At 32.3% G+C, this 53975-nt stretch overlaps 5 protein-coding genes across 25 annotated transcripts; 2 read left to right on the top strand and 3 right to left on the bottom strand.

The window, feature by feature from the left end:
• Nucleotides 1–1972: 1972 nt before the first annotated feature.
• Nucleotides 1973–6531, bottom strand: LOC112704498 (zinc finger CCCH domain-containing protein 34). Its single transcript, XM_025755724.3, has 7 exons — nucleotides 6196–6531; nucleotides 5905–6050; nucleotides 5532–5594; nucleotides 5166–5285; nucleotides 4734–5048; nucleotides 4333–4656; nucleotides 1973–3014 (listed from the first exon to the last, which is right to left on the bottom strand). The coding sequence occupies exons 1-7, from the start codon at nucleotides 6281–6283 to the stop codon at nucleotides 2610–2612; spliced, it is 1461 nt and encodes a 486-aa protein (XP_025611509.1). The 5' UTR covers nucleotides 6284–6531; the 3' UTR covers nucleotides 1973–2609.
• Nucleotides 6532–17601: 11070 nt separating this feature from the next.
• Nucleotides 17602–29116, top strand: LOC112704452 (protein ALWAYS EARLY 3). Of its 6 annotated transcripts, none has more exons than XM_072201174.1 (21): nucleotides 17602–17974; nucleotides 19161–19364; nucleotides 19481–19615; nucleotides 19815–19913; nucleotides 20138–20200; nucleotides 20612–20689; nucleotides 20919–21105; nucleotides 21321–21571; nucleotides 21658–22036; nucleotides 22270–22347; nucleotides 22883–23085; nucleotides 23200–23250; nucleotides 23568–23894; nucleotides 23983–24161; nucleotides 24388–24670; nucleotides 25612–25845; nucleotides 26487–26648; nucleotides 26766–26909; nucleotides 27017–27241; nucleotides 27763–28059; nucleotides 28486–29116. In XM_072201174.1, exons 3-21 carry the CDS (start codon nucleotides 19484–19486, stop codon nucleotides 28648–28650), a joined length of 3537 nt encoding a protein of 1178 aa, XP_072057275.1. In that variant the 5' UTR covers nucleotides 17602–17974; nucleotides 19161–19364; nucleotides 19481–19483; the 3' UTR covers nucleotides 28651–29116. The 6 variants fall into 6 exon arrangements, with proteins under 6 accessions (XP_072057275.1, XP_025611507.1, XP_072057284.1 ...); XM_025755720.3 differs by having other exon boundaries at nucleotides 17656–17974; nucleotides 19264–19364; XM_025755721.3 differs by having other exon boundaries at nucleotides 17685–17974; nucleotides 19264–19364; nucleotides 26790–26909.
• Nucleotides 29117–30103: 987 nt separating this feature from the next.
• Nucleotides 30104–36936, bottom strand: LOC112704366 (sucrose nonfermenting 4-like protein). Of its 16 annotated transcripts, none has more exons than XM_025755712.3 (14): nucleotides 36570–36884; nucleotides 36090–36370; nucleotides 35801–35888; nucleotides 34967–35146; nucleotides 34481–34615; nucleotides 34315–34374; nucleotides 33917–34006; nucleotides 32775–32909; nucleotides 32099–32243; nucleotides 31855–32028; nucleotides 31550–31613; nucleotides 31334–31403; nucleotides 30779–30893; nucleotides 30104–30662 (listed from the first exon to the last, which is right to left on the bottom strand). In XM_025755712.3, the coding sequence occupies exons 2-14, from the start codon at nucleotides 36212–36214 to the stop codon at nucleotides 30571–30573; spliced, it is 1473 nt and encodes a 490-aa protein (XP_025611497.1). In that variant the 5' UTR covers nucleotides 36215–36370; nucleotides 36570–36884; the 3' UTR covers nucleotides 30104–30570. The 16 variants fall into 16 exon arrangements, with proteins under 16 accessions (XP_025611497.1, XP_025611496.1, XP_072057261.1 ...); XM_025755711.3 differs by having other exon boundaries at nucleotides 36090–36333; nucleotides 36570–36816; XM_072201160.1 differs by having other exon boundaries at nucleotides 35757–35888; nucleotides 36570–36813.
• Nucleotides 36937–38566: 1630 nt separating this feature from the next.
• Nucleotides 38567–40626, bottom strand: LOC112704349 (pentatricopeptide repeat-containing protein At4g15720-like). The gene has a single exon (XM_025755710.3). It carries the CDS (start codon nucleotides 40538–40540, stop codon nucleotides 38720–38722), a length of 1821 nt encoding a protein of 606 aa, XP_025611495.1. The 5' UTR covers nucleotides 40541–40626; the 3' UTR covers nucleotides 38567–38719.
• Nucleotides 40627–44156: 3530 nt separating this feature from the next.
• LOC112704333 (protein LATERAL BRANCHING OXIDOREDUCTASE 1) lies at nucleotides 44157–46821 on the top strand. The gene is made up of 4 exons (XM_025755709.3): nucleotides 44157–44491; nucleotides 44934–45181; nucleotides 45871–46198; nucleotides 46409–46821. Exons 1-4 carry the CDS (start codon nucleotides 44231–44233, stop codon nucleotides 46649–46651), a joined length of 1080 nt encoding a protein of 359 aa, XP_025611494.1. The 5' UTR covers nucleotides 44157–44230; the 3' UTR covers nucleotides 46652–46821.
• Nucleotides 46822–53975: the final 7154 nt, after the last annotated feature.

The following is a 53975-nucleotide window of genomic DNA, read 5'->3' as shown; positions in this document are numbered from 1 at the left end:
AGGGTTCTCATCATGGGATTGGAGCTGCAGTGAGCTTTCAGCTATATTTAACAATTCATCATCATCATCATCATCATCATCAAGAAGGGTATTAGAAGGAGGAGGATGCATGGATGCACTGTATCCCATCATAACTGATGAGAACAATAATAACAATACAAGCTTCTATGATGGGGTGATGATGAATAATCATCATAATCATAATAATGCTGCTGCTTCATCTTCTTCAACAAACTGCTCAGTAGACATGGGATACCCACTCTTCTGATGATGAGGGTGCAATGTGAATGCATTGCATGTGTTTGTATGTTTCTTCTTATTATCTTCCTTGTAACTTGGGTCAAGCCAATTAAGCAAGCCTTTGTTTTTAGTAATTTTCTTTCATGTTGTAATGCATGTAATTAATTACTACATTGCACACATGCAAGAGAGTGATCTTTGTTTTGGTTTTAAGGGTCCTCCATGAGCTCTCACTTTCAAATCAAGATGAGAGGGAAAGTAGTAGTCATATTCCTGTATGTGTTATTTTTATATTATAATATTGATGGCATGATTTTATGCTTCTTTTGGGGGTAGCTGCCCAAACTTTAGGGCACAATATAAAAGCAGAACCATACTATACAGATGTTGCAAGCCAATAATCCGCGATTCTAATATATTGCTTCCACTACATTCTCTTTTCTTTCACTGTTCAATACTATTTGATTGAAACCAATATCATGTGATTCATCAATAATAATAATAATAATAATAATATATACAGAGAAGAACTTAGAAGCAGGGCATATGGAAAAGCAATGTTCTCTTTTCTTAATAGAATCTATCTATGTCAATGTTTTTAATTAGAAAATAACCCACTCCTCCAATCTAGATATATATAAGTTAAAAATGTGAATGCATATGATTATTCCACTGTTGAAAGAGCATTACATATTTACAATATACAAGCTGTATGTGGGGTAGGAGTGAGTATGAGATTTTAAATTGTATTTTTATATAACAATGTCGAATTTAGCTATTAGTATTAAAAGACATATTAGAATATAAAATATATATATTAAAAATAAGTTAAATAATATATATATTTATATTTTATATACAAATACATAATTACTAATTTTGATGTACACATAATATTTTTTATTTTCATAAGTCAAATTCTAAAATTACAAATCACATATGATTACTTGAGAATTTCAATTATTAATTTGTTTTAACAATTCATGTACATTATCTAGTATACTTCACTCAAAGTGATTATATTAAAATAGTTTATCTTTTTTTTTAATTTTGCTCATATATATATTAATTAATTAAAAATACATATATTATACTTTTTTTCTCTTATGTAGTCACATCAATAAAAATAAATATTTTTTATATTGATCATGTAAATGATTATCTATCCAAAATAATGAATATAATTAAACAATTATGTAAAATATTTTATATTATCAGTATATTAAAGATAAATCCTTAACGAATACAGTCATCTCCCAGTCGTATTAAGCGTTCTTGGTATCTTACTAATATGATCTCACTTAACACAAATGTTGATATAATGGTAGAAACACATTATAATTATTAAAAAAATGAGATATTAGGCCATTATAAGGTATAAATATCATCATTATTATCTCCTAGGTACCGAAAATAAAAGTAGCTCAATACTCAATTAGAGCAAATTTTAAGGTTAATCTCCACATTTTTTTGAAAAAAAAGGGTTCAAATAAGTTGTTGGTAAGCAAGTGCAATGATTACTCCTTATCCTGCTATGAAGACAGGCACTTTAATGTTTCCAAATTCCACTTTGTGTTGTACCACTGTTTTTGCTGGAGTAAAGTGTACTCTGTAATACAATCATCATTTTATAACAAAAAAAATCTAAAAATATTTATGGAGAAAGGGAAGATATAAATGAAGAGAAAAATCAGTTTCACCACATGTGAGAGGAAGAGAGATTTAAAATGTGTTAACTTAAATGTGTTTCTTGATATATGTATTGTGTAATAAATTTAAGTAGCAAGCTTGTCACAACATTGAACAACATGACTGTGTATCTAAAAACATAAAAATAAGACAGCAATGCAAAGCCTCATTGTACTCTCCTGATTACTTCTCTTCACAGCAAACCTTACACAAGTGGGGAACAGTATCTACCATGACCTTCCCAGCTTCAAAAAAGGATTCGGGTGAAGAGACATAAACAACAACACATGGTCAATGGAACTTTTCTCGAATCGAAAAAGATCAAATCATAAATAAGCACAACAAACTCCAAAAAAAATTGGAGATCAGGAGGGAGGGACATGAAGAATGGACTTGCAGAATCTTTTGAGGTTATTCGGAAGGAAGCAAGATGGCTGGCTGTATGAGTTGCTAAAATTCTCGAGGTTGGCCATGGTTTTATTTGGGATAAAAGGGATGGCCACAAAAAGATTATATGAACACAATGATAATTGATTGGTGCAATGTGTACTAGACCTGAATGTGGAACTGGGATAAACTGAAAAATAAAACCTATTTGAGGACCTCTTTGAATAAATCATGATGTCCAGTTGAAAAATTGAGATTAAAAGGAGTAATAATGAGGAATGCATTCACATTGCTTAGCTTGAGGTGTGAGATGCAGCACTGCTTGTTGCGGCGCTGCTGGCAGTTGCTGAAGAACTGGAACTCTGAGCAGAGGCTTGGGTGCCCGATTGAGAAATTGGTCCTGCAGTTGACAAGGTCAAGCCAACTGATCCACTTGAAGTGCTCATCGATGAAGACATTCTGGATGAAACAGACTCCTTGCTCAATCCTGAAGCAAGTTCAGGCCGCAACTCTGATGAAGATGATGATGGAGCAAGAGTGCCCATTGAGGAACCCACGGGATATGGTGCAACCGGCATATCAGCCAAGGAAGAAGCAGATGGGCTGTAACTGAGAGATCCCATGGGATGATCAAATTTGCATGCAGGACCAAACTTACAGATTCCACGCTGCGTATAATGAGTGCAAGGTGGTGCCCCCTGATTATCAAACCCAAACATTGGATGATTGATAGTTAAGAACTAAAGAAGATGAGTCAAACAGATTTTGAACATGCCAACTTAGCAGACAAACTCATCATTGTAAAACAAAACTAATAAAGGTGCTATTCTTGAACTCGAACCACAACCTGGAGACCAAGAGTATAACAATAACAGCCAAAAGGATTATTAAAGTCTATTCCATAGTGAAAAACAACCATGAAGTGGCAAAGAAACATCTATGTCTCTTTGTAGCATGAAACATTAGAAGCATCGCTAATCCCATATTGCAGAATTGGAAAACATAAACTGTTCTCCCGAAATAAGTTTGAACAACTCAAGCTATAGTATAGGAACGCAAGCAAATCCAACCAATAAAGGTGAAGCAGACAACTTCGTACAAGTATACAACACCTGCACAATATCCCTTATGATTCTTATCTCACTACTTCATGGAAAGGCATTTCATTAGAAATAAATTTCAAGCACGAAACTAATGAAAGTAAAATGGAAATACTAAAAACATTAAGGTCTACAGTACAGAACTACAGATAATACAGATAATAAATATCCAAGATAGATGGAGACTAAGTTGGACATAACATAATAGAAGTTATTACATCTAAATCAATTACAGAAAACAGAGATGCAATAAAGATACACAGGGTGAAATAAAACATGATGAAATAAATTACACAGAAAAAATAGGACCTGAAATCCTGAACAGCAATCAAAGATATATATTAGACAGGAAATGGAGTAAAATGATGTTCAGACAAAATGAAGCGTGGGAACAAGACTAAAGAAAAGAGGAGCTTACTTACAGAACCTTCCCTTAGGCAGAGTCAGAATGAGATACTAAATATTTAACAAACATATATCTCACTACTTACACACCCAACATGAATGTAGCACAAAATGAAAATTCCATTAACATGAAATGTACAATTATACCCAAGGTGCCACCAATAAACCAACAGTTAAATCTACCTGCTTTCAAATTTTGCTAGAAGAACCTTCAATAATCTAGAGATTTGACACATTCACCCAGAAAACTCAGAGATAACTGAAGCACAACATAACCCAACACAAAGGGCAATCATATAAAACACATGCAGCAGAATGAAGAAGCCAATTATGTTATATCCCATTATTAGTTTTTCTTCTTTTGGACTACTCCCCTATCAGCTTTTTTTTTTTTTTTTTCAATTTTTGTATATCATTTTTATCACATATTGCCAAAATTTTCAGCAAAGAACATCATCCATAACCCAATATGAGGCAACAAAGAACAAAGGAGTTGAAATGTAATGCTTACCGGGCGCAAAGGGAGACCCACAGGACTAAGGGCCACATTTCCCTTCGGTGCATTAAGGTCTGATGGATGATGATATCTACATGATGGACCAAATTTACATTCCCCTGTTTTCATGTAATACTGACATTCTGGTTGATCAGGCCTTTCGGGATATGGGTTCTCCTTCTGAGTACTACTACCTGAAGGATCAACAGAGGGGCCAGAAGGTTGATAAGGTGCAGAATACCCAGTTGCCTGAGAAGGCAGCTGGGTTATCCTGTAAAGCTGTGTTGGACCAACATTAGATGGTGTACTAGAGGGAAGTAGGGGGCTTGTTGCTTGAGCCTGCACCAAGTGATTGACATCTTTAATGATTACACATATAATGCGAGTAAGCAATCAAAACGAAATGTCAGACCCACCTGATAAGGATTCCAGCCTGGAAAGGGGACCATGGCAGGGGACACTACCACAGGCCCATAAGGGCCCTGGACTAATGAGCCAGGCAGCAACGGAGGCCTTGCAACCAGTACACTATATTGCTGTTGCGAAGGACCAGATGGAGGCTGCACGGTTGGATATAATGGAGAAGGTACCTGTACAGGTAGAGGTGAAACCGGGGGAACTGGTGATGGTGCCGGAATTTGGACACCTGCAGGCTGTGGATGATGGAATTTACAAGTAGCACCAAACTTGCATTGCCCAGTTTTCACGTAATAGGAACACTCTTTCTCTCCCTGTTATTATTTATAAAATTCAAGTTGGAACCAAACCTTTTTCCATGATTAGAAAGGGTGAACCCCAACATTCATAGAGATATAATTTTGTGAAATAAAATATAAAGTAATACGCACCACTCGCAACGGATATCCATAATAATTTAGTGAGACAAGGGTAGGAGTTCCTGCTGCCTGCCTAGGATGGTTGTACTTGCAAGATGCACCGAATTTGCATGATCCTGTCCTCATAAAATACTGCAGTTTAAGCATGGGCAGATAGAATCAGCACGAAAGGAACATCAACAACTTTGAAAACAACAATCAAAACAAAATAGAAGTCAACTACACTCTACGCCATGACATAGAAAAAAAAAAAAAAAAAACTGTTGAGTGCATTAGTTTGTAACTTTGTATAGCTCAAGAGGAATTAAATTGCCAATTGCCAAATACAATCACATGATGTAAATGCAGCATAGAATTCAGCAGAACCAAATTCAGCACCTGGCATAGAGGCTGGCCCGCACGCTCCGGATACTCCCCTCCACTCCTGGCAGCTCCAATAACCTAAACAGCACGAAGACATATCCCCAAAATTATGAAGCATTTAATCATAAGTGTCCAGCGCAGGCACCTCAATTTCCATAATAATTGATTAAAATTAACTGATAGCAAAAAGATAAATTCAAAGACTTTAAGACAACCCCACTAAGTGGGGGAAAAAAAAAATCCAATTTCTCCAACTCAACGCAGCCAAGATCAAACGAAATCCAAAGCACACATACATATAGAAGCACAAGATCAAATCAAAGGACCAAAGCAAAAGAACCGTTGAAGGAAAACCCAAAAGGGGTAAATGGAAAAACGAGAAATTTACCGCGCCACGGTCACGTGGGTGGTTGAACCGACAACGCGAACCATAGCCGCAAAAACCTGTCTTGAGATAATAGATACAATCAGCTTCATCAGGCCTCTGAGGGTACGATTCGGTGGCACCACCCAATCCAAGCTTCCACATAGACTCTGCATTTTGGAAAATAGAATAGAAAAAAGGATTGGAAACTATAACTCATTAGAAGCTCCACATTGCGCTACGAAACCGCGCGAATCAAAGAGAGGGGAAAATCGCGGAATTGAGAATGCAGTGGGGTAAAGGTGGAAATTTTACCTTCGAGCCCCGTGTCGCCGGCGCCGACGTTCCACTCCGGCGGCGGATCAGGCTGCGGCCCTTCGCCGGGACGGCCGTACCGTTCCATTGTACGGAGCCAAAAGAAGAGTGCAGATTGCTACACCCAGAATCCGAAGAGCAGAATGAGAGGTTCCGATCAGAGGAGTGAGAAAGTAGAGAGAGAAAAAGAATGGGGTTGGGATTTTATGGGGTTTCTCTCTCCCCTCTCTCACACACACACACTCACTCACAGAGAGACACAAGACAGAGAGAGAGAGAGAGAGAGAGAGAGAATACAGCTTCTGTGTTTCTTCTTCTTACTTTCAGTTTCAAAGCGTTTTTTTTATTTTAATTAATTAGTATTTTTTATTTTTTATGCTACTCTTTTTACTTTTTTTTCCCTTCTTTTTTTGTCTTAACTTTGAGATAGATTTTATTTTATTCTTTCTTTTCTTTTCTTTTTTTTCTGTGGGAAGATTGTTGGTTATCTATGTACGCGCCAAATTTCTCAGAAATTTACTAAAAATAAACCCACCCTTTACCTCTATATTTTATTTCTTTGTAAGAATAATACTTTAATTTAATAAATATAATTTTAATACAATAATAATATAAAATATTTTATAATCATTTAATTATATCTATTTTTATGATAATTTACACTATTAATATAAAAAAATTAGATGGCCGTATAGAATTATTTTATTTATGTATCAAGATTAAATTTTGGTTTAATTATAAATCATTATTAAACTCAATATTATTTTCTTTGTTTGAATGAATGATTTTTCAAGGTATTTTTTAATATAGGCACAGACAAATTGGAAAGTTTAGTATTATAAGAAGCTTAGCTTATTATTATTTGTAAGTAGTCGAAGATGATTTGGAAGTTTTGCCAACTAGTCTAGAAAATAGAAATGGCCTTGAACTGAACCTTTTTGTGGTGTGAGAGTCAAATGCAACAACGTTGGATATGACTGATTTGTCCTTTTGTATTAGAGTTTATACAAAAAAACAATGAGGGGACATTGATTAATTAGTTAATTAATTAATTAAATGATCTTTGGTCATGGGCAGTGACTGTGGTGGCCCTGGTGGCTGCTGCAGATGCAAAAAAGGTGCGTGAGATGGATTCTATTGGCTCCACGTGGCTCAAAAAGGAGGATCTTCGTTAAAAGTTGTAGAAAAGTTCACACCAAATTACTAATGTATATGTTGTTATTTCTTTTTATTATTTTTTTTTGGAAGATTCATTAAGGTTTTCAATATATTTTTTTTAAAGATAAGAGACTCGAACTCGCAACCTCTAAGTGAGTATAAAAAAATTACTATTATTTTAATTATTTTTGCTTTAATTTATAGAATATTAAAAATATTATAAATAAAAATTAAAAATGAAAATACAATAATATGTTAATTTTTTGTTTTTTTATGTTTTCTGTTTTTATAATTTTATGAAAAAAAAGAAAAGATAAAAAGTAAAAAAAATAAAAATTTATTATTATTACTGTTTTTTTTTTATAAAATTCTAAAAAAAATACCAAAAATGAAAATAAAAAATCAAAACGCAAACTGCACGTACTTAATATTTTTAGTTGCTGCTTTGAATGCTTTTAGAATACAAATAAATAACAAACAGAAGATTAAAAAAAAAAAGTATTTCCCATGTTTTAAATATGCAATCCATTATCTAAAGAGATTCTTCTTTCGGATGCTCCAACTTCAATGGTTTCAATATAGAAAATATTTAATCTTACAAGTACAATAATGAAAGCATCCAATTACTTAAATGCCAAAGAAAGAGAAAAATTAATAAAAGAAGAGATGAGCATTCATCATGGGCTGTTTTCAACTAAACCAAACCTAATCAAGGAAGATAATCTCCTTCCCATTCTTTGGTTTGGATTTGTTTGTTATTAGTTGTGCAAAGAAAAGTCACTTTCTGCCCTAATGATGATTAGTTACTACTTACTACCTACTACTTAGCAAAAACTAACTATGCAACTTTGGCAAACTTCTTTTTTTTTTTAAATTACTTTTGAGTTTTGAGTTTGGACCTTAAATTTAGCAAACCTTTGTACTTCACAAATTACATTTTCTTTTTTCTTTTGACTTCCTGAAACATGTAGCATAATTGAAATGTTGGGACCATGCATATATGAAATGTAGCATCTTTTATCTCACTACTCACCGACACAAAAAGATATATATATATATATATATATATATATATATATATATATATATATATATATATATATAGGGAAACATGTATATTATATGCTAATTTATTTAGATATTACAAAAGATAGTGTGTAATTTATACTAATGGTTAATTAGTGTTTTTTTATGTAAATTTTAATTTTAAATCACAAATTAAATTCTCAAATTTAAAAAATAAGAGAAATTTGAGAGTCATACTTTTTAAGTTTACAAATCGAATAGTCTCATTTGTGTTGAAATGATATTTTTTACCATATAGTAAATCAGACCTTTTAATTTATATATTTAAAAAAAATTTAAATACAAAAATACAAATATGAGAGTCAAATTTATATGTTTAAAAAAATTAAAATAAAAAAACAAATCTAACTTTTAAATTTATATGTAAAAAAAATCGTAAATTTAATCCTCAAATTTGTATTCTCCACATAAAAAATACACATCAAATCTTTATAATATTTGAAAATTAAATACCATTGAAATCCCAACACTAATATAAAATTAAAAAACGTATATTGTATGATGATATCCTTTTCGTTTATTTTACCTTTGGGTTTTACAAAATATATAACAATACTTCTTTGATTTCTTCATAAATAATTTAGACCAAATGATATTAAGTATGAGTCTATTGTCACTGTTCTCATAAAAGGGCAAAAACGGTTTTCCGAACTATTATTGTCTAATCTTATTAGCTTTTTCTACTTTTTTGGTGTAATAATACAACCCAATTTGGAAAATTTTTATTTTATTAAATAAGGTTAAAAAGTAAACAACTGTGTATTCATTAGAATAAAAAATAAATTATTGATTATATATCTCTTGGCGCATTTAATAATTATATGTATTTACAATGTTTAAAATGTCTGCTATTTCATAATTTTTAATATACCAACATTTTTAAATGATTAATGTAGTATTATATTTTTATATCATTTATATTATATAAATACAAAAAATCAGTCATCTATGAAAAAAATTATTAGGGATGCATACAAAATATAATAAAAATTTATAATAATATAATTAAACTTGATTATTCACATTTCTATAGTCAAATTGTATAAATAATTAATCAAATATTCATAACAAAAATACGAATAAAAATATAAAAAATATATTAGTTGCTAATTTTTTGCATACGCTAAAATTTTATTATTATTCTACTGAAAAATTTAATAATTTTAATAGTTGATAATTTTATTAAAAATGGTAAAACAATAAAAATATATTATGACTAATTATAAGAGTGTGTGTGTTTCTTTTTTCATTTAACTTAGCTTCTTCGCCTATATATATCACACATACATCATGCATATTTCGACCAGCCTATAATGTATTATATACCATCCTAGCAGCTACAATAATAATGTTGTTCAGCAACTTTCTATTATGTTTTTGTAGTTATAATGTTGGTATCATAATGGCAATGGAGTTAACCATGTATTAGAGAGACATACATAATTGTTCAATGCATTCTTTGTCTAATAGGAGCCGCATAACGTAATTATCATAACTCTAATTAGTAAAAAGCTAATATAATCTCTAAAAATATGTGTATTCAATAACTCTTTGTCCAATAATTTTTAAATAGAGTTTAAATATGTGACGAATTAGTATTAATATGTTAGATTGAAAGATATTATAAAAAATAAAAAAATCTTTAAAATAAATATTAAGATTGTTAATTAAAAATCTAAAAAATCAAATTTTAAATCGATCACAAGAAAAAAGTTAGATTGAGTCATAATTTTATAACATTGTTTATCCAAAAGAACAATATTTTAAGTTTTGAGATCTTTAAAATCAAGTCTGCTTTTTTTTTTCTTAGGTCTAGTTATCTTATTTTAATTAATCCATATCATTCGTCTTTTCAAAATATTGTTATCCCCACCAGAATTAGTTAGAATAATATTCCAAAAATTTAAAACATGACAATATGTAAATTGGTGGTATATATGACTTCACTATCTCTTTAGAATAATACCTATCTTTTTCTATTAGATAACAAGCACTTTTTACATTCTTGTGTCCTTTTGAAAACATAAATTTTTTTAGAAATAAAATAAAAAAATCATATTTCCCCAAATACCAATTTTGAATTTTAATTCCCCAAATACGTTTTTTTTAGAGCAAGTTCGTTGCGAACTCCCTTTAAGTTTTTTGAAATTCCCATTTTTTATCCATTTTAATCCATTATCATCATTTTCAAATATTATATAGATCTACAAAGAAAAAATTTATTTATATTTTTAAATTTTTTTTAAATAAAATACGATTTATAATTAAAAAAATTATTGTTAAATATTCCGGTGTACCTGTGTATTTCTGGAGACTATGATAATGGTTGCCATTGTTAAATATGACTTTTTTTTAATTTATAATTTGTGTACTCCTATATACTATTTGTAGATCTATATACTATTTGGAGATGATGATAATGGATTAAAATGGATTAAAAATACAAATTTCAAAAAACTTAAAGGGAGTTCGCCGGGGGTAAGACGAACTCAATAATTTTTAGAATTTCATCGGGGTGCGACGAACTTGCTCTAAACAAAAAATCATATTTGGGAAATTAAAATTCAAAAATGGTGTTTGGGGAAATATAAATTTTTTTTATTTTATTTCTGAAAAAAAATCCTTTGAAAACCTTATATTTAATTGAGTTGAATGTGACTTTCTTAAAACGGTTGACAAGGGAATGTAGATCCAAATATTATTTTATTCTGTGTAACTATGTGAGAAATATTCAACTCAGCTGCTAGAGAGGTTCTAATCAGCATTCGAGTGTTATTACTGAAAAACGGGGCCAATTTATTAAGATTAACTCTTTACCCACTGAAACTCTCATAAGATTCCAAAAATTTATAATAGAGACACAACTATTTTCCGAGATTTTGCCAAATAGAATAGAATCATCGGCAAATAGAAAGTGATTTATAATTTGACATCTTCTGTTTATCTGGATTTCTCGAATGAGACTGTTTTGCTCTACTTTGTGTAGCAAGAAGGAAAGTCTTTCTGCACATAATAATAAAAAAAAAGAATAGAGGGTCACCTTGACAGATACTTCTATTTGGTTAAAAAAAACCATAAAATTAACCTTCCATAATAACAGAGCAAGAAACAGTTTTCAGCAATTCACGAATCCAGTCAATGAATCTCGATTTAAAGCCCAACTTCTCCATAATAAACCATAGAAAATGCCACTCCACCCTGTCGTAGGCTTTACTCATATTAAGCTTGAGTGCCATTTCGTATTCCAAGCTTCACTTTTTTGTTTAAGGTAGTGCATACATTTGTGTGCTATAAGAATGTTATCAAAAATAAGTCTACTTTTCAAAAATGCACTTTGAGTATAGCTAATTACCTTGTTCATACACTCTTGGAGTCTATAGACCAGCAACTTCGAAATAATTTTGTAGACAACAGAGGACAAACTGATGGACCTTATTTGAATCATATCGCTCGCATCTGAGACCTTTGGCATTAGATAGATATTGGTGTGGTTAAAACTTTTTAAAATTCTACCTCCAACAAAAAAAATTTTCACAGCCCGAAACATGTCTTTTCCCACTATATTTAAGTAGAATTGGAAGAATTTAGCCACCATATCATCCTCTCATGATGCACTCTGAGGGATGAATACTAAAAGTAGCTCGTTTTACCTCCTTCATAGAAACATGTCTTCTGAGCCTATGGTTCATGTTAGTTGTAACCTTAGGTTCGAAGTATGTGAAAAAATGCTCAAGATCCGCCTGATTGGAAGATGTGAAAATACTCTTAAAGTAGTCTTCAGCTACCTTAGCAATATCATCATTGGTTATTGCCATATCCCCATTATCTCTCTGCAGATGCCATATTTTATTTCTTCTTGCTCTAGATTTAAATTTTCGATGGAAGAAGTTTGTATTTTAATCTCCTTTCTTCTGTCATTTAATTATAGATTTGTCTTTCCAATAAAATTTCTCGTGCAAATATATTTTTTTCAAGCCGTTGTTCAAGTTCAAGTAATTTAATGTATCCACTCCCATGATGTCCGATGTTCGTTTTTGTTCTATGAGATTAATAAATTCTACGATCTCATTTTTAGAATTAGTAGGGCTGTTTTTTTTGCTAGAGAACCAGTGTCTAACCAATTTAAGCTTCTGAAATAATCTGAACATTACTGAACCTTTTATATCCGAGTTTCAAAACTCGCTGATAAAATTGCGAATTTGTTCTTCACCACACCAGCGGGATTGAAACTTGAATCTCCTCTTTGATCTCTTCGATTAGTAGTTAGTGTCCAAAAGGAGAGGGCATGATTAGAACTTGTCTCTGATAGTCTAAAGACTGTGGGTTAAGAGTATAATTGAGACCAAGATTTATCAACAAGTACTCTGTCAAGTCTTTTCCGAATTAGTTCATCATCCCTGCGTCTGTTAAATATTTTATATTTAATTCTATCCTTACAGCAGAAGTAGGAACCTTACCTTCTTGGGGTTGGCAAAGTATTCTTGAAAGGATGTGAGTTGTAGAGAAAGGCATTAGTTGAAAAGCAAGTTATGGTGATATCCGAATCTTCAGTGAACCATGGCTCCTTCCTCTTTACCCCTTCACTATCCCATCATCTGCGACACTACTATCAGATAGTTACCATTTGTTATGAGTAAAAGACTTGCTTTTGTCAAATAAATAGTGGAATCAAGCATTAATTTTCACATCTTTTTTCTCCAAAAATTACTCAACGAATCCTCTCCATAACTCCGAGAGAAGGTGAAGACACAATTCAGTGGGTGATGAATAGAGTAAAAATATATGATGTTGCATCAGGGTACATGTTTGCTTACCAATTTTACCATACTTCCATTGAATTTTATCTGAACTTCATGTAACAGAGGCCAATTTAGAGCCATTTATGGAAGTTGAAAATTTCTCACAAGATTTTGCTCTTTGCGTGAAAAATTCTCCATGGTAAGCTTCCTGTTTTATTTCCCATCCATCAACGGTTCACATCCACTCCGCTAATTTGTCCAATCTACAAGTCAACACCAGAATCACTCATGCACTGTTTATTTTTTTGTGGAGACGCTAATCTAATGTAGAAGAAGAGTCATTTTACTTACCTCATTCCAAATCCTAGATGTTCCTTGTTCTTCAATTGGTGGAGGGATTCAATATTACAAATTAGACTTCAGGAAACAAGCTCTCATAGAGCTCAATTGATTTTGATTATAGCTTGAAATATTTGGAAGGAGAGATGTCGACGAGCCTTCAAGCATGTCGAAGAGCCTCCAAAAAAAGTGCTAGCAACATTGTTTAAGTTTAACCAGAAACTATTTATTTTGTCTTATATATAATATCCTAAATTATTTTATTTACTTTTTTATGTTATTTTCTTCTTACAATTTTACTTGTTCATAAATATTTAAAATTTTTTTTTTGTTTTTGTCCTGACTTCTGCATATTATATTTATTTCTCTATTAAATAAAATATCACCAATAATTAAAAAAAAAAATAGATCACAGGGAGGGTCACTTAATTCAAAGATTTTGTTAACGTAGCTTTGACACTCGTTCACATTATAAATATAAACTTTCTTATTTAAAAGAATAACCAGTACATTTAAGGTTATTAAAAACTTAATGTTTCTTAATAAACATTTTTTTCATATTATAACCTTTAAAGTGTCTTAAGAATAGCTACGACCAAAACCCTAATTCAAATAGAAGACATATAACTTTATGAGTATTTAATTTATCAAGTGACTGGATTTAGTGATAAATTTCTTGTTTAGGATATTGCCAGCTATAACTTATAATTCAAGGAACATGTAATCTTAGCGGTCATAGTATGTTACATAATTTAAGCAAATTATACCCCCCAAAAAAATAAAATGTTGCCGTGCAATGATATCATGCAGAGTTCCATGAAAAACAGAGGAGTGAAAAATCAACTTGTGCTAGGTATATATCAAATTAATTATTAAAATAGAATATATATTACAATATAAAATATATATTTATAAAAATATTATTTATATATTTAAATTAATTATCATATATTTTTAAATTAGTTATTATATATTTTATATTTTATATTTTAATATATATTTTATTTTAGTGACTAATTTTAATATATACATAATATAATTATACATTAAAAATAAATTAAATTATTTAATATTTATATACAAATAATACATAATTATTAATTTTAATGATTAATTTTGATGCGTAAAATTTTTTTTGTTTCAAAAATTGTATGCTTTGAATTAAGAAATTAATTTAGAGAGTAATACTAGCTAGGAGCAACTGTAGTCCGTAGGCATTCCGTATTTTCGAATCATATTTTATAAAATGATATTTATTTACTCTTTATTGTTTTTTCTACTTTATTAATGTTTTTTGGAAATGAAAAGATATACTTATTTTATGAAACATAAAGCTTATTTCATAAAATATTTAAAAAAATGACTCTTACATACAGTCTTACCAGTTGATAAATGACAGCTGGCCATTCTACTTCATCGTCCCACTTGCTTTTCCATGAAGATTTTTTTAACTTGTACTCAAATCGAAAGGCAAGATTATTAAATCAGATTACATGAAATTTAAAAATAAAATTAAATAATTCTAATTCAAATTATAACAAATTATGTAATTCAAATTGAAACTGATCCACAATCACTTCTATAACTCATTGGCCACTTCTATCTTAATTTTTTCTTCGTTTTTTGTTGTTTTGAAATAATAAAAAAAGACAATTAAAAAAATAAAATATATAATTTATTTGTTTTTATTTTGTCTAAAAAAATTTTAATTTGTATTAAATATATCTTTAACAGATAATTTTTTTAAAAATTTAAAATTAATTTAATAATAATATATGATAAATATCTCCAATTTATTTATATTAATAATTTTTCTTATAAAATTAATACTAAATTAATCCTAATTTTTTTTAAAAATTAATAATAAAAAGTATATTTAATATAAATAAAAACTTTTAAAATAAAATAAAATTTTAAAATATTTTTAAAATTTTTAACAAACTAAAAAAAATCTTTGCCCAAAAGAAAAAGAGAATGAAACAGAAAGCCAGTTGGAGTTGCAGTAATGCTAGTGTGAAGTCTGAAAGGCAAGTGGGTCGCACGCACCACTGAGGCGCGTGAAGTGACTCCTGCGACAGGGATTGTTAACGTCAGCTGCTGACAATTGGCAATAGCGTGTGTGGAATCAACGGCTCAGATTAGATCTTAGACTATCCAACGGCCCATTTGCATTTTAAAATGTCGGCTAGATATTTTTTGCCCGTGCCTATACTGGACTGCAATTTTTCTTTCTTAAATAAGTTTTATTCTTTATAAATTAATCAATTTTTAATTTTTATTTTCTAATTTGGTAAAATTTAAAAAATTTCTGTTTCTTTTAATTTCTGCTGTCAATTTATTTCTTAAGTGCTATTCATAATGTAAGAAAATAACGTCATATTAACATTCATCATGTCAAATTTTATTCGACAAAAAAATACATTTTTATTTATAAAAATTTTAGAATGTTAAAAAATTTATTCATGAATAAATTAAATAAATTATATACTTATGAAAAAAAATTATTATTTTTATTCATAAAAATTCAAAATGTAAATAAATATACACAACATGAATAAATTAATATTTGAATAGTTTTGTTATATAAAAATCATCTTTAGTAGATATAAAACTAATTTCGTTTAAATTTATCAGCGTTTTAAATTAAAATTTTATAATTTAAAATAGTAATGTACTCCCAAAACTAAAATATTTTCTCCCATTTTATTCTGTTGCAATTATTTGTAAAAGGAAGCATATATTTGTCATAAAATTGTTATAAACTGATAGATAGACGAGCTGTTTCATGCCTTTGAATTTTGTTGCACCTTTGAATCAGTTATACACTTATACTCCCTTCGGATGTAGTAAATGTTACCAATTTTATTTGTTTGTCTATTTTATTATCTTGTTTCTTACATGATAATGCTATTATATTACCACTTCTCCATATGTGTAGAATTAAGTTAAATTTCAAGAAGGAACGAAAAATTAATTTTACAATGAGAAAACTGAAATAAAGTTTTAGGTGAAACAAAAACCACTAAAAATACCATGCCCATGCATTTACGTCAAATGAAAGAAACAATAGTCCAACAAGAGCACTTAACACCCCAATTTATAGTTGAGATTGGGCTTACAACAGTTACAGGCCCAAACCAATGAAAAAAAAAGAATCTCACACAGTCACACTTCTCTTGGGCTCTTGGCGAAAAAATCCCACCTTTGACTAACTAATTGGATAGGTGACTTGTTTGGCTAAACAAATTTCTGAGAGTTCCAATTTAGTTTTGTGTGTAATGAATTATTGAGTAACTGACAAACTCTTAAATAAAATTTATAATGGATTAATTCTTAACCTATGAAATTAAAAATACCATATAAAAAAAAATCCCACACTTAGATAAAAAGAAAGACAATGGTACATTTTTCACCAAATGTACAATATAATTGATCAATTATAAAAAGAGGAGTACTAGGAGCTAACAACTTTTGTGATTTGTAACCATCAAATAGTCATCAATAATATTTTTAATGGTATGAAATTTCATCTAATAATATAGGATTATTCATTTTTTTTTGCTGATTACATGCTAGACATAATTGAATAAAGTTGCTAGCCTCCAAATTTTTTTTTTTACAAAAATTTGTATGCAAATATCTTTATGTGAAGTTTATATCTAAGACAAATTTAACTAAATCATAAATCATCATATAATAATTCTCAACTATCAATTTTACATAAGGACAAACTGAGTCTTCACCTTGAACATTGCATGCGCGTGTGATTCAATTTGAACGCTGCTATATTCTCTGCTATAGCTATAGAACTGCTTCTGTATATCAAATTCTAACGCAAATCTTAACTCTATACCCTGTATATAGAAGATTTTTGGGATGCATTGATGTGCTATAACAATAACCAATGCTCATTTGTGCGTTAAACCAATCCCAACCCCAATAACCCAGTACAATAGTACCAGATTTATCTTCAATCAACTTTTGATGGTGACCATACAAATATTAAACAACTGAATTCTTTAAAACTTCATATAAACATAAACCACCAGTAGTATTAATTATACAATTGTTAAAAGTACACAACATTAACTAATTCATTTAAATAATCGTCAATACGTTGCAAATTGAAATGGAAAAAAAAAAAACATTGTTAGTTTTTGAAAATTTAAATTCAGTTTCACTTCACAACACTTAACTCAGTTTAAAGCGTGTGAAGGGAAAGAAAGAAAGAAAGGAAACTTGGCACCAATTATTTTAAAGTTTCGCGGTTATGCCCTCGATTTCATTTTGTTCACAACACCAACAACTACAACTACTACTTGCTTCTTCATCTCTTGTTTCTATTATATGCTTTCTCTGTCACTCTCGACTTCATCTTCTTCTTAAAGATTCCAATCAGATCCCTCCACAGAATCACTGTTACGCCTTCAATTCGCAATTTCAGTTCTCTACGATCGGTGAGCTTCAATTCCTTTTCCTCTCTTCTCGCTCATTCTATTGCCGCAAAACGACAATTGTTTTTCCTTCTGCTTAAATTCCCAATTTCAATTGTGCGTTACTTTTTTCCTTTTTTGAATTGTGGTTGCTAATTAGAGACCGCGGATCAGAGTGGGTTGATTCGGCAAAAGTAGTTGAATTCTTTGTTTGGTTTTGATTTTTTTTTTCATGAGCTAACCTGAAATGCTGGATGGGTTGGGTCTTATCTTAGGGGCAAGTGAATTAACTGGATCAATTAATTCTCAAGGTTTCTACAATTTCGGTTATGGGTTCTGAGTTTATTCCCCGCACATGCACTTGATTTTCCCTTTTGTGTTTTTTTTTTCTATCTACTTGTTAGTTTCTTATCTTAGCTGCCAAACTTTAACTGAGCTGAAAATTGTTTCCTTTGCTTCTAGTTGGGGCTATTTCTAACTGTGATTTCTTATTCTTTCGTTTATGTTTAGTACTGAACTGGGATTCTTAGTTTCAAATGGATTTTATGTTTGTTGGCGGGATGATCGAGGAATGAGTAAGAAACTGTGTTCTCGTTCTTCAGAGAGGGGAAATGGGTTTGGGTCTGTGAGATTAGATTGCATACTGTGAAAGTTTCTAAATGTGATGCTGTCTTGCTTCCTTGGAAGAATCTTTCTCTTCAGCGCATGTTTGTAGTTTATTTAACTGACAAGGAGCAACTTCTATGGCTGCATCTGGGTGCCTGTAACTTGGTTTCTGGGTTATCGATGGGATACAAAATAAGGAAACAAGTTCATGAAAATTAACTAAGAAAAAGGAGTGATAACAAAGTTGAGTTTGCAATGCAATCGCTTATAGGCTATTAGCCTTTGTGGTAAAAAGGTTTCAAACTTGCAATGCAATCAAAAAATTAAGAGCTGTTTATATTTGCTTCTTCTTTTGGAATTTGAAAAATCTCTATAAAAGACCAGCTTGATGCAATTTGGGCTAAGGGCCTGTCGTCCATTGTTACTATGTGGGTAGATTTTCCAGTTCCCACAAGGGCAAGGAGCTTGAACTTTCTTATTCATTATTTTTGCTAAATACTTGTATCTCAGGTTTTGTTTTTATCCAACTGCATAGTAAGACTATATTTCTGTCCAACTTATTTGTCGTTGTACAATCTGCTGCCCTCTAACATAGTGTATATAGGGAGAAAAATGTTGTGTTTGTTGTGATGCTGAAGATGGTATTGTCAAATGTGCATCATATATTCAATCACAAATGGACTTCAGGGCTGTAAGCTGATTTTCAGGGTGTATCTTCTGGATTTTGTTCCTCATCCATGTTGTATTTAGGGAGAAACGAGATTCCATTTCAGTATTTGGTCATCTAGAGCAAACTTTAGAGCCTCAAGTATGGAAGCTTTACATTGTGAAGATTTTGCTGAGATCTTTGTCAAGTTACTTCATTAGACCTAGTTTCTTTTGAAAATGATTTTCTAACTCTGATGCCCTTCTGCTTATTTTCAGATTATGGCCCCTTCCAAAAAATCCAGAAGTGTAAATAAGAGGTTTCCTAATGTTCGTGAAGCTGCTTTGAGTAAAGATAAAAATGCAGAAAATGCTAGCAAGAATAAGCAGAAGGCAAGTCCTGGCACTCAGAAGGTGAATGTTTCATAACTTCTTTGGAAATAACTTCTTTTCTTACACATGTATGCAATTAAAAGAAGGGAAAGAATTTTTCCCATTACTTAATGTTCATTTTGTCCCTTTGACCAAAATTCAAAAAGATTGGTGCAATTGGTTGGTCAATATGAATTTTATTTTCATATTTATAATTGTTTCAAATTTTGATGATATGCAGAAGAGAAAATTGGCTGACATGTTAGGGCCACAATGGAGCAAGGAGGAACTTGAGCATTTCTATGAAGCTTACCGTAAATATGGAAAAGACTGGAAGAAGGTTAGTTATATTTTTTAGTCCTACATAATGGCTAAAAGTTAACTCTCATCATCAGGTTTTTTATCTACTATGAATGACCATGTATCTAGAAAACACTGTTGCTTAAAACTCCATGGGAAGTTGGAGGATCGAGGCTGTTTTGTGAATCTTTGATGCATGACAACTTCCCTGTGCATTGTTATTAGTGAAAATATCCTTCAGTGACAGTTATACCATGTTTGCAGGTTTCTCTTGCAGTACGTAATAGATCCGTGGAAATGGTAGAAGCTTTGTACACAATGAACAGGGTAAATGCTGCATAAGTTTGAACATCGCAATTACTTTATTCATATTACTGAGTTGGATACTCCATTTATTCACTATTCATGAAGAAAAAAAATTCTAAAACATGTGTAGAGGTCTTAAAGTGATTTTAGCAATTTTGTATTCTTATACTTTTAAATACCACCTTTGTAAGCCATTAGGAGTGATCTAGTACTCTAGTGGTGACAGGGTTAGCTAGTATACATGAAGCGAGGGATTCAAACCTCATTGCCATGGATGACCAAAAATATACTACTTATGGTGTTGTTTTTGTATGATCTGGTATACACCATGATTGTTTTCATTTTGTTAAGGGTTACATTTCTAGTAGAATGGATATTAGTAAGAGTGGCCTATTGTTCGTAAAACATGTTATTCTTTGGATTTATTTTTAGGCATACTTATCTCTTCCAGAGGGCACTGCTTCTGTTGTTGGACTGATAGCAATGATGACGGATCATTATAGTGTACTGGTAAGAATAAATTTAAACTTTTGGCACATTTTCTTTAACATTTACACTGGCATTCCTATTTTTGCTACATTACCGTCCAATTGCAAGTTGTTTTCCCGTCCAACTGTGATATTAAAGATTCCCCTCCTGTTACATTCTTTTGGTTTGAATTAGTATTACAATTTGTAACAGAACCAACTTATGGAAATTTAGTTATAAGAAATGAAAATATATGTAATTTCATTGTCAGGGAGGAAGTGACAGTGAAAAGGAGAGCAATGAAGATGCAGAAGTATCTAAAAGGTCTCAAAAACGTTTGCGAAGAAAACAAATGAATGACCATAAAACATTAGAGGGACCCTTTTCAGATCATTCTCAATCACAATCTGTTGCATCAGGTGATGGTTGCTTGTCGCTGTTGAAGACTAGGAATTCTGGTGGGTTAATATGTCAAGCACATGCCAATGTTATTTCCTCTTTATTGTATTTTAATTTACATGTGTTTCCTTTAAAAAAAAACTCATTAATTGTTGCATTAAGGGATTATTGTTACTTATCTTTGGAATTTTTTTTTTAGAAAAAAATATATCTAGATTTCTCTTGAATAAAATCTGTAATGATCTTACCATTTTATTTTCTGAGATCGTTTCAGGGCTTACTCCTCATGCTGTCAGAAAACGGACTCCTCGAGTACCTATTTCACATTCCATTGGTAAAGATAATGCAGAGAAGTTATTTTCATCTGCCAGACAGGGGCGCAAACAAATGGTTGATACTAATGATGTTACTCATAAGATTGCATTAGCATTGGCCGAGGCTTCACAAAGAGGTGGCTCCTCAAAAATTTCTGCGTCTCCAAACAAGAGAGCAGCGCCATCACCTAGTAAGAAAAGTGGGAAGAAGGTAACAAGTTACTCCTATGACGACTTAAGTGGTCTTTTGTTATTTCTCTCAGAAAACTTAGTCTAGGTAGTTATGGTTGTCCACAGGTTAAATCAGAAATAGCTGGATCCAAGTTTTGCAGTTCTGATTTGGATGGGGGTAGTTCTGAATTGAGTTTAGGAAGCACAGAAGGAGACAATGGAGATTATAATAGAAAAACAGTTAATTGGACAAGTAGGGAAAACACTGGAAAAGGAAGGAGTCGAGAAAAGAGAGTAAAACACACTGGGAACAATTTAGAACCTGAGGAAAGTTTAAACATGCATTTGGATGAGATAAAGGAAGCCTCAAGTGGGACAGATGATGGTAAAAATCTGAATTTTATCAAATCAAATTTTAGCACTGATTTTGCAAATGCAAAGAATCCAAGTCCCTCTTCTTACAAGGGTTCAAAGAAGAGAAGTAAAAAACTACAGGTTGAGAAAGGTAGAAAGTTAACTCTCTTCATCTAATTAATAATTTGTATTGTTTCCTACTTTATAACCAAGGGGGTTTTTGTTTCAAATTTGAAAAAGAAAAATGATTTACGACTTAAGTATTTAGCATATCCTTTTCTTTTTTCCTTTTACCATTTCATGGACTTCAACTTTGTAAAATGAAGTACAGAAGTTACTAAGTTACTAATGCATCCATATCCCTTTCCCACTTCTCTTTTGTAGATGAAGCTTCGGCTTTTGATGCTCTGAAAACTTTGGCTGATCTGTCTTTGATGATGCCTGTTACGAATGCTGACAGTGGTAAGACATCTTAAGATTTCTGACATTTTAATCTAATTCCATTTATAATTTTCCTTCTCCCATAAGTCATTCGGAACAAACAATTAACTTGCATTGACATGAAACTGGTTATATACCCCAGTCCTGATCCTCCCTTCTGATGCACAATTCTCGGGTTTCCAATAACCTTGCCCGATATTAAATGGTCTCTCTAGCCATTTGGTTTGATTTCCAGACATTAGATACCAATTTAAATTTGAAAAGACTTCTTTTCATGGGAGTTCACAAATAAAGATCTCATCTGCCACCAGAAGAGTCTTGCAAACAAAGATTTTCTGACACGTTACTGATTACAGTAACTAGTTTTCTCTCATCCTGCTTGCTATTTTTCGAACCAACTATCCTATCATTTTAATTCAAGACCACTTCTGGCTTTTCAGCAACCAATCTCTTCCCATGAGAAATTTCTCTCAGAATGTATCATCCATGCTCAACTGTTGGTCTGTTGAAATATATGGCATAAAATCTTTTCATGTTCTATTATTTTTGGCCTCAGAGTCATCAGCACAGGTCAGAGAAGGAAACCATGATGTTGAGGAGTCTAAAGTGAAAATGCATAAGGCAACTAAGATTGAAAGAACTGCTTCAAGTGCATTAGGCAAGATCTTCTCTGACGGAGCTGCTATTCCTGAAGGGGAGGGTGTGAACCAGCTTAATGCAGGAATCAGGAAAAGGAAACAGAAATCTTTTAGCCTAAACGTGTGAACTTAATTTCCGGAATTCAGTTTCAAAATTTATGGTTTATGACTTTCTCTGTATTTTGTGTATGTTTATATATATGGTATGCACTAAGAAGTAACTTGTTTGATGCAGAATGATGAAACACATACTGATTCTCACCTCAGTGGCTCCCAGAAAATCAAGGTACATATATATATTTTTTGGGTGATTAACCAAGGTACATAGTTATTAGATAATATTATACCATTGTCAAGACTTTGCCCAAATGCTTAAGATGTTAGGTGAGTGGTTTTATTACATCTTAAAAGTCTCTCATATTTCACACACTGTATTCTACACACATGTATTCTAGTTGCTTACTTTTCCGTTTTGCTTCTGAAGTTTTCATTTCTGTATTTCATTTTGTATAAATCTATGAAATTTCCTTGATCTCCCAAAACTGTCCTCTCTACCATTTTCATGTATCTACTTATCATACCCGAACATTATCTTCATTATAGGATACTGATGAGGTCAAGAAATCAATGGTTAAAGGTAAGCGATCATCTGTTTCTACAACATATCCAAGACAACCAAAGGTAGTTAAATCCCCGGGAAAGATGTCTTCAAGTGGTAATGACAAAAGAGAAGGGGATGATTCAACTTCATCTCCCATAAAGGTTTCATCTGCTAACCAAGTCGGTCAAGTAAACAAAGGAAGGCCTAGAAGAAAAATGGGAAAACCAAAACCAATGGCAGAAGGAGATCCAGTGGTGTCTGGAAATATTTTCAGTAGTCAGCATAATAAATCCTGTGCTTCGGTCCAGAATAGTTCCTCTAGTCCCAAGGTTAATTATATTCCTTTTTATACAATAGTACTAATTGATTCATAATCTTTAATTAGGAAAGATGCCAATTTATTTTGGATTATTGTAGGGAAAGCTTATTAACTGCCTGTCTTCACATCAAGCACGGAGATGGTGCACTTTTGAATGGTTTTATAGTGCCATCGATTACCCATGGTTTTCAAAGAGGGAGTTCGTGGAGTACTTGGACCATGTTGGACTGGGTCATGTTCCTAGATTGACTCGTATCGAGTGGGGAGTCATTAGAAGGTATTTGATATGAAATGCTTACATTTAATTCTTCCAATGCATCATGACAATGTCGAGATTGACAATATATTACAGCATCTATATCCAAGTGGCCAAGATTTCAATGTGTGTGCTACTGCTACATCAACCTTCTCACATGATGAGGCATAATTGGGATATAAAACCATTCATTTGGGTTAATTTTGTTTCTGGAAATGTACTTAATCATCATGCTACTTTTATGCAGTTCCCTTGGCAAACCGCGGAGATTTTCAGAGCAATTTTTGATAGAAGAAAAACAGAAGCTTAATCAATACCGAGAATCTGTTAGATCACATTATGCTGAAGTTCTTGCTGGTACCAAGGAAGGCCTTCCTACTGATTTGGCTCGGCCATTAATTGTTGGCCAGCGAGTTATTGCTATTCATCCGAAGACAAGAGAGATTCATAATGGAAGTATACTAACTGTTGACCATTGTCGGTGTCTGGTTCAGTTTGACCAGCGTGAACTCGGGGCTGAATTTGTTATGGTATGTTTTCTTCTTTTTGATGGTAGAAGCCTTGTGCATCAGACTGCCTTTATTCTTATTGTTATTATTAAAATCCATGATTATATTATCATGGATGGGCATTTTGTTGCATTGGATAAGGTGTTTAAAAGATGCTTCTGTAAATAGCCAAGAGCCAAAGATGTGAAATTGATTGCTCACAGTAGATCCAGTTATATGGCATGTATGAAAGATGTGATTGGAGATCAAACTTAATTAGACTCTTGATTTGACTGTAGGATCACATGATATTCTAGTCACCAGATAGCAAACGATCCAATACATATGCAAAATCTTTTTGGCTTAAGATTGTTATAGAGTCTAATTCTATTGTGTGTGTGTTTTTTGGGGGGGGGGGGGGGACTAATGGAAAATCAAAATGAAAGGCTTTTCTGTATTGTTTTTTCCATGCAAGGTAAACTCTTAAATCTATAAACCCCCATAACATGCTCAATTGGATGTGTTCCTTTCTCCCTTATGCTTTGTCCAAGGAATTGTCGTGTGTACCACTGGAGCAAGTTAGGGATACTATAACCCATGTGTCCCACTGGAGCAAGTTAGGAGATACTTAGGTTTATTTATTACAAGCTTCACTGAAAAAAATGAAAGGAGGTCATGGGCAGTGGTAGTATTGAGCTGGAGAAGGCAGAGGATGTTGCTGCTGTAAAGGAGGTACTTTGGGCATATACCTAACCAATGTGAGACTATACGATTTGGCCCTGGCACCATAAATTGAACTGAAGGATTCTAGGCAAATATTACAAATTATAAACATGTCTTTTGGATAATTTTGTGTCAAATATCTTATTCCTCCTCTCATCTTATGTTGATCATGTTTTCCCATTATTATCCTCATAGTATGTCGAACTGATAGTTTTCTCTTGTACTAGCATAATGGTGACACTACTATTTTCATACTGCAGGATATAGATTGCATGCCTATGTATCCATTTGAAAATATGCCTACATCTATGGCAAGACACCACATTGCTCATTGTAGAATAAACGAGACCTTTAATGATCTCCGACTTAATGGAAAACTGAAACAAGAAATTATTGCTGATCACACAATATTGTCCCCTAGTGAGACTATAGATACTACTAAAGGTCTTCACATATTGCCCACTAAGCATGGAAGCAGTACTTTATCAAATCAGGTACAAATTTTTATTGAAATGGAATTTCAATTTATAATCTGTTAAGATGGTGATGATCTGATTGTTTCAGGTTCTTCAAATCCAAGATGTAAAATACATTGGTTCAGGATTTTAAGTTTTGCTAAAATTTTACCAAAAGAATGTTTAACCCCCCTCTTTTCTTGTCTCTTTAGAATTTATTTATTATTCTCACACATGCATATCCAGATTAGAGCTAGTTTATTCATCAATTTGTGAAACTAAAATTATAATTAAAAAAATAGAAAATTCCAGAGTGCAAGCTCATTGGAACTAAATTATGAGTACTCTAAGCTGACAGAATGGTTTGTGTATTAAAATCTTAGGAAGTCATATACGACTTAGACACAATCAGATACTAAATTATCTCCTTGCTTAATGAGTTCTATTTGTTTAGTTCTTCCCAAAGAATTGTACACAATCAGATACTTCAACACAAAACCCAACTCAGATGCATAATCATCTTAATTTTTTGTTTGATTCAGTCACACCCAAGTCAGAAACAGCATTATCTTAACTTTCCTTTCTTTTTCTTTTTCTTTTTTGGTAATGTTTCTTCATTTTTATGCTTTTAATGGGTCCCTGAGTAGTTTTCTTGCCATTTTTATACATGAATTTCTTAGGGAGTTTCACCAAATTCCAAATCACAAGTGAAAGCTATGTGCAATCAGATTTGTAATGCTCAACAGGCACCGAGTTTGCAACCTTTTCCTTTTGAACATGTTCATTCAAAAGAAGCTGACATATCGGCTATTTCAGAGTTGACTCGCGCTCTTGACAAGAAGGTACTGCCTGCAGCAATATCTGTTTCCCATTTTTGGTGTAGCCAAAATAAGAAGAAACTATATGCCTTTGTAATAGCCCTTTTTTTAAAGTTTTAAGATGGTAATTTGAATATTCAGGAACTTGTGATGTCTGAACTGAAGGTCATGAATGATGGGGTTTCAGAAAGCCAGAAATATGGAGACAACTCATTGAAAGATTCAGAGCCTTTTAAGAGGAGTTATGCTTCACTGATAAAGCATTTAACTGAAGTAAATGAGCAGGCATGGATTTTATGGATCACTTAGCAGATTTGATCACATGTTTATCTGTCGTTATACTTCCTTATTCCAAAAATTTACAATTGCATTAATTGGCTGCACTTCTGCAGGTTTCTTCTGCTTTGTTTCGCCTGAGGCAACGCAACACATATCAAGGCAGCACCACAGAATTATCACTAAAGCCCATAGCTAATTATGATGACCCTGGTGGTCAAGCTAGCTCCTCCAATTGTTCAGCATGTCATAACCAAGAATCTATACCTCTTGGCCATATAGCTGAAATTGTTGAAAGTTCTAGAAGAAAAGCCCGAGCAATGGTTGTTCAAGCTACACAGGTATAGAAAGGCTGCCCTCTTTTCAGCTAATTAATAAATAAAACATGCATACACTACAAAATCAGAGAACACAAACACTTAACCTCAATTTTTTTTAGAAGTACTTAATGTTTATATTAAATATATGGAACTTGATGTTATTCTTTTTATATATAGCATAACCTGCATATCCTGCGGTGGACAGTTAGACTGCCATCTATTTCAAATGCCTCCTTCAAGGAATGGTTTCATTTCAAGGACTTAAAAAATATTAACGAAGTTGATCAAATAATTATTTCTCTTTTAGATAAGAATAATGAATTAGCTATTTTGAGTGGAAAGTACGTATATGAATATTTGCCTGCTGATAGATAGCTGGTTTTATATTCACTTTTATGGTAGGTCTTTCTTAAAGTATTGCTGAGTCATACTCGCAACTTATGTTTTTTATCAGGATGACCAAACCATATATCAGTATTAATTTTCAGCTTTACAATCCAGTGATCAACTTAGACCACAATTTCTCAATAAATTCATTGCAGGCAATGTCAATATTTATGAAGACAGATAGTAAGGTTGAAAAGATCGAGGATGCTATAAATTTTATCAATAATCAGCTTTCAGTGGATGACCCTGCTGCTCCAGCCACAAATTCTCTGCCTGCTGATTCAATTCACGTCACTCTGGCTTCTCAGGATCAATTGACAGGAAACACATTAAATCCCTCAGTAAATTGTCATGCACAAGATGCCGAATTTAACAGTTCATCTGACCAAAATGAAATGAAAATTCCTTCAGAACTCATATCTCATTGTCTAGCTACACTGCTCATGATTCAGGTAAACCATATAACTATTAATTTTGCTATTTACTACAAGGAATTTCATGTCAATCTCCCCTTCCTATTGGTTAGCTGTGTGTATTGCATGCAGTTCAACAAGATCTGAGTTCTGACTCGAGCATAGTTATGCACATCTTATCCAGTGCTGTTTAATTGATTTCCCCCAATATTTTTAATTTATCATGCACTTATAGGGTTCTTAAGTCCCTTTTTGGGGTTTAAAATGTTATGAGAAAATACCATTCTACGGAGTTAATCAGCTTATTCAAAAAGCAACTTCCTTGCCGACAAGTTTTGATTTTATATTTTGTAGTCAAAAGATTAAATATTTCAAGAAGTCATTTTCTGCAAATTGATTGAACAAGTTCTCCTGGTGGATTCTTAAGACCACAGCCTGATCTGTCTTTGATAAAACCTATTGCAGAAGTGCACGGAACGACAGTTCCCACCAGCTGATGTTGCTCAGGTACTAGATTCCGCTGTCACGAGTCTGCAGCCATTTTGCTCAAAGAACCTTCCAATATATGGGGAGATACAGAAATGCATGGGTATCATAAGAAACCAGATATTGGCACTCATACCAACTTAGCTTAGTTTGAACACCTTCCTCCAGTTGTTTGTGAATCTTCAGTGCTCATCAGAGTTATTAGGCTGGTTCATCTAAATGAGGCCAGAGTTCTCTGGAATCTCACTTGACATATAAATTACTTTCACCTTGGTGGGAACCCATATTTTAACATTTGAAGGGAAAAACACTGATTAGGAACTGTTTAACACGCCACGTGTATCTAAATGAAAAGGGAAGATTATACATCACCTTATTCTCTTTTCATATGTACATAATATAAAAAACGAAACCACCATTGTGATTAGTGAGGGTAGCAGTGTGTGATGTCAAATTTTCTGTGTATTTTTTTTAATTTCACTTTTTTTACTTTTTATCATTGGGGAAAAAACTCTCGAGAAGAGAAGCTAAGCCTAGCATGGAGGTAGTGTATGCTATTGGCAACTGTAAACAGGTAAATTAGTATATAAGTTCACAATTATTATTATAATCTTGATGCCTTGCTTTGGAAATCAGTATATAAATACGCCTCATTCAGTCCTTTTTGGGAAATCTGAACTCAACTAATATATACCATAGAATATATGAATTTGGGGTTTTAATTTAGGATATATTGGTAAAAGTTAGTAAGTACTTTTATAGTTTGATTAAGAGATTATGTATTTGCCAACTAATTGTATCTCAAACGACATAGTCTCCTCATATTTTATCTAGATGTTGTAGGTTCGAATCTCCTTATTTTTAGTAAAAAAAAAAAGATTATATATTTAAATATTAAAAATAATAAAAAAATATAGATAAATAATTTATAATCAGTCAACTTTAAATAACTGTAACTAATAATAATTATGTATTTTTAAAAAAATAAATTCAAATAATTACTAATTAATGACAATTAATTAATATGAAATGCAATTAAAAAATACTTGTCGGCTAAACCCCTATTTGGTAACCTAAAGGATCCTCCTTTTTAGAATAAGAACATCAAAACTTTCTCAATTTCTATATTGGAGATTTAAGCTGCCAAAATATATGTTCATTTTGTTTGAACTTCATAAGTTGTTAGGATTCTAAACTATAGAAGTATATAAAATTGACACATTTGTCTGTATTGTCATGTCACCACGTCACCATCTCAATGGCTTAAACTGTCAGCATTTAAGAAAATAATTAAAATGGTTTTAGAACTTAGATATAAAATTATTAAAATTTAAATAAATAACACATTAAAGACATTAAGACAAAATTGAAACAAAAAGAAAAAATTGATTACAGAAACCATATTTTTTATTTTAAATTTGTCAGATTGATATAATCAGCTATATACACGCTGGCTTCATAGCTTTTCGCATATACAAAGTGTAAAACAGAATCCGTTAACGTTACCATTTCGTGTTAGATTAGACCCCTTCTAATTAAATTAAGTGGAAGGGGGGGAGAAAAACAGAAATACTTGATCAAACTTAGGGGAACAATGTAGAACTAAAGATCTGATTATTAGTAAATAGAAGCATTAAAACACAATAGTATTTCAGATATTCGTCCTCCCACAAATCTTTTTTTTTTTTCTCCCAAACTTAGTACCTTCACAATATAGAACGATTACAGCATTGGGCTCCCCACTTTGCATGTCTATATGATGATGATGATTCTGGAACAACTAATATATATTTTGAAGATAATATGAATGGGGGAGGAATAAATTTGAGGCAATCAAAGACTAAATTTACAGGCCTCTCTCTCCTGCCTAAAATCTTAAAACAAGGCAATGAGCAAGAGGTCAATCCAATTGTATTTCAACGAAATTGAGAGATGAAATGACCGTGTAAAAGACTCTCCAGTCTCTATTTTAATGGCTGGGCCGCCGATCATGGTTGCCCGGCGGTTATATATGCATAGAAGCATCATAACCATACTTCTTGTTCAGTCCCCAATCGAAACTAACTAACAAAGGAAGAACTTGAATATGTCACTCAACGAGACTACGCCTTCAACGCGCTTGCTGCCAGCTTCCACGATGATTAGCCGCCTGACACCTAAATCCACGACATATATAAAGCAGCATTAAATACTTGGCAAGACGATGCTCACGAGAAGCTACATGGAGAGAAAACAAAGCCAATCTAGAAACATTAAGGGAAAACAAAGCTACCTGGATTCGCCAAGCGTTCCATCACTTTATGCAGAGAATCAGATCGCAGACACATCTGACACCTTTGACTTCTCAGCTCATAAGGGTTGTAAGAGTCCTGGCCCAACTGCAATGCCTGGACAAACAAACATGCAAGAGATGATTAGATCCTAAGAAGTTGGCTCGCATACTCAGGAATCGCGTACAATCTTAAGATCTATAGTAAACTTGTCAGTTCAATGAATATATGGATGGGCTCAAACTGGATTTATTCAACTGCTTGAGCATATTTAAAAATATTAAATAAGCAAACCATTCGTCACTAAACTCTCAGGCAGTGTTTGGTTATTCTGACCAGATCGTTTATATTTTTATAGAAGACAAGTACTGCTTCATCTATTAATTCTTATCATTGCACTCCTGTCATAGACTATAAGTAAAACTACTTGACCAGGTTACAAAGAAAAAAGATTTGTGTTCACATATTTAATTTTTGCAATTCTTTTTTTCACACAACAGAAGTTGTCAACAGACGTTTATTGGAATAGGATTGAAAAAATTAACAAACTCACTCACCTGCTGTACAGTCATTTCATCAAGGTTAATATGTGTATAAGCTCTGTCCTTTGCCAAAGCTGTTATATCACTATAAAATGGGTAGGGAAGGAAAAGTTAGAAACTTGACAAGCCACTCCTAAAGAAAGAACTTTCAACAAGACAAGCAATAGATTGATTCCAAATATCTCCAAAAACACATCAAGAAGTATATTAATAAGGAAAAACACAACTAACCTCCGACAGTATATATCCAGTAATGAGTCATTATCGTCAACTATTGGTATTGAACTTACTTGAGCTGCAAAAGCAAGGGGCTTTTGTAAGTATGGGTAAGTATATATTTCTTAGTATTTTGTTCAAATCAGAAACTACCCATCCCTTTCCCCGTCATGATTAATCACACCTAGCAACCAACCTTCTACATAAAGTAGGAGACAGTGCCCTCTACCAGCCTAATGCATCAGAAACATGCTAGGATTTTGTCTATGTTGCTTTTCTTTTTGGTTTGATATGTTCAAGGTCAGACAGAGAAATCACACCTTGAACTAATAGGTTTAGTGCTGAAGTAACCGAAGCACTTGGTCTCAACATTGCTAGAGGTCGTCGATTTGACTCCCCAATTTTGGGCAGCCATGTACCCACAGGAATTGCACATATTGGAAGTTGAAGTATAGGCAACGAACTAGAGCAATGCCTAAAATACCTGCAAATACCTGAAAAATCAATTGGGTAAGAACCAATCATGATTAACAACAGTATAAAGAGCGTTATCACAGAACTTACATTTAAGTATGCCAGAAAGTGAAGCAAGATGTAGTAGCTGTGGAAATGAACCGTCTTCAGAAGATGAATGGATAACAGGAACTGTTGAAACCTCATTTTGCAGGATCTTCACAGCAATATCCTTCAAATTATCATATGGCCCCGCCTACAACAATTTCAATCATAGATGATTAGATAACAATTGCAGTCACTTCTATGAACAAATGTGCATCTGGCATAGTAACATATAAACATTAATTATTGTACAAAGTTTTATACATAACCCAAAATAATGCTTTTAAACTGCAAGTTCCAACATTAATTTGAGATAGCTAAAAGCATAGCTGGTGCAAGAGAGGTACATTTATTAACCATAAGATGATAATAGTCAAACCACATGATTAGTTCATGATTAACAAAATTTATACAAGGCATAAATGCGTGGGAAGATAACAAAAGTAATCCCCCTTTTTTAGAAAATAAACATACAATCTAAGGTTTCCAACTCTCTAAAAAATCTTCCTTTAGTTCAACACAAACTAGTATTACTTTTTTCCATTAATTGCAGAGACGCACATTCTAGCTTTGTAGCATAAACATAGGAAAGATCTATTCTCATTATTCCTCAGAGAGAAACAAAACACATTGAACGTTGTCATCAAACTAAGGTCTTATAAAAGCCACATAAAACACTTACATGGATAAAACGCCTAGGAAATACTGCTCCAGGTCCATTATTTTGTCTATTTAAATAAGATTTTCCTTCTTTCCAAGCAGATATGGTATGCGTTTCAAGCTCCTCTTCTGTTAGATTGGATCCATGACTACCAATCTGAGGAATAGACAAAAAGTATAGAAAACATTTCATAATACTGAACTTGAGTATACCTTACAATTAGAAGAATATACTATAAAAGAAATGATACACTAGTGCATGGTTTAGAGTTGGTGGTGTTTTCTTTTTTTTTTTTTTTTGGGGGGGGGGGGGTAACTTGGCAAGAATTTCTTACCCTCTCTTCTATAATCTTTTCTAAGTCAATTGTGAACGACTCAAAGACGACAAATGGCCAGGTCAAATAAAAAGTTGAGATAAGAGAAGTAATTCTCATATGTTCATGACTAAATTGGCATTTGTTCCCAGTCAACAACATGCAGAATCAATTGAACATCTGTTCATTCAATGTATTGGCCAACAATATCTAATATTGTTTTGCCTATAAACTTTGTAATTTCTCCTGCCACTCATTCATGAAGCTCAATTGTCAAAGGTTGAGGTACATGATGGTTGCACACAACACTAGTCCAGGCATGTATGCAAACTTCTTGGTATGAATATGAACAAAAAGCCAACCTTTAGTGCAACAAAATCACTATAACCATACAATAAATATTTTAGGTATGTTGCTACTAGATTATGCAAGTTGCAATACATCTTGTTCATGTGGTATAGTATTATATTAGCACTTCTAGCCTTCTATGTTACTTGGAAACGAGCCATAAAGACAAGGACTTTATATTTTTAGAAAACCTGACAATAAGCTAATCTATATCTAGAGAATTGGGTTTCTTAACTACCTCTTGGTATCTAAAAATTAAAATTGAAATAAATTTTGATTTCTATAAATATATTTAATTATTATATACATATATAATCAATTATAACTACCCATTGACTCTCACTATATTCACATAAATAACTACCTACTAACTATGATAAACCACTAACATTTTTAATTTTCTTAATTTTAGAAAAATAAATAAAATTTATTTTTAAATTTATACTAAAAATAAAAAATGTTGGATTGATTGGCACTATTAGTAATATTAAACTAGACTTACCTCTCTCAAAATTAAAATAAAATCCAGGGCACTAAGAACTCCAACAAACTGCCCCTTGCAGAAGTCCCAAAGAGGAGCCATGGGAATTCCCTGCAAATCACCCAATTCGGAGAAGTTGCATATGCAAGCTTCTAATAAGCAGTTGATAAACACACAGTAACAAAGCTAGAGCATATAACGCAAGAAATTGGAGATATATAAACTGTCAAAGCAAATAGCATATGAAAAAATCACTAAAATTCAAGAGAAGTTTCAAAAACTATACACGTCATTTCTGACCTATCTATCAAGGTCAAGACAAGGAGAGTCAGAAAGCAATTATCAACCATATTTTCGCAAAATTATTCATTAACAATGAGTCACCTATACAAAATCTAGTCAAAGGAAGACAAAGATACCTGCTCATGTAGAATGTGAAATGCCTGTTTCACTGGCAGATCAACATCCAAGGCAACAACCTATGGCAGGTGTCACTAAATTAGTAAACTCTGGAATTTGAGGTTGTAAGGTTGATATCTAATTATAAAATCCAAAATTAAGAGATCAATGATAAAGAATCCAAACCTTGCCTGACTCCGGAAGTAATTCATAAGCTGTGCGCATTGACAAGAATGCTGAGATACGCTGACGGGAGGTTTGTACATCAACATCTGATATTCTTGGCAATACCTCACTCAATGTACCATCTGTCAACCGGACCTGAACAAAGGAATTTCAGATGAAAAACAAGAATAAGATTTCACACAGGCAAAAATCAGTTCTAAAAATGCAACAAACAAAATGTTGTACAATATATTCTATGTGACGGCAGGGATATGATTAATAATAGAATTATTAAGATTCAACTGGATTGAAAGGCAATAAAACTATCATGACATCAGGAGTCATTAGATGAGTTGCACATAATCACCGGTCAGATAGCATTATCAATTTTAATATATTGCATATGCTTCAAAATTTCGATGATCTATAATATTCTCAAAACACAGCACACAGAGAACCATGTTTAATAGCAATAATAACAGCTGTCACAAAATAACTAATTATTACCACACGCCGAAAACCCTCATTATCCACATCCATGTTAGAACCAGAAGCTATGTCTGGGTTTAAAACAGGTACGAAATTAAGATCAGTAGCCAATAAAATAGTGTTAACAATCCCGATTTCTCCAGATATATAAGGTTGATGCTCGTCATGCCGCCATTCTCCATCAACATAAAACTTGTACTGCATTCAAATAATTCAAATAATAATATAATAAGTATCCTCTCACCTATCATTGAAAGATACCAGCAAACGTGTGTACAAGCAGAATTACTTACCAACAACCAGTCATTGAAAAACCAAAATAACATTTCAAAACAAATGCTAAAAGTATAAAACAGATCTTCTATTTTAAAGCTCTGTAGAATTCAAACACCATGTCAATTACACTTCCACATTCACAAGATACACTCCAGAGTTTTTAAGGCATCAATTTATAGTTCATACCAGTTAATCCACTTTATTTATTTATTTTTGGTTAATGTATGAAATAGTAATCAATGGTGTTGAATTCAAATCCTATGAGTGGGAAAATAAATAAATAAATACATAAAAATTCAAGAGAAAGACAAAAACATGAGTGACAGATCAAAGAGACCAATCCAAGTTCATTTAACACGGATTATTAACACAGAGCTTAGTGCTATCATCCTATCCTCTCTATGCGGAAGGTTTTGCAACCAAAAAATGTCTCTATAAATAATATCCAATTAAAATTATGAAATCCACAAAGCAACACACACACACACACACAAAAGTATATTCTAGTAAGAACACACAACTTTTTACTTACTCAGTCATTCATCTAAGCCCATCAGCCCATCACTGTAAACTAACCTGATGATAACCGGGGGCTAAGCTATGAATAACTTGAAACACAGTTGGACAACCTTCCACTGGCGACATTTGTAGAAGCTCGGACCACCTTAGAGTCAAAATACAGAAATTTTTTTAGAACCAGAGAGAGAGAGAGAGAGAAAGAAAAAGAGAACAAGAGTTGAGTAACGTGAATCCCACTACAAATTATAATGAATCAAGTAAAAAGGAGCATTCTCGCCAAATAATAATAATAACAACAGGGTCGCAAATAATTAAGGTGTCACCAAAAATTTAGAAGAAGACGCACCGTGTGAAAGAACCACTGAGATACACACTTCTTCCACCATATGGCCACACAAAACGCGTGGGAATTAACACCGTCCCTGCAACACCACTTGTATCTCTCGCAGAATCCATGCTCGAACTGAACATTCCGCTTCGAAATTGAAACTGCTACTTTGAGATTACCTTCCAACTATGCTTCATCATATCATGCCAGCTTCTTCAAGTCGTACAGCAAAATCCAGAAAATGCAGTCCCAATTCAATGCACTGCGAAATCCCCTCCAAAAAATCCCAAATCAAAATCCTTGAGGGGGAAAAAAAGGTTAAAATTTTGATACTATATTACGCGAAAAAATCGAAAATGGGAAGTGCCTATTTCTCACTGTAACACAATCAAATAAGCATTTGAGCTGGGCACGGAAATCAACAACAACAATTTGCATGCAACAAACCCCATTGACTGGCAGGCACAAAACCCTAACCCTAAATCGAGAAAAACCTACCGAATCGAGCTCGAACAGGACGAATTCGAAAATTGATGGCAAAAAATGAAGGCAGTATAATGAAGGAAAGGAAGAGAGAGAATGGAAACCCTATTGAAACGAAAGAGGAAACAAGTTGAGAAAATCGAGGATGGGTGTGGTACGAAAGAATCCAACCATGAAAAAAGACGAAACCTTGAAATAGATGCTGGAAATTTATCAATGAAGGAAATAGGAATGGCAAAAACAAAAAAAAAGTTTGATCTTTAAATAATTACATTTATAATATATTTATATTTATATATTTACTAATTATTTATTGAAAATAAAGAATATGGTCAATGAAATGAAACTACTAGTGTAAAATAATCAGTGCGGTGCCAGATTCACAGATTGTTAAAGCAGAAAAAGTAATATTGACAAAAGCAATATAGTATCTAAATTTTTTTATTTATTTAATAAAATTAGAATATATATTTATTTACCACTTTTAAATAAATTTTAATACAAGTTAAATTTTTATTTGTTGATGATTAGAAATATTTAAGAAACATATTGGAAGATAATAATAATAATAATAATAATAATAATAATAATAATAATAATAATAATAATAATAATAATAGTTTACTGCTTAATAGATAGTAGTACAATAAAGCGGCGGGGTGTAACTGGTTAAACTGTAAAGTATCACAAGGGAGTTGTGGATGCACGTGCGATTCTGTTTCTTGGGTCAAACTGACATTAAATATATTGAAGCTGTACATTTGGAAATTTAATTATTGTGCAAATTTATTTTCTTTTCCAAAAAACAATTAACTAACTTCTTGTCTAAAGTTATATATTTTTTAAATTTATCAATTATAAAGTATATAAATTATAAAGTTTAAAATTTTAATATCTATTATCTATTACATATATAAAAAAAAACATAGAAAGAAAGTATTTGGTGCACAAATTTCTTTTTTTGAAATGCTTTAATTATAAAATTTATTTTTATTATTTCAAAATAATTTTAGTTTAAATATAAGATATTTTTAATCTTGACTAACCACGTATTTATTATTATTATTATTATTTAGTTTATAAAAATGGATTAATAAATAAATTAGTACTTATTAATGCATTGATGCTTATTATGTTTTTATTAAATAAAAAATAAAAAAAACTTTGAATAATAATAATAATAATAATAATAATAATTTTAATATGTGTTCTTAAAACATGTCATAGCTAAACCCAAAAGAAAATTTTATGATAAGCTTTGTATTACATCCAATAATTAATGTAAGGTAATTTTTTCACCATGAACTTTTTTTTCTTCCATATTAAATTGAAGGATTAGTATCAGTTAGATGAATATGATACAAGTAACAAAAAAAAGATCCTTTATCTAAACTTAATTAACATGTGAAATATTATGAATACATGTAATATTAAAATACTTTATATTCAAACATAATTTACTTTTAGATGAAATGAGACTTATATCTCATTTAATGGTAGGTTATGCATAAATTGTCGTCCTGTAATTTGTTTCCTACACATTATGGGTGCTCTTGCTTCCTTTATTTATTTATTTACATGTTTTCTTTTTGAAAACATCCATTTTCATATATTTTATATAAATAATATTAGAAAATTAATTTTTCAGCTAACATCAGTATTTTTTTTTAAAATTATGTCATTTATCTCAAATTTTAGACCATAATTTATAAACTTTTAACTTTAGATTTTAAATTATAAACCTAAACACTAGACTAATGTTAGCTAATTCCTTTTACTTTCTCTTTTTATGCAGATACAGGACACAAATTTTGCAATGGAGTAAATGTCAAGAGAGCCTTCCACATGATCATGGAATAGGTGAGTTATAGGGATTGTATAAATTCTATAAGGTAGGTTGTTGCTTTCAGCTTTGAAGATATAGATGAACTTGTACAGCTGGTTCAGACTGCAATGAACGCCATAAATTCTGCTGGTCTTGCTCGTGCTAGAGATTAACCTGGAAAAGGAAGTGGCTGCATAAGTATATCTATACTGATAACTGTTATCTTAAGGGTACATAACTAGTATTTTAATCAAGAACAAATTGCAATATTATTCTTGATAAATGCATTTTGCTTTCCTTGGCTGCAATATTGCAATGGCCAATAGCCTAAAATGAATAGTTACCAAAAATCTCCACATGTACACAGACCATTTTTGAAATGATGAAATCTATTCACATCTCTCACAACAAAATCTCTCTCTACAATATCACTAATCAGCTTGAAGCTCTCATGACAATCCCTGCACATTCTCAAGTTCTTCATTACTCTGATTGTGACTCCTTTAGGCATATTTATTAATCCAAACGCCAATGCAAGTTTCTCACTGTGCAAACTAACAATTTCCTCTTTGGCTTCCTCTTCTATATCAACAAACACCAAACCTGTAGTTCGTCCTACATATCCCCTTTCCTTCATTCTATGTTTCAATTCCTTTAGCAAGCTCAGAATCTCATTCGCTTGAGAGCACTTTGAGACGTCCCCAGCATGGAACACATAAGTCGAGTTCTTTATCTCAATCCAACTGCTACCAGGTTCCTTGCAAATCCCAGTATGTTTCATTTCAGATCTTAACTGATGAGCATTTTCCCAGTCCCCTGCTAATGCATATGCATTGGACAATGTTACATATGCACCTGCTACTTGCTGATTGGACTCTATTAGCCGCCTGCTGGCTTCGAAGGCGATGTCTACTCTACCATGAAGCCTACTCGCTGAAAGAAGTGTTCCCCACAATATGGAGTACCCATCCCGCTCTACATGAACTGATTTTGCTAACTGGTAGGCTTCCTCAACACGACCTATTCGACCTAGCATATCTGCAACGCATGTATAATGCTTTGAATCAGGCATCACCCTGTATTTCCCATTCATGGAGTTGAAGAGCTCAAGTCCTTTGTCTATTAGCCCTGAATGGCTGCAAGCATGTAAGACTCCAACAAAAGTGACATCATTGGGTTTTATTCTTCTGTCAATCATTTCCTGAAAAAGTTGTAGAGACAAAGTTCCAAGTCCATATTTTGCAGCACCAACAATCATTGAAGTATAGGGAATTACAGAAGGATTTGGGATTCTCCTGAAGACTTTATCAGAATAGTGAACACAACCACATTTGGCATACATGTCCACAAGTGCTGTAGCAACTACATCATTTGCATCGTGGCAAAGACGGATGACCATTCCATGAGTGACCTTCCCAGAACCTAGGCTGCCCAAGCTTGCACAAGCACTGATCACACTGCACAACATGAAATGGTTTGGTTTCTCCATCCTCAAGTGAGTGAACTCCCTAAACAATTGTAGGGCATGATGGCCTTGTGCATTTTGAGCATAAGTGGTGATCATGGAGGTCCAAGAAACCACATTCCTTACACACATGGAATCAAAAACCATCCGAGCTTCATCAACATGATTGCATTTCCCATACATGTCAATGAGGGAAGAACAAACAACACGATTGGACTCAAAGCCCATAACCTCAACACGACCATGAATTCTTCTTCCCATGTCAAGGCTGGCAAGGATAGAACATGCATTGATGAGAGTGGCAAATGTGAATTCATTTGGAAGAACCAATGTCCCCTGCATCTGATGGAAGAGCCAAAGCGCGGTATTGGGTCGACCACAGGTGACATAACCAGCCATAAGGGAAGTCCAAGACACAACATTACGCTGAGGCATTTCGTCGAACAGTTTATGTGCATGGTTAATTTTGAGGAACCTGACGTAACAGTTGATAAGGTGGTTAGTGGTAAAAGTGTCATTTGATAACCCACTTTTGACAACGTTGGAATGCGTGGTGGTTGCAGAGATTAAATTCTTGCAAGTTTGGAGCTGTTCGATGAAGTAGGTTTTGGCATTGGAATCGTAATGGAAGAATGAGTTGTGTTGGCGCGAAACAGTGTGTGTTATTACCAAATTGGACTTCAACGACTGCCTCATCTTTGTTTTATATTGTCCTTAGCTATAGGCTAAACTCTAAATTTAAGGCGAGGATATTCTGGTAATTGCGCAAACCATCTACTATTGCTCTCAATGGCATTGTGAACCGACGATGATGGTTGGTTGAGTTTATATATCATTGCATTGAAATTTGCAAAGAAAGAACTTTGGGACCGAATGTTCTAGAAGATGTGCATGTTTGCGACTACAGGAAATGTTTTTTATATGATTTTTTTTATTGTCTTTTATAAAGAATGAAAAAAAAAAGGTGTTAGTTTGACGAATAAATTACTATTTTTATCCATTAAAATTAAAAATGTTAACATATTTATGGATAGAAGACGGAAATTATCATTTATATCTAAAAAAATATTTTTTGTAAGTAAAATTATTCAAACTCTAAAAATTTAAATAAAAATTCTAAACTAACATTCTCTACGTCACTATTATTATCGTCTCTCTTCCTCTCCCCTTTCTCTCTTCAACCTCTTTCTTTGTCTCACCACGCCAACCACATAAGCAATAACTTGAAAAAAAAGAAAAGATCAAAGCAAATTTTAATTACAGTCACATTCGTAATTCAATGCACAATCGAATTCGAAATCCATAAAACCAACCAACTAACCAACTCAGCTCCCTTTCTTTTCAAATTCCGTCGATTTGATTCTCGCAATAACGTCTTTTGATTCCATCTTTCTAAAAGATTGTGACCAGACGGTGGCTTCACATGTTAAATCAGGGAGGTGTTTGTGAATTACCTCGAGGGAACCACCGTCCTCAAGGAGCTAATCCAAAATGTCGCCAATGTTGGTGCCACTACCGTCTCTCTTTGCCTCGACTTCCGCTCCCACCGCCGCAACTCACTTCTTTTTGACACTCTCGCCCAGAGTTCCGCCCTCCTCGCCTATAACAACGTTGTTTTCACCGAGGAGGATTTTGTCAGCATCTCCAAAATTAGAGGCAACAGCAAGCACGGCCAAGCCTAGAAGACCGGCCGCTTCGGGTATACTAACTTCACGTCTCTTCTCTTCTATTTCGTTTTGATTCCTTGAGTTGAATTTGTCTGTCTTTAGTAGTTTTTCTCAAGGTATTTATCTTTCAAAAGTTTCGGCGACAAATCCCGAAAAGCAGAAGGAGTTAGCGTGACGATTGAAGGGGAGGACGAGGCGGTGGTACTAAGCGGCAATGTGCTCGATGTCAGGATTGGATCACTGATCATGAGAATATTGAGGGAGGGGAGAGACGATGGTAGTAGTGATAGAGAGAAGGATAGTTTCGAAATTTTATTTAATTTTTTAGGGTTCGGATAATTTTGTTTGTAAAAGCCATTTTTTATGGATACAAATGGTAATTTCCATCTTTTATAGGTAGATATGTTAGCATCTTCAACTTTTATGGTTAGAAATGATAGTTTACTCTTAATTTAACATTCGAGATAGAATTTAATTTTAATACAATAACAGTGCACAACGTTTTATATAATCGACTAATTATAATCATTTTTTAGATAATTATTTATGTAATTAATATAAAGATAGTTATTTTTATTAATGTAGTGTTACGTAATTAAATATGTATATGAAAATTAAATTTATATGAGATAAATGGTAAATACATTTATATATTTTATATTTTATTGATTTATTCTATACACATGATTCATGATTGAATATCCCTTATTGTAAAGTGAATTATTAAAAATAGAAAATGTTAGATATTTTTAACATGGTCAAAATAATTGGTATGTTGGATGGTGACACTAATGTAGAATAATTTTGCAATAAGACACTATTTAGCATTGTGTCACTGCTATTCATCATTAAACCCACTTCATAACCACAAGTGTTAAGAAAACCATGACGATATCATATGATCATGCATATGAGAAAGTAGCAGCAGGCAAGAGAAAAAAGTGCATTTACCAAAAGAAGAGAAGGAAAGGACAAAGGTAGGAGAAAAAAATTAAAATAAAATAAATAAAATAAAGAAGCTAATGACACAAGTGCTGTTACATAACTCGATTCATGTTTCTTGTCTCTTCACTTTAATTGATTTTTTTTCCTGTCTTCCTTTTGGTAAAAGAAAAAAGTTTAGTAATGGAGGTGAAATATAGAGTGCAGGACGAATTTCAAATGTTTCTAGAATGCTTGTGTTTTAATACTTTTAGATTTATAAAAAATATATATTAATTAAAATCACCAATTAAAAAAGATAAGATCTCAAAATTTAGTTATTGGGGTAGAAGAGTTTATAATATTTATTTGAGAGTTGTATTTTTTGATACAAAATTTATTATATTATATATTTTTTTAAAAAATGAACTTTTTGACAATTGCAATCTAAATTCAACTGCGTTTTATTCAATTATTATTAGATTTTTTTACGCATAGTCTTTTTTTAATTGACCGACTATCAATAAAAATACTATTTCCACAAATTACAAAATTTTAAGATAACCATAACAAAATAGAATTTTAACATTTACAAGTCGCGAACTGGTTTAGAAGCCATATGGCCTATTATATGCCCCTACACTCCAGTGAATGGTGATAATCATAAGCTATAGTTTGGTGTCACAGCTGATGGAATCCCAAAACATATTAAAATACATAAAGTAGCAAATCATTGGTTTGAGAAATGAAATTAATTAGTTAAACGACAACAATGTGCTAGATTAATGGTGTCTTTGTGAACAGAACATATAAAATATTCAAGAGGAAAGTATCATTTTTATTTTTAAAAATTTGGGATAAATTTTATTTATATTTTTAATGTTTGTAAAAATGATTTAATATTTTTTTTGAAATAAAAAAGCTCAACACATTAAGGTAGAATACAGAAAACCAGCAAAATAACTGACTACTTAAAATATAAACCACCTCTAGTTATTTTCGATATAGCCATCAACAATCAAATGGTTCACCACTATTTCACTCATTAGATAATGTAAAGGACCTGGTTATGATGTTCACCACGCTTGAGCCTTTATTCCTGAAGATCCACTCATTCGGACAACGTAGAGTGATTTAATGTTATGCTACTGTTAATTACACATCATGAACTTTAGTTAAAGTCCTGGAAATCTCTTCTTGAAGTTAGAATACAAATATTTGGGACAGAACCGATGATAATAATTCATTAAAAGTTAAAACTGATTTCTACAACATTTGTATAATTCACTTTTTTAGGAATATAATTGAACCTGAACACAAATAGTGGGTACAATATTGAAATGCAACACTTAAAATCAAACATATCTAAGTTAGAATAATTGAAAAATACAATATGATCTGTTAATATAATTGACGCGGAATAACATTGAATCACTTTTATAAATAGTAATAATATAAATAGAACAATTTAAACATTAAAGACACAAATAAAATTTATCTCAAACGTTAGGAACAAAAATAATAGTATTTAAATTAACGGTATATATGCAAGGCAACATTACAGTAATCAATAATACATGACTTCATCTGAATTTAATATGAGAAGTGAGGTCACTTAAAGTCATGTGTGACTTGTGTATGCCAATCATGTACCAATTTTTTTTTTAATTTGTGTAACCATATCAGCTGAATTCAACTATAAATACCAACTTTAGAAGAAGGAAAAGATATATTAAGAGTTAGCATAGAAATTCATATATAGAAGAATTTCTAGTTTTCATATTCTATCTCTCTTTTCATGGCTCCAGTGCCCATTTCTTCTATCAAAGTTGGGCACATTGATGATGTCCAAGAACTAAGAAAAAATAGACCTAAGACCATTCCTGAAAGATTTGTAAGAGATATGAGTGAGAGACCAACACCTGCTATGGCACTCTCACCACCATCTTCTGACATGCCTGTCATTGATTTCTCTAAGCTCACCAAAGGGAACAGTGAACAAATCCAAAGTGAAACTCTGAAGCTTGCAGATGCTTGTGAAAGTTGGGGTTTTTTTCAGGTATATTATATTATAGATTAGGAAAATTTTCATTTTTTTCTGGAATATGATATTTCATTGATTTTAACAGTTGATTTTAATTATTATATATTATATATTTTTTTATTTTTTATAATTAAAATTAACCGTTAAAATTACTGAAACATTAATATTATTAGAATACCTGAAATTTTTCTGATACATTATATATAACAATAATGTTTGAATTTGATACTCGTTATACACCAAGTTTTACACTTATATAGATTGAGTACCTATATAAAATCTTTTTAAACAAAAAATGTATATAAATTAAATCATTTCTAAGTATGTATACCTTTTGGTTTTACTTTTGTGCTACCCTTTTTTATGTCTGTATATAATTATATTAACTTACCATAATTACATAGCCATCAATTTGTGTGTGCATATTTATACAAACTAAAGTTGAGTGTGTCATTAGGTACTTAATCATGAGGTTGACCTGACATTGATGGAAATCATGGAGAAAAGTAGTAGGGAATTTTTTATGCTTCCTTTGGAAGAAAAACAGAAATACCAGATGGCTCCTGGTACAGTCCAAGGTTATGGCCAGGCTTTTGTTTTCTCAGAGGACCAGAAGTTGGATTGGTGCAATATGTTTGCTCTTGGAATTGAACCTCAGTTTATAAGGAATCCAAATCTATGGCCAAAGAAGCCAGCCACATTTAGGTAACTACTAAAGTAACGACCCCACATACTTATTCTTCTGATAGAAACTCACGTGCAGTTAACTTTATAAATAAGAGTCTCTAAGGTAGCATTTGTTTTGAGGTATAGAGACTGGGAGACTGAGACTAATATCATGTTTATTGGTTTAGAGACTGATACTAAAATTTCTGTCTCTGTTTTCAGACATAGGAGAATAAAATTTTTAGAGATAGAAACTGAAACTTTAATAACATTTTATACCTAAAATACCTTCATTTCAATTAATTAATTCTAATTTTACCTTTTGTACAAATTAAATTAGAATTTTATTCTTGTTTCAATTTTTGTCTCCCACTTTGCACTAAACAGAATATTAAAATTTATTTCAATTTCTATCTTTTAGTCTCTGTCTCTCAGTCTCAGTCTTTCTGTCTCTTTCTCTCCAGCAAACACTACCTAAATGATTTAACAGGTTTGACTAGATTGTCATCTAACGGCTCTAAGCGATCAACTATTATTTTATTTTAGAATATATTATTTGTATGTACACCAAGTCAACAAGCTTTTATCATATACTTTATCAAGTGATAAAAAAGTGTGTTGGTCTAGAATACAACACCAAATGAGTATATAAAACATGTTTTGTTTACATATGAGTTAGTCACTATTAAAATGTAGTATCACATGTATATACATGTAAAATCTTGCAGTGAAACAGTGGAAGTGTATTCAAGAGAAATGAGAAAAGTATGCCAGAATCTGCTGAAATACATAGGATTAGGCCTAGGCTTGGAAGGGGATGTGTTTGAGAAGATGTTTGGTGAGGCAGTACAAGCAATAAGGATGAATTATTACCCTCCATGTTCAAGACCTGACCTTGTTTTAGGCCTAAGTCCTCACTCAGATGGAAGTGCCCTTACTGTTCTGCAGCAAGCAAAGGGAAGCCCTGTGGGACTTCAAATTCTCAAGGATCAAACATGGCTGCCTCTTCAACTCATCCCAAATGCCTTGCTCATTAACATTGGAGACACCATAGAAGTATGTGTCCTCTAATTTGGACTCAATTCTCATTATTTAAAATATAAACTATTCAGAACACAATAAAAAATAGCACAAAACAATCTAAAATTACTTTATTTTATATTCTTTAATTACAATTAGAATAATTGAATAATATTAATTATGATAAATATCAATGTTATATACATAAAATTATCTAGTATTACTGATTTGAAATTATGTATGCAGGTTCTAACAAATGGAAAATACAAGAGTGTGGAGCATAGAGCTGTGGCTCATAAAGACAAAGATAGGCTCTCAATTGTGACATTTTATGCTCCAAGCTATGAAGTGGAGCTAAGTCCAATGCAAGAATTTGTGGATGAAAAAAACACATGCAAGTATAGAAGATACAATCATGGAGAGTACAGCAAACATTATGTAACAAACAAGTTGCAGGGAAAAAAGACATTGGACTTCGCAAAAATCTAAATTAAACAAGTATTAAATTTCACAAACTAAGAATAATTATATTTGGGCCCCACTACTTAAGTTTCCCATCTAGGTATCCTATATATAATGATGTTATGTTGCATGTGTATCTTATACAGGGACAGAAGATTTAATAAATTAATAAATATTTAATTTTAATATGCGTTTAATTATATTTATTAACGTAATATTACATTACACAATTTAATATATATATATATATATATATATATATATATATAATTATTTTATATTAATAATATATTAAAATTAAATACAATTAATAATTGTGACTGTGGACTCCTTAAAGTTAAAGGGAGTGATGCTTTTATGTGTCCACCACATCTTAATAACGCAATTTGCCATCTTTCAAAATGAGAAGCTAGCAAGGACTTAAACACATTTCATGAACTTCATTTTCCATTATTTTATGTGGATTTTAATGGATTGTTTCCTTTGCTTTATTAATAGTTAAGGTCAAGTACGATTTTAGTTTTTAAGGTAGGAATTAAAATTTTTTTTTGTTTTTAATCTTTTTTTTTTTATAAAATCGTCTCTAAAATTTAACTTAGTTTTAAAATCATATTTTTTATCAAAATTTTAATTTTCATTACCAAATTATCTCTAATTAAAAAAATATAAAATAATAAAAAAGGATTAAAGGATTGGAGAATAGGGGAAGGAAATCACGCTGGTTTTTTTTTTTCAAGGAAAAAGAGGGGAAAGGGAAGGTGGAGAAGGAAAGGGAAAGAAAATCTGCTACCGTTGTTCGTTGTCGTTTCGGTCGCTGAATCTCGCCGCTGCTCTTCGTCGTTCAGTCCTCGCCGCTGCTCCTCGACGTAGACGCCAGCAGATCCGCGAGGGTGACCGTCACGTGCCGCTCGCCGTTTCTGCTTTTCTTCCTCCCTCGGTCGCCGTTGCTCTTCGCTGGTTGCCACTGCTCCTCGTCCTCCTCACCGGTCACTCGACACTGTTGTTGTTTTTCTACTTCTGCTTCTACTTCTATTATGTTGTTGATTCTAATTCCATTCTGCTTCTATTATGTTGTTGATTTCTGATTATGATTCTTTTATATTGTTGCTTCTGGTTATTTCTGCTTCTACTTCTGGTTGATTGCATTGTTTCATTGTTGCTATTGTTTTACTTCTATTTCTGCTTCTGCTTCTGATTGATTACACTGTTTTATTATTTCATTATACAAATTTGTTGATCCATTATCCATTTTTTAATGTTTATTACATTATTTTATTGTTGTTACTTCTGTTTCTGTTTCTGGTTTTAATTTTGCTTTTGCTTGATTTTGGGAAAGAAGGGAATGGAATATTTTTGTCCAAAGAACAATTTTAAAAATAAGTTAAACTTTAGGAATAATTTTGTAAACAAAAAAAAGATTGAAAATGAAAAAAATTTTAACCCTATTTTAGAGACTAAAATTATACTTAATCCTAATATTTATTTTTTGAAATAAAGAATCTAGCAATCATGTGGATGCTCCACACAAATGTTTTAACAAAAGATTCAAACCAGAAGTGGAAAGAATAATCATTTGCATTGGTTGTCTCATTATTTAATTTGTTAGTATGATGGAGAGAGGGAGCCACCCATATTGTGATCGTTCTTAGTGATTTAATTAAAGTGCTATAATTGAAAAGTTCAACGAGCTTAAAACCAAATCTGGATTTTAAAATGTTCAAACAAGTTGGGCAAACACACACATTGCGGAAAAATTGACGTATTAATTGGAAGTGATGTGGTTGTTTAACATTGAAAATGCTAGATTTTATTAAGGAGATTCAACCAAAATATAGACAATAAATTTTGGAGACGACTTTAATAAAGATACTAAAAATATTTTTTTTTTAAGACGACGTTCACATATGTTATATTATTATTGGACATTTTTATTAAACCAATTAATAATTTTATTTTTATTATAAATCAGAACAAAATCGATTTATTATAACAACAATAATAAACTCAATTGTCTGCATTATAATTATTAGACCTGATTTAATCCGATAAAATTATACTATCTAAACCGAATATCTTTAAATTTTTTGATAAAAAGATAATTATATCCCTAACTTTTTGTTTTTTCGGACATTTAAATCCCTAAAATTTAAAAATACAATTAAATTTAAAAAAAAAAATTAGATTTATTGTTATTATTATAAAAAAATTAATTTTATTCTAATTTATTAAAAAATTCAAAAATAACCGATTCATTAATACATCCAATAATAATGCGACACATAAATGTCTTTACAAAATGACGTTTTACATGTTTTTATGGGAACATCCCATAAATCTTTTAAATTAGGTTACAAACTAGAAGTGTAATGCTTAATAATAGGGTTTAAATAAACTCAAAGGCAACATACTTTAGAAGTATATTCATATACAAATAACTAAATTCAACTTAGGCTAATTTTAAATTCAATTATTATATCTTCTCTCTTTTCTTTAACTGTTTTATAGTGATAAATTAGTGACTATTTATCTAGAAATACTAAGGAAATGATTTTAAAGTTAATTTATTTAACTTAATATATATAATTTTATGTATTTCATGTTCAAAGTACATATTTATTATATCTAATATTATGTATTTATTGAACATATTTAACATTATATATTATTTTAGTAATAAATAATAAATATAAAATAAAATAATTTTGAGTTGATTTTAATTGCCAAAATTTATTTTATTTAGTATTTATAATAATTAATAAATATTAAATAAGATAAATTTTAATTATTTTTGGTTAATTTTTTTGTTATTAAAATTATTTTTATTAATAAAGAGTAATTACAGTAACTAATTTATAGCACTCCGTAATTAATCCTATTGTATTTCAGCACTAATGAATAAGGAGAATGTTAGAGGACGACTACTTTTAGTGGTTAAAAAAATATAGAAAATTAATTAATATTAATTCAAATACAAAGGAAAAAAAAACCACGGAACATTTTTTTTCTATATGATTAAGAGTAAACACTCAATCCGGTCCCTGTCCAATTTTCATAAGGACAAAGCGATCTCTGTCCAAAAAAAAGGTACGTTTCGGTCCCTGTCTTTGCATTCCGTGAGACATAGCTGTCCTTCTGTGCCTTCCGGCGTTGAAAACAACCGGAATAAGCATACATGTCACTTAACGGTGATGAGTTGGCTGCTAAGTGTCCTTGAAGTGCCAAGCTGTCAATTTAAAAATGGACAGGGGTCGATCTGTCCCTTTCTCCCAAATAAAAATGCTGTCGTTTTGTGTGGGATGGGAGGTTCAAATGCTGCGCTGCTTCACTATATACTCTGAAAATGTATCACTGTGTTCGACTGTAAACCCTAAAACAGCATGGTTCATAGTGAAGAACGTGGATCGACATCAAATCGGCGAAGTGCGAGAGATGAAAACGAATCAAGTTGGAGTTTGAATGTTACTGGGAGTGTGGGATCAAGGTGGAAGAAGAAGTGGGTTGCCCCAGAGTGTAATTGTGGAATTTATGCAATTTTGTTCATGTCTGGAACCGATATGAACCCAAACAGACTATTCTTTCGATGCCCATATTTCAAGGTAGGTTTATTAACATTTAAAATTTTGTTCACTTTGTTTCTCATTGATGGTCATACTTCAAGGTAGGTTTATCAAGAATTAAAATTATGTTCATTCTGTTTTTCAATAGATTCATAATAAAGAATATTATTTTGTAGACTCCAACACCTCATTGCAAATACTTTTATTGGCTTGATGATTATGTTGCATCATTCAATGAGGATGCTGCGAAGACTCTTTTGTTCGGAGGTTTGAAGCTGAATCAGAATCATAAAGAAGATCATTCTTCTGCAGATGATAACAAAGTTAGGGAGCTAGAGGAAAGATTGCTTGGCTTAGAAATTGATTTGAAGAAAGCTAGATTGAATTTTAGTCAAATTAGATGCAGTAGTGTTGGATGTGTTATGTTGGCATTTGTTGCTGGAATTGTAGTTAGAAACCTGTTTAGTGGTGTAGTTTAGATAGATCAAATGTTACTTCTGAAGTACTGTGAAACATGGTGATCTTGGTTGTTAAGTTGGTTAGGGTATGGTATTTGTTGCTATTGATCACTTTTGATGAATGAATATAAATATAATTAAGCTGGTTTTGTTTTTATATGTTCGTTTATTCAATTTTAAAGACTGCAGTAGTATACATGATTTTGTAATAAAATAAGGCATTATGAATTTGTTGAAGAAAGTAAGAAGCCATCTGTTGAAAATTGAAACTTAAGACATGATACCATAATAATAGAATAAGGGAATCATCATAACAGCCCTTAATAATATAGTTATCCAAAAGAGTATTCAACCAACTATATCACTGGTTGCATGTCTTAGCATCTAATTATATAATAACAAAAGTAAGGGCAACACAAGGTCCCTAATCAACATAGTTGTCGTAGAAAGTAATCTGATAACCAAAATAAACACAGTGCCCACAAGTTATTGTCCAAATTATCTTTTCTTCCTAGTTCCAAACTTTTAAACTATATCAACTACTCAATTCTTGTCAGGAGGCCTAATCCCTGGAGTGGGGATGAACTTAAAAGTCTTGATGCAGTTCCTGATGTTGCTGCAGCCATGGTCTCAGCTGATACTCCTGTTGATACACCTTGGTTTGTTGGAGCAGTAGGTCTCACAATTGGTTGCTTCTCCCTAAAGCATGGTGCAGAGTTGGTGTTAAATTTTGTTGCAGGCTATCCTCAGAGAAGATCATAATTCAAACCAGTAATGCATATCAATAAAGAATAAGGCCATCAAACAAGTTCAGTCAAACAAATCATATCAATAAATAATAAGGTATGAGAAGATCATAGCAAAGGTCATAATTAAATTAAATAGAGATTACTAATTTAACTTAGGACCATGTTTTTCCTCATCTGCTTGGGGTGCAGACTGGGAGACATTAATTTCCTCCCCTTGACCATGGTTCACTGATTGTCCTGTTGCAGATGTTTTGGGTTTCTTCTTTTTGTTCTTTTTTGCCTTAGCCTACCATAAATCGTAACTGTTACGATAACAAATAAATTAGTATTATGCCAAATAAAGACCCTAAATTAGCATAAACTCACAGCAGCATCTAATGTAGTTTCCTCAGCATTGGCAGTTGACTTGTTCTGTCCTGTTTGCTGAACCTGTTTAATTATTAAATCACAAGATTGGAACACAAGAAGGCTCAACTAATTAGGACACTTAATTCCTTAACTATATATATATATATATATATATATATATATATATATATATATATATATATATATATATATATATATATATATATATATATAAGACAGTTAGCATATTAAATATATTTTGAAAGTGAGTCATCAATTGTTGGATTATACCTGCTGAGTGTTAGCTTGGCTTGACTCTACAAATTGCAAAGGCACTTTTTTTGCCCTTCTCTCTTTCTTTGTCATAGGTTTCCAATTCGGGTCTTGAGGTGCATTAGTACAAGTCTTGTAGTAGTGTCCTAGCTTACCACACTTAGAGCAAGTGACCTGAAAGGTTTTTCTACATTTGTTTGGATTCATCTCTTTCTCAACTGGGTCTGATCTTCTCTTCATCTTTGGCCTATGAGCAGCTCTTTTGATTGGAGGAGGAAGAGTCTTAGCAGCATCCGATTGTACCCAGTACTCTTCACTATTAACCGGTTTGATGCAATGTGAGTATGTAGCTCTTACTGCTTCCATTGTCAGCCACTTATGCACAAAATTTTCAGGCCTAAGGCCCATCTTAGACATGGCTGCCACTGCATGTCTACAAGGCATACCTATAGACATGAATTCAATTTACCACATGCAATCAATCCTCTGTAACAAATATACAATTTTACAAGTACAAAACAGTATTCAAAACAAGTTTACCAGTTAGCTGCCATAGGTTGCATGTGTATGTTCTTTCTTCAAGATTCACCCCAACCTTGTGATTTCGACAGTGCACTTCAAAAAGAACTCTCTTACTATCTCCAGCCCAGATAGCTTTCCATTTTTGGCTTTTTGGCTTAATGAAGTCATCCAGTCTTTTTTGCTGCACTGGAGCTAAAGCGCTAACATGTTTCTCTAGCTTCTTTTTGTGTGCTGCCATCTTTCGCATTAGATAACATCTTAAGTCCTCGCACATTGTCAGTATTGGCTTACCCCTGTATGCCACTATCTTAGCATTCCAAACTTCACACTATTGGTGATATTGTCAACCTTGGGTTCGGGACTAAAAAACGCCTTTGACCAAGCAGCTGGATCAAACCTATCAAGATATTCCCAAGCTGGAACACTGATCTGTTTCAGCTTTTCCATGGCTGCCTTGAACTCAATTTGTGTGGTGCAACGTGCACAATCCAATACAAGTTGCTTGGTCTGTTGGTCCTTAAATTGCTTGATGAAATTCTTCCAAATGTGTAGTACGCAGTTCCTATGAAAAGCCCTTGGAAATATGTCCTTTAAGGCTAATGCCAATCCCTACCAGAAAACCAACAATGCAGGCCAATAACCCAATTTGGACCAACAATGCATATCAATAAATAAAAAAGGCCATCAAACAAGTTCAGAGAAACAAATCATATCAATAAAGAATAAGGTATGAGATTCTCATAATTCAGGCCAGCAATGCATATCAATAAAGAATAAGGCCATCAAAAAAGTTCAGTCAAACAAATCATATCAATAAATAATAAGGTATGAGATTCTCACAATTCAGACCAGCAATGCATATCAATAAATAACAATGAATGAAATGAAACAACTATTTTTTAATACCTTTTGCTGGTCCGATATAAAATTCCAGCCCCTTTCCGTGCTATCACCTAAGTCATGCTGAAGTTGTGTTAAGAACCATTTCCAAGTGTCCTTACACTCATTCGGCACAACTGCATATGCAATAACAAAGAAATGGTTATTGCCATCTTGACCCACTGCAGATAGTAGTTGACCGCCATAATAGCCCTTAAGAAAACAACCGTCTAATCCAATCAAAGGCCTGCATCCTTCTATAAAGCCCTTCTTGTAAGCATCCAAGCTTATATATAGTCTATCAAACAAAGGGAGAGACTCTGGCTGAGGTATCACGTCTAATCTTGCAGTTGAACCAGGGTTTGTCCTATGCAGTTCCATCAGGTAATCCCTAATCTTACCATATTGTGCTCCTTCGTCGCCAATTACCTCCTCCCTAGCTGCCTTAAGTGCCCTGCTTATCATTTTACCACTCAGTTGGATGTTGTAGTCTTTGATCATGTATTCCATAGCTTGCTTTGGCTTCATGTCTGGCTGAGTAAGAAGCCTCTTAACTAACTTTGAA

The sequence above is a fragment of the Arachis hypogaea genome, chromosome 1 (assembly GCF_003086295.3).
Source record: "Arachis hypogaea cultivar Tifrunner chromosome 1, arahy.Tifrunner.gnm2.J5K5, whole genome shotgun sequence".
NCBI lineage: Eukaryota > Viridiplantae > Streptophyta > Magnoliopsida > Fabales > Fabaceae > Arachis > Arachis hypogaea.
The sequence above is the reverse complement of the archived record's forward strand: the minus strand, read 5'-3'. Positions and strand labels throughout refer to the sequence as shown.

Bases quoted from the DNA above. Each gene is read 5' to 3' on its own strand.
- LOC112704498 (XM_025755724.3), bottom strand. From the start codon at position 6,283: ATGGAACGGTACGGCCGTCCCGGCGAAGGGCCGCAGCCTGATCCGCCG. The intron at 5,286-5,531 runs GTGCTGAATTTG...CTTAAACTGCAG, and splicing joins CGGGCCAGCCTCTATGCCAG to TATTTTATGAGGACAGGATC. The intron at 3,015-4,332 runs GTAAGCATTACA...TTTGATAATCAG, and splicing joins TGGGTCTCCCTTTGCGCCCG to GGGGCACCACCTTGCACTCA.
- LOC112704452 (XM_025755720.3), top strand. From the start codon at position 17,788: ATGCCCTCGATTTCATTTTGTTCACAACACCAACAACTACAACTACTA. The intron at 24,162-24,387 runs GTATTTGATATG...ACTTTTATGCAG, and splicing joins GAGTGGGGAGTCATTAGAAG to TTCCCTTGGCAAACCGCGGA. The intron at 25,846-26,486 runs GTACAAATTTTT...TGAATTTCTTAG, and splicing joins GCAGTACTTTATCAAATCAG to GGAGTTTCACCAAATTCCAA.
- LOC112704366 (XM_025755712.3), bottom strand. From the start codon at position 36,214: ATGTTCAGTTCGAGCATGGATTCTGCGAGAGATACAAGTGGTGTTGCA. The intron at 35,889-36,089 runs GTGCGTCTTCTT...TTTGACTCTAAG, and splicing joins CTCAGTGGTTCTTTCACACG to GTGGTCCGAGCTTCTACAAA. The intron at 34,007-34,314 runs GTATCTTTGTCT...GGTGATTTGCAG, and splicing joins TTCACATTCTACATGAGCAG to GGAATTCCCATGGCTCCTCT.
- LOC112704349 (XM_025755710.3), bottom strand. From the start codon at position 40,540: ATGAGGCAGTCGTTGAAGTCCAATTTGGTAATAACACACACTGTTTCG.
- LOC112704333 (XM_025755709.3), top strand. From the start codon at position 44,231: ATGGCTCCAGTGCCCATTTCTTCTATCAAAGTTGGGCACATTGATGAT. The intron at 44,492-44,933 runs GTATATTATATT...GTGTGTCATTAG, and splicing joins AAAGTTGGGGTTTTTTTCAG to GTACTTAATCATGAGGTTGA. The intron at 46,199-46,408 runs GTATGTGTCCTC...TTATGTATGCAG, and splicing joins ACATTGGAGACACCATAGAA to GTTCTAACAAATGGAAAATA.